Genomic DNA, 72,089 nt, shown 5'->3' on the forward strand with positions numbered 1-72,089 from the left:
CTTGGATTATCAAGTAAATTAATGATAAGTAATAAAAACACAACACAAGAACCAAGTCCTTAGAGGACTCCAAATATAAAGCAGAGCAAACCAGGCCAGTGCTACTTCCCTACTCCTGCTCCCCTCTCCACTCATTTTCCTACTGCTCACATTATTTTCCTACTCCATATACTTCTCTCGTTCTATATTTATTGACTTAAGCATCAGAGAATCTTTGTTCTAACAGAAAAATGTTTTACAGGAAAGCTCTTGGACTAGTGGTCAAGCTAATCACTTCACTAGCCTAGCCATGGAAAGCTTGGCATCATAACTAATGATGAGCATCAATCTCTTTACCTATAATACTTGAACAAGATCACTCTCTATTATTACTACACTCACAGGAGATACCTGCAACACCACTCTCCATGCTCCACAAAGTAAGCTGATATAATCAAGATCTATAAATATCTCGGACCACAAAATAAGTTTAAGATAAGTAAGAAGAACACAACACAAGAACAACATCCTTGCGGGACTTCAAACATAAAGAAGAGCAAACCAAGCTAGAGCCTTTTCCTTATTTGTACTCCCCTCTCCACATATTTTTTCTACTACTTCTCACATTATTCTCCTACTATATATACTTTAATTCTCGTATATTTACCGACTAAAACATTGAAAGCTCCTATCAAAACAACGGACTTGTTTTGCAGGAAGAATCATGGACTAATGGTCAAGTTTAGCCACTCCACTAAGTCTAAAATCATAGCTTCATTGGATGATTTATACAAAACCCATTGCAAAAATGTTGGCAACTAAATACTAAATGAAGAAAAGGAATTTTACGTTTTACCAGCACGTATCCACATTATCCGTGTGTTTTAAACTTTATTTTTATTCTTAAATTGCAGATTCCTATGACCAGTACTATTTATTTTATGCAATGCCACAGAATTCCTGTCTCCTAACCGCACACCTTGGACTGATTCCAGCAGCAAGGCTCAGCAGACTGAGAATATAGGTGCTTTGATAAATCGTGCATTAAGCCGCCGGAGATTCCAAATAAATCACGTACGTACTGGTGGTTAGGGAAAATTCGAATTTGCATAATTTAAAATAACTTTAGATCCCAGTGATCGAAAGTACATCTCAAATACTGATGAAAAGAGCGTTTTTGTTTTCGATTTCCATTCAAGTGATTTAAGCAAACGCCTGGTCTCTAAAAGACCAGAGAAGGGAAGGATCCAAATCATGTAGCTACCTAGTCCTCTTCCAGATCAGGTAGAGGAAAGACTAGATGGCAAGAATTAAGGCAATCATACGCATACAAGCTTACCGATAAAGAATACAAAGACAACACATACAAACCAGTAACTATTAAGGCCGTGAATCAACCGGCCAAAAAGGAAAAAAAACATATATTCCAATTTCCATTAGACATCATAAAGCTGAAAAATCAGGGAGATGATGCATTCCGTGCGCTATAGCATTGGAAATTCAACTGCAAAAAATGGTATTATGATCTCGTGATTTTTTCAACAGTTTATCAAAATTGAGTTCAATCATTCAATCAATCTCCCAACCACTACTTGAGAACCTTTCATCATTGACTATCTTTTGGTTTACCAATATGTTGCGGTAAGAACTTAACCTTCCTTGGGCTCAGGGAAAAAAAATATAAAACGATACAAGTGTTCTTGAATTCAGGTGGCTGAGCAGAATAGAAAGTGATTTCACATTCATGGCTTCAGAGCGAGAGCAATACCATACTTAGGGTTTGCTGCATGGGTGGCCTTCGAGTCATACTCGGCTGAAAAGGTTATCAGCGACTTGGGTCTCCATTCATGTTGGTATAGCATTGCAGACTTACCATTATCAGAGAATCGTGTTTTTACCACTGTAAATGGATCCACTGCATGAGAACTTCCAATGGTAAAACTGTTTTCAAGGGAGGAAAACCCATGAGTCATTTCAGCAGCAACTGAATGGAAGGGATTCACTGAATGAACATAAGATGCCTTGAGAGTTTGTCCTTTGTCCGTCCTACATAGCAAAGATGAGTTCCAATTTAAAGGTGAGTCAATGCAGAACTTTAAACCAACAAATAGCAATCATTATCAGCACAAAGAAGCACAAACAAGTGATGCATTTTTAAAATGAAAATGACAATGACAATGACAACCCCTAATACCTATGAAGCATAATTAGCTGCTTCCGATGAGTTATGATTTCCAAGATCTCATTGAACTCACTAAGAATCAAGTCAGAATCCACGTGAAAGAGGATTTTATGGAACAAATCTTTATCGTTCAAGCACCATAAATGTTTTGAAAACCAGGGATGCATTTAATAAAGATATGGTGAATAGAAAGTGATTACTCATCATACAAGTCTCCAGTTGCAAGAATATCAACAGAATGTTTAACACTTAGTCAGGACTAATATATATGGTCATTCAGCTCTGATTCAGCATTATAATTCTTGCATTCAGGATCAACCTGCACAAGGTTTGCATGTAAAAACTCAAAGTCCTCAAGGCATTTTCATAATGTTAATTTAATGACTTAAAAAGACTACCACAAGAATATATACTGAAAAAGAACAAGTACCTGAGATACTACAAAAACATCTAAAAACAGTAACTGCTGCATTTTAAGAATATTCATTGTCTTTATATGGAGATTACTCAGCTTGGCAGCGGAAAAAAAAACCTTTTTTGCCTGGGTAACAACTATTGAAAGGCATTGCAAAAAACAGCCTGCCAATATGAGCCTAAAAAACAGAAGTGCCAATCTAAAATGTGAAAATACGAAACAGCTAAGCACCACTCTGACTTGTTTAACATAGTGTTAAGCACTCTGTTCACTGTCACATGTCACAAGTACCATGCAGGCCATACGGGATCTGACGTATCCAGAAATGCTCACAGCTAATTGGGTGTCCATATTTCATAGCAAAATAACAATTTGGCAAATTTTACAAAAATGCAAATACCTTTTAAGACAAAAAGGCACAACATATAAAATATTAAAACAGGAGAAAGAATAAATACTCTTTTATACAGAGATATCAAGCTTCCTGTATGCTTACAGTAAAAGTGCAGCAGAGAAATCTGGCTTGTTCAAGCCAATCCCAGCATTATACTTGATAAACGAAGAGGAAGCTGTATCAAATCCAACTTCACCGCCCAAACTAAGATCACTGCTTCCAATTGCAGCTGAGAAATCCAAAAGAGGATTTGGATTGAGGCCAATGCTTGACTCCATGGCTGCATGATGATGAAAGTATTGCACATCCAGCTGAGGCACAACAGACAAGAATAATTCAGATTTTCAGCAAACCAATTCCTAAGGTTATCCACGATTAGCAAGTGTTTCTGCAACAAAATGAAATCTAATGAAATTTTCTTAGTTGTCATGTTCTACCAACATCTTAAACCTATTCCAAATTAACTATTTTAAAAAAAATTGGTGCTTTCCACTGGTTCATCTTTTCAGGTAAATCTAGTTAATTTAAAGCAAGGAGGTTACATATACTCGCAAGGAAATATTGCCACAAATATTTCACTTTTGTAATTCATTCTTATGGCCACAAATAAAGTAAAACATGGAATTACAGACTTCATTAAATGAATATAATAGATGGTTTTTTTCTACAGATTCATAGGAATCAGATTATCAAAAAATCCTACTTTAAGAGAGCTAGCAGGCCAGCAAGCAGTCATTACCACATAAGAGTTATCTAATCCGCCTGCCTCAATTCAGTTCTATAGTATCTCATGAAGTTTAAGGACCCCGGAGATGAAGTCATTCAGATTATTATTATAGTTATTCAGAACTTACACTCCAAATTCAAATGAAAGCATTATTTCAGCAACCGTATCTGAAAAATATAACCCTTGCTGGGCATCACACCAACCATGGTTGTTAAAAAAGTGTTTTAACACTAAAATCATCACAATTTGGGATTTGAAATATGCTAAACATGTGTTTAAAATGTTGCAACCTTATCATTGCTGTTTGGCATTTCAGAACAATGGAGGCAGTTAACTTACATGCCAACCATGTTTTGGGCCTTTTTCAAGTTAATGGCTCACTTAATTTACATTATTTCAAGTGTTTTAATGTCCTCTTAATTACCAACCTTTAAAGCTCAATTGCCTTATTTCAAGAAAAACCTCATCTGGCAAAGTTTGAAAGATTGTCATGTGCATGATCATAGGAATCATCAAAGCATGGCTGAAGGGTTTTTTTTTTTTTTTTTTTTTTTTTTTTGTGAGTGTGCATGTGTGTTTCTGGTTAGTGCTTATCAATTAGAGCTAAAAAAGGGTTTACTGATTTCATGATGAATTTGCCTTATGATTTTTTTTTTCATATTTATAGCATAACTATTGGAGGACAATGATGATACAAAATATCGTAACAGCTGCAATCATGAATCTCCAAGTTCAACGGGAATTTTACCTTTCACTTAATTATTTCACTAGGATACTGTTAGATCTGAGCTTAATCCTTGCTTTTTCCCACTTCTTCTACAAGCAGGTATTGCTTGTTTAATTCTAGTACTAACCATATTCTATTGGGGAAAACAATCATAAAAATATTATATTTGCTGCAATTATGAAGCTCCAAGTTCAACGGGTATTTTACCTTCCATTTATTTATTTGATTAGCCGCATTGTCAAGAGGCGATAAGGAGCTCACCTAGGCACTCCATGTGAGGTGAGGCCACAATGCCTTTATTAGCCTCAAGCAATGAATTTCAATGAACTGCTGCCTAGGTGAGCGCCTTATGAATGGGCATCAGGCATTAAAACAAGTGCTTGGATGAAATATTTCTTTTTAGGTTGGATTTTTCTTCTTCTTTTAACTGATTTAATTTTGGATCTATTTGTCCATTTTTTAATTTACCACAAGAAACAACTTGGGGGTATTTTTGTAAAAAAAAAAACATTAGGGTAAAGGAAGGACACTTGACGAGAAACATCAGCCACACTTTGCGTTGAACAAGGTTAGAGAACAACAACACTAAGTACAAAACAGGAAAGCATGAATGAAGATGTTTTTGAAAATTAATGAATAATGATGATAATATTTAAGCATGCTTTTTAATCTATTGGCTACTTGCTACTTTAAACTCTCTTATTTTGTTTTAAGGGTGCAAAAATATAACTTTATACGACTGTTATTGTATTTTATATATTTTTTTTATTTTCTAATGATCTAATCTTAATTGGGAAGCTATATATTTTAGATTTGTATAATACAATATACTATTATACATATATATTTTTCTAATCTATAGCATATTGCCCTGGTTCATTTGGGCAAGTGCCTCGGGCATTTTACAGGCTTGGCACCTTTTAGTGCCTTTCGCCTTTGACAACATTGGATTAGGGTATTATGAAATAGATCAATTCAATCACTTGTTTATATTACCATCTTTTACAAGCAGCAATAGCTTGTTTAGTTTTATTGAGCTTCATGCCTTCTTTAGTTATTTAAAACTTTAGGTTGAGTTGCAAATCACATTAAATAATAGGATGGTACATCTCCTTGTAACAAGTAAAAGGAAACTGTCAGTGCCCAATTATGGACCAAATTAATGACAACTAGATAGACTTTCCATTTTAAGCAACATGAAAAGGCTCTATATAGTATACAGTGATGACAAGATTACCAAATTCTGAAAGTAGCAAAAAATACTGGCACTCATGCAAGGAACAAATAAGTTCTGAAACAAATGCATCTCTGACAGTTCCAAGCAGCGTGCAATTTATTTAATTTTTTGTTGCACAATTGAAAATGCACTGACCTTGCCAGACTTGTGATCAGGTATTTTGAAACTAAATGCTGCTTTAGTGCTGGGTAAAATGTCATTGACAGTCACTTTGGTAGACACCTGTCAAAGAGCAACACAGAGAAACAGATTAGCATGGTATCAAGGCATGCTTCAATGCAAATAATGGAGCATTGACAGTATGTCCAAAAGACCATAGCAAGAGTAAGAAATTAATTTTAGCTAGGTGAGTGAAAAAGCCATAAATTTAGATTCAATACTAGAACTTCTCTCCTTACGTTAGAATAGGTATCAACTTTCACATCCACAACAGTATTTTTGCTCTTGTACAATGTATTTATATCACCAACAAAAACTTCATCCTTCTTCAAACCTGTAGCTGTAAAGCCCTGCACATGCATTTTAAAGATAAAATTAGATAGTATCACAACCTCATCATTCGAACTCTAAATGCTTTTTTTAAGAAACAATAACAACAAAATTTATTCATGAATGAAGTCCTTTTTCCAACAAAAAGGAGCACAATGGCAACCTTAAATGCCCACATGCTATAAATACATTAAGTATTTAACACACAGAAAAGTTAATTCTGCACAATCCACTGGCACGCCCAATCAGACTTCATCTAATTTCTTTCATCAATTATCTTCAATACTCCGAAAATCAAAGATGCATTCAATGACTGGTGTGCTTAAAATTCATTTGGATTTTTTCTCAATACGTGCAAATAAATTAATGATGTTGAAGAAAAAATTGGCCCCAAGGTGGGAGAAGCTGGTGAGTTATGATTAAAAAAAAAAAAAAAACACTTTTGCTCCAACTACCAAAACATGGAATATAGCATTTGAATTGAAGTATAACCAACCTCTTCAAAACGAAGTATGTTCCCATTGTAAAGTAAATTATTCAGTTCATTTTGAGCGCCTTGAGGAAAAAAAGAAAGAAGAAAGAGCTGCAAAGATGGACCACTGAACTATTCTTTATCCAATAGAACTACTATATTCTAGAATCTTATTTATCCCAGACTGATGCCTCACAAGTACATAATCATTACAGTAATAACATATAAAAAAATACAATAGAATCAAGCAAAATATTTGAATAGTTAAAATGGCTCAATTCCATAACAAGAGAGTTAAGTAAAACAGTATATTAAAGCATTTGGTGTCAAATCTGAAATAAACCAGAAAAACATGTCCCATACAGCTAAATATTATTACAAAAAGCACCAAACAAATTAGCAGCATGGATAATGACCACCTTAAACAGCTAGATGTTATTACGAAAGGAATTAAATAAATTAGCAACTTAAATAAGGAAAAGTAAAATTCAATGGTACCATTCCAGTAGAACTCAGAATTGACAGGGTAAACTTGTGATCATAGTTGTAATCTTTGGTCAGAAGATCTGCATAAGATAAGCAATGTTTGCAAGAAATTAGAATTTGTATCCATAGCCAAATTGAAAAGCCTAATTCAGTTACCACAGAAGCAAACAATGACAGACATTATACATGAAAAGTTGCTATAACTAAGGAAAAAGAATGTAGCAAGAGAAGTCTTTTGTAGTGTATGACAATCTGGGCATCCAGGACAAGCATTTGACTGTAATATTTGGGTTTAGACATGATTCTATTGATGTTACAAGGTCATTTATCATATCCATAACAATGAAGCTCCACCATGGATGCAGTATACATCTGAATTCCATGCGTACTCCACACAAAGGTGCTAAGTACCATGAGTTGTATTACATTTCATAGCATCAATACCTAAAATATTCTACAGGCAGGATTGCTACCTGAAGTCCAAAGGCATAGTCACAGGTATTTTCTGCCCAAATGGTGTAATGTGTTACTTAAGGTAATATAAATAAAGGGTGGAATTAATTTCCACTTCAACAGTTTAATAAGAAAAGGTACCTTTATCTATCCTACCATAAAAATTGATCAAACTTGATTTCAACAATAAACACCATATTAAACCATTAAGCATTAACACATATACACAGATGAACAAATCAAAACATGCATGTGCTAGCATAGACGAGCATATCTAGTATCTCAAGAACATATGACCGAATGGTTCCTAGTAAACATATTATATAAGAGATACCTTTGGCTCTTTTGCCAATATCTGAAAACGGAGCTGGTTTGCTGCCCATCTTTAATCACGACAAATGAATTGCCAACTATACCCTGTTAAACCAAAACAATGCACATTAGCCACAGACCAAAAAGAAGACTTCTATCAGCTAAAAAGGAAGTAAAAAAAGATAGAAGTCCTCGAAAATACACGTGCACTGCATCAACATACCTAGGTACACAAACCACCATTAACATCAAAATGAGAATGAAAAAAAATATATCTTAAAACAAAAGGACACGGCCATAAACAGCAATCACATCCACCTTTTCCACGACCATTTAAGCACTGCGACTAAGTTTCTACTGCTTAAACTCCTCTATAATAGATTACACTTTAAAGAAGTTTCCAACACAACTAGCAGGATTTTGCAAACCTCCATACGGAAATGTTCTCTTTGCAACTAGCAAAATATTTGCAGATGCATTACTGGATCAAAATAATTTGCAAGCAACAAGAAAAAGGGTAACAAGGCATCAACATAAACACTGATTTCAAACCATAACAATAATAATAGAAACCCTAGCTTAAGAAATAATTAAATAGGATATTTATCAAATATCTTTCCTGTGTCTCGTTTATATATGCAATTAAATTAATGACAAAAAAAAAAAAAAAACAAAATATCGATTCGATTTAATTAGATTTAATTTCTTTCACACGGTGCTCAAGTGAAAAATCAAATTAAAAATAAAAAGGAAAATAATAAATAAATCAGAATAGAGTAGGAAAATGTACTATAACCTTAAAACCAATATTTGAATATCCATACACGAGAAAGAGAGATGCTTACAAAGGAGAGAAGTGAACGGAATGAAATAGAAAGCGCCAATGATCGCCGACAAGCTCGGCGGCTCTCGTGGCGGATTCAGGCGGCGGCTTATATATGAAATGGCCAAAGAATAAGTAGAAGTGGTATTTAAATTTGAATGGTGCAGTAGTAGGGACCAAAGGAAGGCCAAGGTCAAAGACGCGACAATTCGAAGAGGGGGTGATTTGGTTACTTAATGGTGAGATAGATAGAACAGTCGTGGATCTCGATTGGAGAGGGGTTTTTAAATAAATATAAATTGAGAGTTTTTTATTTTATTTTATTGTGAGGCAGTGAGGTTGGGTGGGTCTGTTTTTGCGGATTATTAGTTTTTAAAAAAAATTATTTTTTTTTATTTTTAAATATTTTTAATAGGATAGTCTCAAAAATATTTTTTTTAATATATTTTTTAGATAAAACTTACTTCTAAAAATAACTATTATTATAACACCAAACATTATCATAACAAGTTAATAATTATAAAAGTATAAGTTAAAATAAAATATTTATATTTAAAATCTGTTTATTTTTGCATTTCAAAAATATTTTAAAAAAAAATTAAATATTTTTGTTTCAAATTAGTTTTTTGATATTTTTTGAATTATTTTAATGTAATAATATTAAAAATAAATTTTTTAAAAAAATATATATTATTTTAATACATTTTTAAGAATAAAATATATTAAAAAATAATAATAAAAAAAATCTTAATTTTTTTAATAAAATGAGTTGGAGGCCTTAAAAGATCAAAAGGGGTAGTTCGGCCTGAGATTATGCAATTATTCCTTCTAGTTCGCACAACACTTAGCAAATGGCAACCCATATAAATTTATAAATTTATAGTTATTAAATCTAATCTCACAAAGTTAATAATTATAAAAGTATAAGTTATAAAATCTTTAAAAATTTTATTTAAAAAATAATATTTAAAGATTTTTTTAAGAATAAAAACTAAAATTTGATCAGATTACGAATTAACCAGATCAACTTTAAATTATTTTTTTATTGATACTAAAGTTGAGTTGATTTCGAGTTAATTGATCAAATTAAATTGTGTTTAATAATAATGTATAACTTCATTTCATTGCTTTTTTTTTTTAATATTCGTGATTTCTTTTTTCAGATATATCTTCATCATCAATTTGTATTTTATTTAAAATATTTTTAGGCAATTTTCTCATATCAGAATTATTTTTTTTATTTTTTTTGTTGATGATTTTTTTAAATCCCATAACATGTTTTTATTATAATATATTTCCATAACATTTTTATAATTTGTAGAAAAAGCTATCCCAACCTCAAGAGTCTTCCTCACTTACCTATTCAACTTCATTAAAACCATAACTCTAGGGGATTTGTTTTTATTCCAAGGAGCTACTGTTAACACTAAGCAAAAATACTATCTTTCAGTTTTCAAAACCCTTGGAACCATCATTAAAACACCAACCTCAGTCTCCACAAATCATCAGAAGCTCTCCTCCATTTGTCCAAACCCTATACTATCATTTAAAACCTTAGCCTTTACCTTATTTTAGATCATGTTTTGGGATCGAAAGAACAGCCATGTGAACTTCTCCCTTGCTTATCTTTGTTATATAAGAAGGAAAAGTTTGGTTTCGGGCAAAATGCCTGAAGGTCGGTCCAAGTTGAGTGTAAGTGTGACCTTGCAGTGACTGTTATATATGTTATTTCCATCTCTATAAGAAAGTTTTCAAGGGAGCTTAGGCTACAAAAAGGAACGCAGAAGAACTGAGGGATGTGAGATGAGAGGAAACAAGTGCTTTAAGCTAATTGTAATGTAAACATACGTGCTTTCTTTTTTAGTTGGTATATATATATTTTTTATTAATATAGATATCCGGACTAGTTTGCGTGTCCTTTGACTAATTTTACGGGCCCTAAAATTAACAATCATGTAAATCTTTAATGATCATTATATGAGTAATCACAAAACTAAAACTTAAGACTATAAAAAAAAACAAACCTTTTAATTTCATGCTATTACCACCACCCTCTTTTTAGTTGGTATTGCAAGAGGAAGTAATGACATGTTAGCGCATTTTATTAGGAGAATAACACGTGTTTGATTGGGCTAGGGGGTTTTTTCTTTTTAGATTAGTACTAGTTACATGCCCCGCGCGATGCCGCGGGTCAATTATTTTTTGCATTTCAAAAATAGCCAAGATCTAAAAGTGTTAGGTTTTTTTGTAAAGTTATACCCAAGAGTCTTAGTTTTGATTACATCGCTTGATCCAAGAGTAATGTTTATAATATTAATAATAACATTAAACTTGAGTTAACCCTTAGCATAAAAGTGTCTGGACTACAATACCAGATCCAATAGCATTGGACGTGGGTCTGGCTGCAAGGTCATGTCATAAAAGTATAATAATTAAATAGATTAGTTAAAAAAAAAAAAACCAACAGGAAAAAAAAAACTAATGAGAAAAAAGAAAAAAAAAAATGTGAATTAATTGGTTTAACCCTTCAAACTAGGTTAACTCGTCATACCTTGAATTCGCATCATGAAAGTTTGATAATTAAAAAAAATATAAATAAATTAATGGGTTAACCCAGAATTAACTGGGTTAACTCGTCAAACCAGGTTAACATGTCAAACCCGGAATCCGTGTAATGAAAATTTGATAACTAAATAGAAAAAAATTTAACATTAACAATTTAAATTAAATGAAAAAAATTAATTAAAAAAAACAAAAGGCATTAGCCTTTTCACTGTGAACTGCACTGTGCAGTCCACAATCAAAGGCATAAAAGCAACAAAAAAACAAAAAAAAACTAAAGGCATCAGCCAAAAACTACTTAGAAAAAAAAATTAATATTAATAAACTAAATTAATTAAATAAAATTAATTAAAAAGAAAAAAAAAAAAAATCTAAGAAGAAAAAAAACTAAATATGAAGAAATATAATATTAACAAACTAAACTAAACAAAAAAAAAATAATTAAAAAAAAAAAGCAAAAAAAATTTCAGGTTAACTTGTCAAACAAAGTTAACCCGTTAAACCCGGAATCCGTGTCATGAATGTCTGGTAACTAAATAAAAAAAAAAAGTGAACATTAACAAACTAAACTAAACAAAAATTAATTAATTAAAAAGAAAAAAAATCCGGGTTAACTCGTCAAACCATGCTAACCTTTAAACCCAGGATCTGTGTCATGAAAGTCTGATAACTAAATAAAAAAAAATTAACATTAACAAACTAAATTAAACAAAAACATTTATGAAAATAATAATAATAAAAATTGACGGGTCAACCCGGAATTAACTTGGTTCACCCGTGAAACCAGGTTTACCCGTGAAACTCAGGATATGTGTCATGAAAATCTAATAACTAAATAGAAAGAAATTTAACATTAACAAACTAAACTAAATGAAAAAAATTAATTAAAAAGAATAAAAAGCAAAAAAAAAATTCTATTTTAACTTGTCAAACCAAGTTAACCCGTTAAATCCGGTAAATGTGTCATAAAAATCTGACAACTAAATAAAAAAATTAAACATTAATAAAATAAATTAAACAAAAATTTTTGTTAAAAAAAAAAAACAAAGGAAGAAGCAAAAAAAAATCCCAAAAAACATAAAAAAAAAAACAGTTAAAAAAACTAAGACAACTTAAAAAAAAAGGCCTAAGAAATCAGTGTTTTTACTGTGGAAATAAAAAAATTAATTAAAAAGAAAAACCAGAAAAAAAAAAAAATTTGAGTTAACCTGTTAAACCTAGAATGTGTGTTATAAAAGTTTGAAATAGAAAAAAATTTAACATCAACAAAAATTATTTTAAAAAAAAATCCATTAAAAAAAAAATAAAAAAATGAAGAAAAAGAAAAGCTAAAAGTAAAAAAAAAAAAAAAATCTGAATTAATTGGGTTAACCCTCAAACTAAGTTAACTTGTTAAACCTGAGATTCGCGTCATGAAAGTTTGATAACTGCATAGAAAAAAAAATTAACGAGTTAACCCATAATTAATTTGGTTAACCTATGAAACCAGGTTAACCCATAATTAATTAAACAAAAAAATTAACTAAAAAGAAAAAAAAAAAATCTGGGTTAACCTATTAAACCCGGAATGCGTGTTATAAAAGTTTGAGATAAAAAAAAATTTAATATTAACAAAAAAAATTTAAAACATATCCATTAAAAAAAAAAAAAGAAAAAATGAAGAAAAAAAAAAAAAAAAAAACAAAAGTAAAAAGTAAAAAAAAAAACACGAAAAAAAAAGTCAACTCAGTTAAAAAAAAAAAAAAAAAAAAAAACACAAAACAGCAGGGATCAGTATTTTCCCGTGGAGTGCACTTTTTTATCTATATATAATAGCTTAACTTTTGTTTCTTTAGGCATAAGAAAGGACGTCTTTTAAGTCCTTTTCTGGAATGATTACAAGTTTAGCTCCAAGTCTTGGTTTTGGATGCGGAGAAGGGGATGGGACAGTGTTCACAGGGGAAGAAGACGGGTCGGGGAAGATCGGTCTGGGCGTGGTCTTCGGGTGGCTTGTTTGAGGGAGAAGGAAGTGCAGTGGTTAGAGGGGTCTGTGTGGGGGAGAAAGATTCCAGCCGGAGGGAGAGGGACGGCTGGCTTGGTAGAGATAGATTTTAGGATTAGATTTTCCTTTTTTTTAAATATATTTTCTTTTAAAATTTCCCCTCCTTCTTTTATATGAGTTGAAAGCTTATTATTTATAGGTAAAATGTACTTTGGATCTAAAAATTGATCCCTCAACTTTTTTTTTTTTTTTGTAAGTTTTGATTTTTTTGATTTTTTTGAAATTTTCTTATCAATATCGTCCTCCAATAGAAAAATTAATGATGATTTTTAAAAATAATGTGTTAAAAGTTGAACGTGTTCCAAAGATCTTTAAAAATTTAAATTCTTTTGAGACGATGCTAAAAATATTAAAAAAGATAAAAATATATTAAAAATATATTTTTTGAATTTTCGTTGTTTTTCTCTATTTTTGAATTTTTTAAAAAATTTATTAAAATATAAATTAAAAATTAAGTAGCAACAGATGTAATGGTTTGCTTCCTATGCTCTTAAGTCTCTTGTATTATATGCCACAAGTTTTCTCTTTGATTTTTTAGACAAAACATCATACGTGTTGGACAAAAAGAGGTATGGTTTGTTTTGGTAAACCTCTATTTTAAGCTTGCATGTGCGTGTGTGGCATGATAGCGTGTTGCTTGACAGGCCAACTCTTATCGAACTCCACTAGGTTTTAGGGATGGTTTAAGATATAACAAGCAAAAGCAGAAGGCAATATAACCGGAAAATATCATTGTCATTTTTAAGTTTATTTTGTCCTAGTTTCCTACACATAAGAAAATAAAAATAAATAAATAAGGGAGGATTTTTTTTTTATTAATTTGACATGGCCAGTCCTTCATAAATACTTTTTAGAAAAATTCATTTTATCATGTTTAGCATTGTACAATAAAAGTATTTGTGTTTTTTTTTTGGTATTTTTACAAAAAAAAAAAATAAAAAAAAATGGTTTATCATTTTTCATGTATTTTTTTAACTTTATAACAAGTTTATAAAGCTCATTGAAACTTGATCCAAATTAAAAGGTCTATTAGGTTGATATACCTAAAATCTTCAACAACAAAAAACCCTAAATAAAAAAAATGATTTATCATTTTTCATGTATTTTTGAACTTTATAACAAGTTTATAAAGCTTATTGAAACTTAATCCAAATTAAAAAGTCTATTAGGCCGATATACCCAAAATCTTCAACAACAAAAAAAAAAACCCTTAACTTGGTTTTTCCTAAAACCCATTATAAAAATTGTTTTTCTATTCAATTTTAAGATTTAAGGTAAATGGACTCACAACGACTTGTTGCCTTGTGTATTAAGTAAGGTAGCAAGTTCCCTTAATTTTTTATACAATAAAAGTTTTTTAGTTTAATATTCATTTATGTGAGTCTTGAGTATTAAAGTTCTAGTGTGTAATATTCAACAATGTCAAAACTAAGAATGTTATTTTTCATTCTAATATTTATTAATGTCATAGTTATGAATATCGAGTATTTCTATGAAATATTCACCAAGACTAGACTTGAGAGTATTATTTTTAGTCCAATATTCATTTACATCAAAGTTAAGGATATTAAGCTTTTTCAGTATAATATTCACCAAACCTAAAATTGAAAATATAATTTTTAATTCAACATTCACTAACACTAAAGTTAGAAATATTGAGGTATCATAAAACAGGTGAACCTCATTGAGGCTCCTTTCATAGACTTTAGAACAACTAGGTTTGAACCACCAATAAAAGTTTAACTCACTGTAGTAAACTTGTTATTGCAATGTACATAAACCATTGGTAGATTAAACACAATAGACTATTAGAAATTTAAGACAATACCAATAATACAGCTTTTTTTAGGTAAGATATTTTAAGGGGTGATATCTTTTCTCTAACATAACTAACCCTTTACCATCGATCTTTGTTGACTAATTAAGGTTTTTAGTGATTATAATACTAAGCAGGAACTTCTTTATAAAAATTAGACCTTCCTCCCCTCTCAAAACATTAAAAGAGACTCTTTTCCTGTATATTTACGAAAAGAGAACATGCCACTACGATATAGGTGCAACATATTGAATTAGTTAAAACTAATTAATTGTCAAACTAAAGTTTTAATTAAAATTTAACAAAAAACATTGTGTCCCCATGACCTATAATACTCTTCCTATAGATTATAATTCTCAAATTTAACAAACTCTTTTCCTTCTCTTATATAAACCTCCTCTTTAAAAGATATTCCTTAATTTTTCCAACAATATGCACTCTTTTTTTTTTTTTTTTGGTATTCTTTTCGTCTCCCCATTCTCTTTTTTTCTTCTATAAATAATAAGTTGTAGATACATATTTTCTATTTCTTTTATTTAATAAAAAATACTATCTAAATTAGTTATATACTGGATCTTTCTTTTGTGTGTTTCTAAGTGGATCTAGATTATATATCTATATTTTCATATGTGTATTATTTGTCTTCTTATTATTATAGGCTTGGTTCCCTACTTATTGGACTTTTAATCATTTTGGATAAAAAAGCAGTGATAGTTTCGAGTTGAATTTAAGATTTTGACGCAGTTAGGCATGTGTTAATATTTCTTAAACGAGACCTAGTAGTGTGACATGTTTTCAACTGATTAATATTGATTTAAACTCATTTTGGAACATATACAAAAATAAATAAACTAAAATAGAAGGGGAATCTTGAACAACGTTAAATATTGTTCACACTCTCACAATACATTAGGGCTTCTTTTATTTATTTATTTTTTTCATTTTGGTCTCTTAATTCTTTTTTCATCTATTGAATCCTTTAATTGAAAAATTAATAGCCCATTGCTTTATATTTGTTGGTCAGGGACAAAATTGAAAGAAAAGAGAACCAACTTAGAAAAAGTGTTGAAAATAGATGGTGTGATTAAAGTTGATTAGAAAAGTACAATTTAGTCTTTCAATTTCTATAATTATATCTTTTTGGTCCTTTATCTTTTTCTAAATTCAATTTCAATAAAAAAAACTTCATTTTATTATTTTTCAATTCTCGAGTATGTTAAAGAGAGAGTATGTTTCACTGGATTTTGGCATTGAGAGAGAAAGTCATTACCTTCACATATCTAGTCAATAAATTGGTTCATCTTGGTATATATGAGTTCTATTTTATGAGAGTAACTTGATGGTGATTACTTAAAACCTCAATAATACCTAAAAAGTAGATCATAGTCGAGAAAGAAACATTTATTCCAGTTTGATTTCATATTTTAGAACCATTTCTTAGGTAGAGAAATTGGTTTCTATATGTTTTTGAGGGTGTTTGTTAGGTTTTTTATTTTTGTTAAAAAGGGTTACAAAATGAGTTTTTAGGGGAAAAATATCTGCTTTTATTTTCCAGCCACTACAGCGATGGTCGCAATCTGGGCATATAAACGACATGTTGTTTGAGATGATGAGTCATCTGATTATTTTTTTTAAAAAAAAAAAAGAGGTAGAGGATAGGTCGTCTGCCTCTCAAAAAGACAAGAAAAAAAAAATTATCAGACACAAACACATAAATTAAGGCTTTTTTTTTTTTGCATTTTTCTTATTCTTTTTTCTATGTAAAATAAATTTAAGAAAAAAAAAATTTATTAGACCTGATTTGGTCCTTGGCATAGATCATAATTTTGACAGGTTAAGACACAACATTTAAAGCTTTTTTTCATTTTGTTGTTGGATGCATCTTTCCCTCAATTTAAAAAAGAAAAATACAATTTAACTATTTGTTATTATTTATTTAACTTAAAATAAGAAAATGCAGTTTCATCTCTTTTTATCATTTAGCTTAAAAAGTTATGTCTAATTGAGATCATGTTCATGTCCTGGATTGTAAAATTTATCAATTATTCCAAGTTGACTAGAGTCAATATAATATGACATGTTTTTAAGATTTCATTTTCAATTCCTTAATTTACTAGAACATTTAATCCAATTCATTGTCAATTAAGACTCAACCCAACCAATAAAAGAATTAATAGAATGAAAAGAGATATATATATATATTATATATATATATATATATATATATATATATAAGCACTGATATAAAAAATTAAAAAAAAAATTATTTTAATATATTTTTAAATAAAAAATATTTTTTAAAAAAACTTTATACCACATTACTAGACATAAACTATTTTCCTTTTGGAAAATAAATTACCGAAAAGTAAATTATTTTTTGATGTTTGGTAGTGTCATGGAGAATAAATTAAAAAATATTTTCCGGTGTTTGATTATGTCATGGAAAATGAGTTGAAAAATAACTTATTAATTTTTTTTTCAAGTTTATTAAAATAATAAGGAACAAATCTTACAAATTAAAAAGGTTGAATGATAATGAAATTGAACAAAAATCTAATTTCATAAATTATCTCAAATAAAATAAATAACAATCAAAATAATGGAAATCAAATCTAATAGATAAAAAAGTTGAAAGATGATGAAATTATAATAATAATAATTATTATATTTTCATAAATTATTTCAAATTAAATAAATAACAATCAAAAGAATAAGGATTAAATTTGATAGATAAAAAAATTCAATTAAAAAAATAATAAGAAAAAAAACAAATAAAAATCATAAAAATAAGGATGAAAGTTAATATAAAAATAAAATTAAATCAAATTTTAATTGATAAAATTGAAAAAAAATTCAAAATAAAATATATAGTAATACAAATTTTGAAAACCAAATTTAATATAATTAGTAAATAATATGATATTTATAAATTTTTCACAATTTTTTAAAAATATTTTCTATCTAAAATAAAAGAAAAATACTTTACTAAAAACCAAATTAAAATTTTCTTTCAATACTTTTTACTGATCAATTTTTTAATAATAAATAAATAATCATTTTCCATTAAACAAACTTGCATAGGCTGCCATTCATCTTTGCCTTTTCTATACTAAAAAGACATAAAAGAGAAGGACGAGGAAGGTGACCAGGCTGGAGAATGAGGGGCGAGGCAACACCGAAGAAGAGGGGTAGTATAGAGAAGTCCAAAAAAATCAGTGGTGATTTTCTATTTTTTTTTCTTTTGAGATTAGGGTTTTAAATTGAATTCATTTTTTGTTTTAATGATTTGTCCTTTCCTAGAAAAAAATACAGAAGAGACTGGGGGACAAGGGAGGCGACCATGCTGTAAAAAGAGGGGAGAGACAACACCAAAAAAAAAAAAGGCTTGTTAAAGGCCATGTTTGTTTCCTGAAAAGTAGTTTTCAGGAAACTATTTTCCAAACTTTTCTATGTTTGTTTGTTATTGAAAACGTTGGTCAACGAAAAACACTTTCCGGTCAATTTCAGTCAAAGAAAAATTTGACTTAGTTTTTAGGAAAGTGTTTTCCCTTTAGCAGTGTTTGTTTTCCGGAAAGTGGTTTCCAGGAAATCACTTTCCAAACTTTCTTGTGTTTGTTTAACAGTAGAAAAGTTGGTCAATGGAAAACACTATCTAGTAAAAGGAAAATTTGGCTTGATTTTCAAGAAAGTGTTTTCCTGAAAAATTTGGGGGGAAAACACTTTCCGGAAGTTGTGAAAAATTTAGAAATGTCATTATTTGCTGATTATATCAAATTTGATCCTTAAACTTTTGATTGCTATATATATTTTATTTTGAATATTTATTTTTCAATTTCATCTCTTAAAATTTTATTTTTATATTAACTTTGGTCATTATTTTTATAATTGTTATTTGCTTTTTCCTTATCATTTTTTTATTGAAATTTTTTATCTATCAAATTTGATCCTCATTCTTTTGCTTGTTACTTATTTTATTTGAAATAATTTATGAAATGTTGATTATTATTATTTTAATTTCTTCATCTTTCATTTTTTTTTTAATTTTTTAGATTTGATCTCTATTATTTTGATTATTATTTATTTTATTTGAGATAATTTATGAAATTATATATATTTTTTTTCAATTTCATTCTCATTCAACTTTTTAATTTATAAGATTTGTTCCTCATTATTTTAATAAACTTCAGAAAAATAAAATATTAATAAGTTATTTTCCAGCTCATTTTCTATGACATAACCAAACACTGGAAAGTGTTTTCTAACTTATTTTCTATTACACTACCAAACATCGGAAAATACTTTTTTCGAAATTCACTTTTCCGGAATTCACTTTCCCTGGAAATTCACTTTCCAAAAGAAAATTACTTTTCAGTAAACAAACGGGGTCTAGAGAATTCCACAAATCAGTGGTGATTATCTAGCTTTCCCTTTTGAAATCAAGGATGCAAATTGAATATTTTTTTTGTTTTAATGATTTTAATTTTTTGTTTTGGAATAATGGTGTGGAGAGAGAGTGTGCGTGTGGAGTTTTCAGCGGCTTTGACTAAATTAGGAATTACAAATTATGGATCAAAATGATGTAAGACCTAACATGATTTTTTTTATTTATTATTTTATAAATATCTTGCTTTAATTTTATGACTTATCCAACAATTGAATTTTACGAGAGTTTATTTTTAGTGATTTCTCTGATCACAACATTGGCAACTACCCTCGTCTTTCTTTTTATTAATTATTTTCCAGCCTTTGCTAATTGTTTTCTTTACCTTTCATTGATGTAGAGGTTGTTGGAGTGCATTGGTGATTCAATGGTGGTAAAAATGTGGAATCTTGATGTCTGGGTTGGTGTAGTGAGGATTTCGAGAGAGGGAACCTCTACTGAGTGAAACTTTGGGAAGTGATAATGGAGGAGGAGGTTATTCAGCTCTGATGGGCTTTTGGTAGGGTTAGTTAGATAATTGCTATTGTGCTAGTGATGGAGTGAAGGGCTGGTGGTGGTGGTAGTGGTGGAATATAGGAGTAGTGGAGGAGAAAGGAAGAGAAGGTGAGTTAGGAGAGTGGTGGGTTAGAGTGGTTTTTGTGTTAGGTGAAAGAAACCACAACAGAAGAGTGAATGAATGTGTTTGAGTTTTGAATTATGGGTTTTAATGGGAAAGACGTGTTCTCTTCTTGATCACTTGAGCTTTTTATTTAAATCAGTGAGCTGGAGAACGTTAATCCTAGGAATGCTACCTCTTTCCTCTCTCTTTTTCTGCCTGTACCAGTTAATCAACATATTATTATGGTTGGTGTTTAATTTTTTTGTTCATATAAATAAATAAATAATTATTTAAGAAAAAACATAGTTATTAAACCCAATAAAATCTATGATTCGGATTGTGATTTTGGCCTGTTATCTTGGATTGAATTATTTCGGTTTACTATATATAGGATTGTTGTCATCTTGAGCAAATATCTCGGTATTGAGTTGATGCCCGATTTTGCAAGCATATTTTTTATATATATAATATAATTAAATAAAAAATAGCTAAAAAAAATGTTATGATGCCAACCTTGTAATTATGTGGTCATGCAATCCAAAACATGTCTGATAGGAGTATGAACATAATGAAAAATCGTCTCAAAACACTAATACTATTAGAATAAAAACCTCAACCCTATGAATATTAATTTAGAAATGAGAAGTATAAGAAAGATATCATAAAGTCAATCAACCCGCGATAAGTCAATTTAGTTCGTTAAGTTAATTTTAGTTCATTATAAAATTAAAAAATACAAGAATTTTCTCACACAACTGAATAAACTCAGTAACAATAGTATTATAATCTTGACAATAGAAAACTCTAATGAATCTATCTTTTTTGTAGACTAAATTAGTTCACTTAAAAAAATTGATCCAAAATCTATATTAATAAACTTCAAAATATAGACCCAAACAAACTTTGAACCATAGCTAAAAACTAACTAATGAATTAAGTCTAAATAAGTGCGTTAAAATTTCTCTAAGTTGTTGAAACTTAAAAAGAACCAAAATAAATAAAAACCAATTGAACTAAAATATTATAGTCTTTAGCTACCACATATATCCTAGGAAAAAAAAGAGAAGTAGCTGCCACTTATGTTTCCGTTTCAGCCTAGGAGAATTAATTGTAGAGTTTAATTAATGTCTTTGGTGGAAGGAAAAGTTAGTGCCCAAATATTTCCTATTCGTGCTGAAATTATACGCCCTTGGTAGCTAAGGAAACTATTTTAATTTGCTGCCAAATATTCCTCGTAATGGAATGAGAAATTGCTGCTATTTTCAAGGCCATATTATTGATGGATTGGACCCTTTTCACACTTGAATCAAATGAGCTAGAATCTCCTTTTAGAGTGTGTTTGGTATTGCAATAGCTGTTATAGTTGTATTGCAATAGCTGTTATAGTTGTGGTTGTAGTTTGAAAAAAATTATTTTATAAAAAGTACTTTTAGTTGAGGTTGATTTGAAAAAATAGGTGTTTGGTTAAAACTGTGGTTGAAATTGAGATTGAACAAAAATAGTTTAATGTGTTTGGTTAAGAATGCTTTTGAAATTGATGTTATAAAATAATTTTAAAAAATATATATTAATATTGATGATTTTTAATTTAAATATTGTGAATTTAACTATTGCTATTACATCATGAAATAAATCATACTTAATATAAAATATATTTTTTATTATTCCATAAAACCATCTACAATTCCATTAACACACTAAAAAATTAGCGTATAATAAAATTAGATAAAATATTATCAGGTATAAAATTCACTCTAAACTAATTTTTTTTAAAAAAAAAATATTAAAAAAATTAACACACAAAAAAAAAAACACAGTGCAAGTGAACAGTGTACTAATGCACATTGTTCATGTTAATTGCACTGTTCATTGAACAGTGCAAAGCAACTTTCAGCTGCTTCTTTCAATCCTGCGTTAAAAACATAGAAATTAATGGGACCTATGAATAATAATAAGTGTTTTTTTCCTTTATCAAACATTTGGCTCTTGTGTTTTACTTTAAACATAATTTTTAATGCTTAAACAAACGGTCTCTTAATACTCCAATGCATTTCCAAAATCATCACTGATCAAAACCTTTGTAACAAGCTTATTTACCGACTCTTTCAATGCTTTTCTCTTTGACCTTATAATTGGTTTTATTGGAACATCTAATGGATATTGTGTTTATGGATTGATATGCATTAGGTTATTAATTCTAATAGAATTTATAACTCGAGTCTTGAGTTTGATGGGTTAACTTATATTGATTGAGAATCAGCCTTTATAATTTTTTTTTTAGTTTGTTTTTTATAAGGTTATTACTATCTCAAACAAATATCCTCACATTGAGTTATTGCTCGATTTTGAAAGGAATTTTTTTTTTGTTATCATATAACTAAAAAAGAATTTTAAAAAAACTATTAAACTCAATTTAGTTCATGACCCAATCATAAATCTTAGATCAATTTAATATTTTGGTTGATCTAATGTTTCACTATTTCAATATTTTTTAAAAAAGATGTCATTTTAATTTTTTTTAAAGTTAATTTATATTTTTACCTGTTATTTAAATTGACTTTAGACATGACAAATCGACTTTGTCAATTAAGACAACTTCCTTATAATTTAATTTGAAACTCGAACTTAATAAGGAATTAGATTGAAAAGTTTCAAAATTGATTTGTTAATGCAAAAACTTTTTGCATAACCTGAATATTTTTTTTAATGTTAAAAAATATTTTAATATGATCAACAAAGGAACGAGGATCACTTATCTAGTTATGCACTAGATTGTGTGGATTAATGAATATGACAAGGGAAATATAATAGCATCATAATCTGAAAAAAAAGAAACATGGAAAGTCTCCGATCATAGAAAAGAAACTTGCAGGAAATATGAAATTGAAATCAATTTACGTGAAACAAAATGAAAAAAAAAGAGGAATTATTGCATAAAAAATTGAAATCAATTTACGTGAAACACTTTATTAGTAGCATAATTTATTGCATAAAAAATAATGATAGTTAAAAAAAAATATGTTCTTTGTGGCTCTAGTGGCAACTTAGATTAAGGTTCTATTACTTCAAGAGAAGCTTGTAAAAATTCTAATGATTTGAATTAAAAAAAAAATCTAATTTTTTTATTCATGTATTTCTTTTTTATTTTGATGAAAACATATATTTTTTATTAGAATTTTCTTTTAAATAAAAATTTATTATGATTATAAAAGCAAGTTTCGTTTAAAAAAATTAAAAATAATAATTAATCATGAGATGATAATTTATGCACTTGTATAAATAGATATAAGAATAATAAATCTGAAAAACATATATAAGAAATTTACAATAACAAGTTTAAAAAATTGATATTATGTTTTTATTAAATATTAATGAGCATTTTGTTTTAAATAAAACGTGTATATTAAGTTAATATATAATTATTCATAAAGTAATTGTTAATACAATCATAAAAGCTCTAATCTTCTTGAAATTATGATATAATTGAATAATTATTTAAATATTATTTTGATAAATTTATTTAAATATGGTTTTATTACAAAATTTAAAACTAAATTAAAAAATAAAATAAAAAATTAAGGGTTAAACAAAGAAGAAGAAGAAGAAGAAGAAGCAGCTAGACATGCTTTGGTCTAAAAAGATGGACCAATGTGACTAGTTTTCTTTTCCTAGCTTTTTTTCCCCTATACGAGCACTTAATTCTTTTAATAGAACGGATGACTTGTTGTTTGTCTTCTTCACCATTTAGCATCAAGATCAGTATGTTTGTAGTTGGAAAGTTATTGGCCAAACACTTTATCTATTTTTAATGTTTTTAGGTGATTTTTTTCCCTCTTCTCTAGATATCAAGGGATTAAATATTACAAAAATAAAGTTTGGTATTAAAATATAAAATATAAAAAAATAAGGACCAAATAATATATAAATTAAAATTTTAGGAATTTAATTGAATTTCTTATGATTTCTGATTTTCTAAAAATGAAAAAGTAATTATTATTTTTTTAAATTCAATCCTTTTCTTTCAATTTTTTTTAACAATAATATAATATTTTATCCCGTATTATCGATTTTTAATTTAACATCAAACACTTTATATACATGAGGGGGAAATCTCAAAACATAAAATCATATTAAGATGAGATTTACAGAGAAATGAAGTTGGATAATCAAAATAAAAATAAAATACACAAAAGAAATGATAGTAAAACACTTCTATAATTATAATATATTGTTGCAATGGCAGTAGGTGAGTGCTGCTGATTACTATGATAGCAACAAGATGGCCTTTATTTTTCATTCAGCTAATTAAAAGTGATCCGATTGGGCATTGGAGTTCTGTCTTCCATGAAAAACGCCACTTGCCAGCGCACCCATATCACCTACGAGACCCCTCACCAACCCCCATTTTTATACTAATATTTTAAAGAGTCCAAGTTAGGTGGTAACAATCATCAAAACAACCTCAAAATCTTACCCTAAAGCAGAATTTCTTGTTTTTTTTTTTCTTCCGAAAAAACCAGCATATTTTGAAAAAATATTAGCTAACTAGTTTATATAGAGACGTTTCTTAAACTGTCTTGCATAGAATAAAAATACTCCCAAGACAGTTGGCCGCAAATTCGTTGGAACAACCCCAAATCAACACTCCTGTAATAGGTGTCCCGATGTCAAAGGTGCCGAGCTACATTTGGGACCCCAAGAAGATGTGGTAATAACAACATCATGCATTACCATCACCATACTAAGAAAATTATTTAGAGTAATCTTAAGGTAAAGTGAAAGATTTTGGTTTGGTGATAATTAACGTTTTCGTATCCCCAAGAAATGTCCTTGTGCGTAATTAAGAGACTGTTTAAGAAATGCCCTTGTTAGTTTTTAGCTTCAATTAAGACCTCTTTGCTTGGATTTGCGTTGGTGACAAGAAAATAGCAAAATCCCCAGAAACTCCTCCTCACCGGCTCCCCTCTACCATCACCTACTTGTATATTACCTCAACCAGAAATCAAACCAAGTCCAAGCCAGGGAAGCAAGTAACCATACACCTACCTTCTCCTTTGCTTCCCAAAGATCATTCTCTCTTTCATTCTCTGTTCCAGACAACAATGGAGGCGGTAAATGATCAAGCACAAGAATTCATTTTCAGGTCCAAACTCCCTGATATCCAAATCCCAAACGACCTCCCTTTACACACTTATTGCTTTGAAAACCTTTCCCGATTCAAAGACAATCCCTGTTTGATCAATGGCCCTACCGGTGAAATCCACACCTACACGGATGTTGAGCTCACATCACGCAAAGTCGCTTCCGGCCTCAGCAAGTTAGGCATCAAACAAGGCGATGTTATATTGCTGTTGCTCCAAAACTCGCCAGAATTTGTGTTTGCGTTTCTCGGAGCATCAATTATTGGTGCTATTAGCACAACCGCAAACCCCTTCTACACTCCCTCTGAGGTCGCAAAGCAAGCAACAGCATCAAAGGCAAAGCTGATAATAACACAGGCAGTTTACGCCGAGAAAGTGCAACAATTCATCAAGGAAAATGACCATGTCAAATTAGTGACCGTTGACTCTCCACCAGAAAACTACTTGCATTTTTCAGAGTTGACAAATTCTGATGAGGATGATATTCCTGCTGTCGAGATTAATCCTGATGATGTCGTGGCACTCCCCTATTCGTCAGGGACAACAGGTCTCCCTAAAGGTGTCATGTTGACTCATAAAGGCCTCGTTACTAGTGTGGCACAACAAGTTGATGGAGAGAATCCTAACCTCTACTTTCACGAGAAGGATGTGATTCTCTGCGTTTTGCCTTTGTTCCACATCTACTCGCTCAATTCCGTGTTACTTTGTGGGCTAAGAGTTGGTTCAGCAATTTTGCTTATGCAGAAATTCGAGATTGTTACGTTAATGGAGCTTGTACAAAAATATAAGGTGACAATTGCGCCATTTGTCCCCCCTATCGTCCTCGCAGTTGCAAAGTGTCCAGTCGTTGACAAGTATGATCTTTCTTCCATTCGGACCGTAATGTCTGGCGCCGCGCCAATGGGGAAGGAGCTTGAGGATACAGTAAGGGCTAAGCTGCCTAATGCAAAACTTGGACAGGTACAGAGTTGATCATCCACTCTTTAATTATTATTTTTTATTCTTTCATGTTCTATACCAAAAAAATAAAAAACAAATAAACAATTCTCTTGAATCCTTGCAAATTAGTAATGTTAACAATCCAAGGAATTAATTTGCTCCATGTTTATTTGTGAAGGGATACGGAATGACAGAGGCAGGACCCGTGCTATCGATGTGCTTGGCATTTGCAAAGGAACCCTTTGAAATTAAATCCGGTGCCTGTGGGACTGTTGTTAGAAACGCCGAGATGAAGATTGTTGACCCCGATACCGGAAGATCCCTGCCACGAAATCAAGCCGGAGAGATTTGCATTAGAGGTAGCCAAATCATGAAAGGTACACGTTTCTACCAGCTATCTCAAAGGGTTCTTGCTAGTTGTTGCATGTCATAATCAATTTCCTACAGTAGTAAAAGCTCAATACTTCTAACTAACATGTCAAGCAGTCTTATCCTTTTAGGGTGGAAATGGATTGGTTTGCCTTTTTTTCTTTCTTTTTTTTAGTTATATAACATGAAAAGGAAGTGAGGAAAGTTTCCGGCGGTGTGGGAGTGAAATATGTTCAAAAGAGAAGCTATAGATTAAGACTTGTAGGCACATAGTCCCACTGTCCATGTCCACCACTTAACTTGTCAGGCATGCTCGCCTCTCTCTCGCTGTCGTGTGGAAAAACAATATTGAAGTCTTCGTTCAAGTTATGGGTGTTGTTCCTTTCAAAAGTATGGGTCCTAGGCTTACAACCATGGGCCTGCAAGTTCTTGCTCCACTGTTTTTAAATTGATTTATGTATGGATTAAAATTAAATTTATTTTTATATAATACCAAGAAGAATTTCCCTAGATACTAACTTATTTGTAAGCTCTGCATGCTATGTTGCGGAAATGCAGTCTACTTATTCTATATAAATGTGTGCGTTTTTGGCGGAGTTGTCCATGATGTTTTAGTTAGGTGGTTCCAACTAATTTGAAGACAAAACCTTTACATGAAAAGATATTTGTAAGCTCTGGTGACGGTGAATGTTGTTTAATTAGAGTTTACCGGTTTGAATTTTATAAATTTCAAGTTTATTGGAAGTTTATATGGTTATTAATTTTAAAAAATGAAATTAATTCAAATGTGCATAAATAGTCCGAACACATATATTAATAATAGTAATAATAATAAAAGATATTGATTTCTTAATTAAGTGTCTTAGTGTTTGATTTCTTAATTAAGCAAAGGAGCGTCATTATTATTTGGTATTCAAACGGGAGAATCATTAGCTTATTTAGCATTAACATAACGCCCAAAAGTCTCCAAAAGGTATGGGAAAAAAAAACAAATTTAAAGTCAAAGATGAAGGGATCATTGCATTAACCAAATATAAAGAGACTTTAACACTGCTGTCCTATGAAGTTGTTTTGTTAGGAAAATAAGGCCATGATGTCGCAACAACTTCTTGGTAAATTTAACTGGTGACCAAAGATACGCAAGATTGGAAAAAGAAAAGGAAGAAGATATTAATTAAGGGGAAATATAATAATAATAATAATAATAATAATAATAATAATAATAATAAAGAAGCATTGGAAAGGATGTATTTTGGGTAAAGAAATAAAATGAAAAGATAATTCCCTGAAAGTTTGAATTTTCTCAATATTGCATTTGGTTAGGTTATCTAAATGACTCAGAGGCCACTGAAAGGACTATAGACAATGATGGATGGTTGCACACCGGCGATATTGGATACATCGACGACGACGACGAGCTCTTTATCGTCGATCGATTGAAAGAATTGATTAAATACAAGGGTTTTCAAGTAGCACCTGCTGAGCTTGAAGCAATGTTGATTGCTCATCACGACATCTTTGATTGTGCTGTAGTGCCGTAAGTCCTATTACATATTTGTTTATATATCAATGTGCACAATCCCAACAACCTTTGGTAATATATTATGTTTCTTGATTTGCATTAAGATCTATGCTTCTGTAATATATAATCAGCAGTACCATTTTCTTGGTGGGTATTTCAGCATGAAAGATGAAGCTGCCGGAGAGGTTCCTGTTGCTTTTGTGGTGCGAGCAAATGGTTCCAAGATCACCGAGGATGAAATCAAACAATTTATCTCAAAACAGGTACCAATTAGCATTCTATGAATCAATTAAATAGTTCAAAAATCACTCGATATTACATTAGAATTACAATTATATAATATACAAAAACAAATCGAGGCTTTTTACTGTAGCAATCTACAGTACAATGAATTTTTTTTTTTTTTTTTGCTTTCAGTTTCATCTTCAAACTTGTTTTTTTTCTTCAATTACAACATTGTATGATCAAATTAATGACAAATTTCTAAAATTCTGTTGAGGAAAAAAAAATTCAACAAAAGAGGATCAAAATGTAAAACAAGAATAAATCTCATGGCCAATATCATATTTCTATGAAAATAACTCTTTCGTCCATATATTTTCTTTCTTCCTCTTTTTTGGTACCTATAAATCTCATGGCCAATATCAATTTTCCTATGAAAAGAACTAGAACTCTTTCGTTCACCTATTTCCTTTCTTCTCCTTTTTCAATGCCTATATTTTTAGAATTTTAGTTTTGGTCCAAAAATTTATTTTATTTATTTTTTTCATTTATTGATGTAAGAGAGGAGAGAGAAAATCACAGATAGCGATAATAGGGAGAGAAAGTTGTTGGTTGACAACATTCCAAAGATTAAAAAGATCAATCTTGATGTCAATGAATTTCATTCAATGAAAAAACTTTCATTGAGGTATTTTTGAACCTTCACCTTGCTCAAAAAGTAAATTGAGGTTGAGAAAGAATTTTTCATGGTTTGATTCTGTATTTTTTATATCTTTTTTGGTTGGATAAATTGTTTTTTTCTTAGATTCCAAGTATATTTATTAGACATCTTTAGATGAAAATGAGTTGAAAAATATAATTTTTTTTCCATTTTATTCTTAAACATTGAGTTTTTGTTGAATTTGTTTATTGGCTTTTCCCTCCATTTCTTCCTTCAATATCTAATTGATTTTGAATCTATTTTTATAATTTATTTCGATTTGCTTTCTATAAGTTATTGCAGTCTCAAACAAACATTTGGTCATTTAGTTGTTGCTTAATTTTGCATCTTTCTCTTTCTCTTTCTCTTTTATATAATTAAAAAATAGTTTTAAAAAACAATTATTAAACATATTGGAGTCCCTTACCTGAATAACATATTTGTTGGAGTAACTTAGGTTGATTGAAAATTAAACTTTATAATTTAATAGTTTAATAAAACAAATCTCAGCAATAGATTGATGCTCAATTTTTTCTAGCGTTTATTTTTTATCATATCTTTAAATAAAAAATAGTTTAACAAAACAAAGCTATTAAACCTAATATAATCCATAACCTGGATCACAAGTTTGACAGATTAAGTTGCGAGACCTAGAACAATCCATCACTCATTGTCTTAATATGTTAGATGGGTCATGTAGGGACAACTTAAATACTACTTAATTTGAAACCTGAGCTAATTAAGGAATTAGTTTGAGAGGTTACAAGGTTAATCCACTAAATCGAGTTTAATGACATTATCAATGTAGCCTTTATAATTTTTCTTTATGTTTAATTTTTTTGGTCTACCCCGTAGCATAGCATAGCGAGACCCAATAATCTTATGATCCATATTTGACTTCTAATTCTAGCTTCATGGTGTATGTGATATGCACCGAGCACCTAGCAGTAGCTACTTAATAACAAGTATGGATAACCACATTATTAGATTAATATAATATTAATTAATGCCTCCGCCCAGGAACATATATCTATTGTCAAGTAATTTCCTACAACATGCAGATCCTGAAAGCTACTTATTAGTAGCAATGGAGTACTTCATGTTTTGGGTAGTAACTAGCTATTGGACCTCCCTTTCATCATGGTCAAATATTATTTTTTCATTACAATAGCATTTTCTATGCTTTTTTTTTTTTAACATAAAACAATCTTAATTGCAAATCGAAAAGTTCATGTATGCATTTAATTAAATAAATTAAGAATTATTTAACTAATAAAAAAAATTATAAAACATAATTTCTAACCAAATAAAGTTAACCAGTCAAACTTATGACCCGATTCATGTACTCAACTGAGCTAAACAAGTTTTTTTTTAAATATTTTTTTATCTAAAATAGTCACCTACAAAATTATTGGGCGATTGAATAAAAATACAAACTAAAACAAATCACATTGCCCAATTAGCAATTAACAAAATATTAAACGATGAAATTATAAAAACAAAATAAACAAGAAAAATTTTAAAAATATATATCCAATTGTGATGGGTAAAATTTGGAGAAAAAAATAAATAAAATAAAAAGGAAAAAGGCTCAAGTGCTCGAGCCTAGTTGGCCCAAAGTGCACAAGCCTTAAGAAAAAAGCCTAAGTGCACAAGCCTAAAGCAGCCCACACACCTAAGCCTTATTATTATTTTTAATTTTTTTTTATTAAGGGGCACTGTCCACCCCTTAAAATTTTAGAAAAAAAATAGCAGGTAACGCGTCGCCTACTGAGTTAGACAACATTTTGCTATCTCACTAAAGCAAAAGACATGTTGCTTGTCCTAACCAGATTCTGGCGATCTCTAGTCACTGAAAAATCACCCTGTGATGTTCTAGACCAAAACAAATGTCATTTTCAACTATATTTTGATCCAAAATAAAAAAAGAAAACTAAACACTCTGTAAAACTTATTTATGGCTTTAAACAGTCTAAAAAATGGCTTGCAAAACTCACAATCAATTGATCAAAATTTTTTATGGGCTTAGATCTACAATATAAGACACGTTCAAGGGAAAAACAAAATATAGGATAAACTCTCCCTGCTAATAGAAATCCATTTACACTAGAATCACCATTTTACATGGCTTTAATTGGTGTAAATGATGACTTTCTCTTTCTACCACTAGAATTCAACCACTTTCTCTTTTTTTTTCTTAAACTAGGGACCAAAAATTAAAAAAAAATAAAATTTGAGACCAAAAGTGACTTTGTTCATAATTTTTGAAAATCGAAGGAACCAAATAATTATAAATGGGAAAGTGTGGGGACTAAAATACATTTCACCCAAACTTGTCTAAAGCCCCCCGTTTCTTTCATGTTTTTCACTTTGGTACCCTGTTTTTTAATATCACCCTTACCTAACAAAGTAACCTGATTTGGTCTCCAATTTAGCAATTTAAGGGTGAAATTAGAAAAAAAAAAGTTTTTAAACAAAAAAAATTCATTACGGAAGTCTACAATGAATTGTGAGAGGGGCTATAGTGTGTTAGAGGGAACAATATTTCCCGGAAGCCTTTTAGAGTATTTGTAAATCTCCTAACCTTATCTAAAGCCATCTATTCCCTCCATGTTTTTCATTTTAATCCCTATTTTTTAATATCACAATTTCTTAACAAATTAACTTAAATTAACCTCTAACTTAGCAATTTAAGGATGAAATTAAAAAAAAAGTTTTAGAATAAAATAAATCCACTGTAGAAGTCCATATGAATTGTAAAAGGGGCTATAGTGCATGGAAAACAGTATTTTACTCATAGAGTATTTGCAATGATGATATTAAAAGCATTAATTTTTCTGAAACCATAAACTTGGAACCTATTTAATGTTTACAATATATTTAATAGAATTTATCCCATATACTTTTATGGGTTATATAGTTCGCATTTTGATAATTTAATTAAATGGGTGTGATGATTTGTTGTGTAGGTGGTCTTTTACAAGAGAATTAGTCGGGTGTTCTTCACGGAATCGATTCCCAAGGCTCCATCCGGAAAAATCTTGAGAAAAGACCTAAGAGCAAGGCTTGCAACTGGCGATCTTCCTCATTAAATTCCAACATGAGACATACATGCAAAAACAGCAGTAGTCTGAAGTCCAGAGGCAGTATGGTCTTGCTGGTTTTCCTTTCCTTATCGGCCCTCCAAAAGGGACAGGAGAACATATAGACTGTATTATTTCAATGATCAGTCTGTTCTTATCCTTCGATGCAAGTTGAATAGAAGAATGAGCTTTGTATTAATTAATATGCTCAGGGTATTGTAGGACATGTTTTTGACGACGTTAAAAACTTGGGACGGAAAATTCTGGTTTGTATAATTGTATCAATTTGCGTTACATATAATAAGTCTCGTTTCCTTTATTTTCTTATTATTCCACATGAGTTGTATTATTTATTTATTTATTTATTATGTAATTGGTTTTTTATTTTTTGGTATAATATTGGATTTGGCTACACAAGCAGGAGTAGTTAAAATTCCCACTCTCAAATTCTCCCTCTATATGCTTGATGGTCGCCGGAATGGAGGCTTCTCTTGATCGGTGCGTAGAGCCTACCTTTAAATGATGCTATCAAGGTAAGTTGAAGTTAAGCTGATGTTATTATAACTGTTACTTTTGATCTTGTGGCCTAGAATTGGTGGTTAAGCAATTAGGAGATAACTAGATAATTTGATCACGTTGTGTTATAAGTTAGATTAATTTTTTTAATATAAAAAAATATTTAAATATTGTTAATATGTTTTCTAATGAAAAAATTTAATCATGAACTCAAAGTATAATATATATTGCATAAATTTTTTATATTGATACGACGATATATTGAATGATATTATTTTTCAAATATTGAGATGATAATTTATTAGATCGACATGAATTAATATATCAAATCTATAATTCAGGTTATGAAACCGTGATAACCCTAAAAAAAAAAAAATAAAAATTTATGAATAACAATTCCTAATCAACTGATGAAATAAAAAAATAGTAAATTAAAAAAGGATAAAAAACTACCAGAATTAACTTTTGAAACTCATAATCTAAGTTATGAGATCGAGATAACCACATAGAAAAGAAATAAAAAAATTATGAAGTACAATTTCTAACCAACTCAATGTTGAAAGTTGAAATAAAAAAAATTAATAAAAAAAAAACAAGTCAACATTTGCTAACGTTTAAACCCATTAACTAAGTCATGAGACTGCGATAACTTCATGAAAATAAAAGAAAAAAAAATTACAAAGCTTCATTTCCAATAGATCTAATGTTGAAGGTTGAAATCAAGGAAAAAAAAAAAACTAACAAATCAATTAAAAAAAAAAAACATCATCAACCTTCCAAACTTATAAGTCATATAATGAGATTGAGATAACTCATATAAAGCAAAAAATAATAATTATGAAGCCCAATTAAAAAATATTCAATAAAAAATAATGCAAAAAAATAAATAGAGTAAACTTGAGGTTAACCTGTCAAACCCATAATCTAAACCATAAGATTGAGATAAGCTCATATAAAATTAATAAAAAAATGACAAAGCTCAATTTCAAATTAATCAAATGTTGAAGGATGAAATTAAAAAAATATATCAATTAAAGAAAGTAGCAAAAAAATAACTTAAGTCAACCTAGGTTAACCTATTAAACTTGTGACTTGGATAATAAAATTATGATAAATTCATAGAAATCAAATAAAAAAAAACTATGAAGGTCCACTTCTAAAAAAATTAATGTTGAATGAAACTAGTATATAACCCAATGAAAATAATTTTTTTTTTAAAAAACATGAAATACAATCTCCACAACGATTTAATATTGAAGGATAAAATTGAAAAGTAAAACTAAAAAAAAAATAGTTTCTTGAAGGATAAAATAAAAATAAATAAATAAAAAAACACAATATACTATTCTAATGAATAGCATTTTGTAGGTGTGACTATAATGCTTTAGCTACACCTTTTAGTGCCTTGTTAATGTTAATAATGTTAGTTGTTGATGGTAAATTTGAAAAAAAAAAAACTACTAGCACGTTACACTATATTATGATGATTGTTACTTAATTGACTATATATATATATATATACACGCGCTCAACCCCAAACACTGTAGTTCAAAACTAATTTAATAATAAATAAATGATTTTTACTTCAAAATCATTAGGCCTTAAAATGAGGTTGCGTTGGGGTATAATAGTCTTTTCAAAATGGTCAAATTTTAGAAATAGATGGGGGCAATAGGGTCTTTGCACTTTTATTTAGAACGATAAAATTGCTTCATCGCTTTGAAAATAAAATTTTTCTAAATCTAGTTTATGAGGCTTTATCATCTTTTTTATTTTTTTAAAAAAGTTAAAAAACGTATTTTTTCTTAAATAAAAAAATTTATAGCTTTCATCTTGGGGCTTAACATCTTTTCATATTGTTTTTTTTTTTTTTTTTGTAATAATATAATTGTTAGAGAGGTTGTGGTAATTAACTTAGTATATATTTTATTAAAAAAAACAATAGGCTACATGTTGCACACATGCGATAGCATGTGAAATGCCCCCATATCCTTTGAGTGATGCATGGGACACCATGTTGAGGTCAAATAATGTCTTATAAGATAGTGTTGGATTTGTCTTGGCTTCCCCTTCATCTAGGTATGACGTGTTCCAAACATAAATAAGGTTTGGCGCATGAGATTTCCTATTTTTTCTTTCCCTTTCTCCTCTTTAATTTTCGTGTTGACCTTGCAAAAAAAGTAAAAATAACCCCTCGCCTTTTTATTTCTTTACAGTTAATCCTGTTATTTTTATTATTATTATTTTATTTGAGATGATTTTAGAAATTATATATTTTTTTCAATTTCATTCTCCTTCAATTATTTTATCTTTTAAGTTAGGCCCCCATTCCTTTAATTGATATTTTTTCTTAATTTGATATGATTTTTGAAAGTTTAATTTTTATTTATAATTTCATCATTTTTAAGTTTTTTTTCTACCAATTTGATCATCATTATTTTATTTGCTATCTTTTTTTTCCTTAACAATTTGTTTAGATTGATACTTTTTTTTTTTGTTTCCAATTTCATGCTCAAACATTTAATGTCTTGTGAATTGATCTTCTTAATTTCAGCTTGGGTCTAGGATTTTACAAGTCGCAAGTTTTAAAGATTAGTTAAGGTTTAGAAAATTCACCCAAGTTTGCTTTTTTTTTTTTTTAATCTTTTTTAATTTCATGTTTTTTAATTTTTATTTTTCAATATTTATTTAATTTAGGACTGGAATCTATTATTTTTTTTTTTTCTTTCTATAAGAGTTTTCACTAATACTTGATAATGACATGAGTTATCTTGAATATTTTTATTTATTGTTCTCTTTTCAATGAAGCTTGTTTTTAGAAATTTTTTTTTATATTAAATTAAATTATTAAATATAAGCATGAAATATTCATCTCATGATATTTTTATTTGTTAGCTTTTAGGTTTGTTGCTCTAATAGTATGTATGGTCTCTCTTAGTGTTGAAAAGTAGCCTTTTTTAATGATGCTTGAACTATCTCGAATAAACTATTTTTTATTATTGAGTAATGATCCCAACGGAACGTTAACAAGTCTCCAACAAGTTTTTATTTTATCTCTTTCGAAGTATGCTTAATTATTGTACTTTTTTTGTTCTTGTTATTTACTAAGGTTTTTTTTAAATCATATTATTTTTTAAATTCTTAAAAAATATTAGCATTAACCTTTTCTTTTCTGTTTTTTATGTTAGAAATTTTTTTTCCACACCAACATCAGAATGCCAGCCACCTATCTAATAAAAACTGGTCAATTACGGACGGTAGGATGGGTCCTTTATTATGTCCCGGAGTCATTATAATTTTTTTTACTAGAATGAAAATTTTCAAACCGCATGAGAATTTTGATATGGCCAGCTGTCCTTGTAATTATTCCCAGGATCCAATATAATATTAAAATCTACATTGCCATGATATGTAATTAATATTTTAATAAAGGATGTGTTAATTTATAGGGTAGCACTATGAAATAAATAATTCAATATCATAACAAATATATTCTTGACAAAATTATGTAACAAATGCATAGAGTAGCTAAATCTAATCTACTAACAACTTAATTATATCACTTATGAATCAAATAAGAAAATCATCCAAAATAATTACAATTTACATTAATTTAATATTAGATTACATAATAAATATTTACAATGCAAAAGATTATTCCTCCAAAATGCATTTCTTCTTCTTCTTCTTTTTCCTTAACACAAAAAATGCTAACCAGATACTAGTCTACCCAACGTTGTGAGGAACCTAAAATTAATTTAGCACATAATGACATAAATAACTCATGCAAGAAATCAATATCATAAGAATTCATGTAACAATTTTAACAGTATAGCTTAGACTTATATATAATTTTTTTTCTTTTTTGATCTTTTCTTTAACAATTATCCGACCAACCAGTCCAATTAGCCCATTTATAGCACTAGCCCCATTATTAAGTACCTAGTTTTTTCATTCAAAACCAGGCACTAGCCCCATTACCGGGTAACTAGTTCCTTCGCCCAAAACCGAGCACAAGTCCCATTTTCAAATAACTATTTTCTTCATCTAAAACCAAGCACTAGTCTCATTTCTAAGTAACTAGTTCTTCGGTTCAAAACCAAGCACTAGTTTCATTTCCATGTAACTAGTTTCTACACACATCACAAAACAAAATAAAAAAATGGTGCAGTTACACGATGTAATAAACTATGCTAAATTAAAAATTAAAAGGTGTTAAGCACCTGCTTGGTGCCTGATCATGTGCAGTGGTCCTCTCTTGTTGTGTAAATTCCATGGCCTCGCTTGTAATAGTAGGAATATCACATCTTACAAACTCTATCATTATGGGAATCCATTACAAATCCATTATTATAATTTCTAAATATTGGTTAATCCTAGCATGTTAAACTTAGTCAATTCAAAACACTATTTAATTTTTAATCATAACTAAAGTTATAGGACTTGGTTTTTCGGGTGTGACTTATCTCTTGCAAAAGCTAGAATACAAGGTTATAATTTTGATGAAGGAAAGAACACCTAGTTCTATCATTTGCAATACTTATCCATCAAAATACAATTTGACATTTTTTTCATTTTAATTCATAAATGGAGTTTTTAATTATAACTTTGAATTAAGTAAAATTAGTTCCATTTAAAAGTTAACATTTTTAATTACAACTTTTATATATATAAAAAAATATTCCAATTCCCATCATTTATTAATTCAAATGTCCGCTAAAAGTTAGGTGGTAAAATTGTCAATAAGGAGTTTGTAAATCTGAGAAATAACCAAAAGTTTCCATACATTTCTTCACCATTTAAGGCAACTATTTTCATTTAATACATCATATAACATCATTAAACACAAGTCCACAACCATTAATTTAATCAAGTTCATTCTCTACTTAGGTTAGCTTAATATAAAAATAAAAAAGTGAAATTTCTTCAATTTATTCCCCACTTTTAGTTGGATTAATTTAAATCCAATTCAACTTATCATATAATCATCCACACACATCAAATACACAACAAAGAAAACATTGATTCAACTCCTTCAAATTTCCGTTTTCTTCCCACACATGGCAGGCCTCCATTTCTCAAAATACTAAAGTTTTTTTTTCTTCTACAAATCATTAATTTAAACTAATTCACATCCTATCTCATGTGAAATATCATAGTTTCTTAATTCATCAACCATGAACCACAATTCAAGAATTTAGGAATTTTACACAACTTTGTTAATCTCCATTTAAACTTGTAGAAACAAGTTCATGACACCTTACCCAAAAAGATTAGCAACTTCGAATATTAACCTGGTGAGATTTTTGCACACCTTCCTCCCTTCTTGGCCAAAACTTTCACCCTTAGTTTCCCTTCCTCTCTCACTTGCTTTCTTAATTATGCTTAAATCTTATGTTCATATGTTTAATCACTTTTTTTTCCACCCTAAACATGATTTCTCGCAAGTATATATTTTGTTAAGGAAAAGCTCTCCAGTTTTTCTTTTCTTTCTCTCTTCTTCCCTTCTCTTTGCCACCTTAAAAAGAAAAAGAAGTTGTTGGAAATGCCACTCATCAACTTATTTATAAAAACACCATCAATTAATGAATTTCCTAGTTATTTTTTGTCCACCTTTTGACAGATTTATTTGACCTTCCCGAACTTTGATCATTTTAAAAGTTTACCTGAGATAAAACAATATATTAAAAGGTTTATCATAAAATTTCAGCCCGACACAATAATCAAATTGATAATTATATTCATTAACACAAAACTAATTAATAAGTAGTTTACGTCAAAATTTCAAATCTTCTTATATTATTTTCACGTGGAACATGCTAGTTGCTCAACTAAGCCCTAGGGATTATTTTTTATTTTTTTTTTTTATAAACATAGTTCTCTTTATTTTTGTTCCATTTTATTCTCAGTTAAATTTTCAATATTTTTTTAACATCTAATATTTTGATGGGGATATTCGTGATATTTTTTTCACTTTGATTCTTTTAATGTTATCTTTAATCAACAAATTTAACTCAATTGCTCTTGAATTATGCCTAAGAAAATGCAATAGTGCACAGTAAAAGTTTGAAAAAAAAAATTTTGAACAACAAGTCTACAACAAAATGTGAGAAAGTGAACAATATACATGTACAAAGTGTTTATACTATTACGTTTACAGTCTTTGTAAAATAACACTGTAGTGTTGCAATATGTTAGCTATCCGCTTGTCAGAAGTCGCAAAGAATTGTTAATATGTTACTATAATTTTACTATTATATATATATATATATATATATATATATATATGATGACAAACTACTGTTTAACATTTATTATTAAATAGAGTTGTTTTAAGTTCGAATCCTCCGAAGGACTTGAACTCATTTCTTTACATTTATAAATAAAGGGTTCACGAGCTCACAACCATCGGTGAAATTAAGTTGATGTTAGACCATTAATAATGATGTCATACTTTGCCCTTGTATAGGAGCGTGGATCAAACAAGTTGGTTAAAATTTTAATTTTTTTATTTTTAAATTCAGCCTCAGTTTTAGCTTTGAAAGTAAGTTGATATTGGAGATGGGCATGGGCACAGGTTTTGGCCGTGGGATATATAATGTTTACGATTTTATCGTTACAAATATGTATTTTTTGAATAGGGTAATTAGACTATAAAGAATATAAATTTTTATATCGGAGTTAATTATACTATAAATATATCAAGATAAATTCAAATTTTACTAGTTAATATTTTGATGGGACAATAATGTAGGCAAATGCCTTCATCACTCGATCCTTGAAAATAATTGTCAAACTCAACATGAGATTTAGATGTGTTGAATGAGAATTGAATTTTTAATTAAATAAGACATGTCATTGATTTAGTCAAATGTCACTCAATTTGACTGATCAAGTCATCTCTTGACAAGACAAAAAAAAAAAAAAAAAAATTCAAACATTACAGGTGATATATAACTGTCCACTTGCTTTTTTCATGCTGATTAGCCTTGTCTTACGTTGTGAAACTCAGAGTCACGAGAGAAAGGAACTGCGTAAATTTATGTATTTTTATTACTATTTTACTATATATTCTGACAGCATGGAGGGGGCGGAATGAAAATACTAAAATGATAGTAGTATTTTTTTTTTATTAAAGGATGATTATTTGAAAATAAATTAAAATAATTTTTTTTAAAAAGTTTTTTTTAAAATTTTTTAATATTAACATATCAAAACCATTAGAAAGCATTAAAAAAATATATCAATTTAATATTTTTTTTCATTCCAAAAATATTTTTAAAAATCACTTAAATGCTAGAGTATAAGTTTTTGCCAAACACTCTTGATTAAAAAAAATTCTTAGATATCTTACTAGATGTGGACCCGCACAACGTTGTGGGTATGCATTTCCCTTATAAAAAACAATGTCTAGGTGCATTTTAAAGAAATAATAAGAATAATAAAAAAAAAACCAATGACTTGGGTTATAGCCCTGACCAAGTCTAATAAGTTAATTTTATTTTAATTAGATGATAAAAAATAAGCAATGATTGTAAACAGATAAAATTAAAAAGATTGATCACAATAACTTAGAAAAAAACCTTGTGGAAGCATAAAATTGGATAAAAAAAGAATGATAAAAAGGGATTGGGTCAACCCAAGGTAGTGTGATAGACATGTAATCAGGTTAATAAGAAGCAAACCAACCTGAATTATCTCGCAAAACTTATGATTCTGGTCATAAGATGAAGATTACTTGAAAAAAAAGAAATTGAAGAAAATCGAAAGCCATTTTTTAAAAAAATAATATTGAATGATGAAATCAGAAAAAATAAATAAATTCCAATAGGGTAAAAAAAAAAACAATTACAAGAATAAGGATAAAAATCAATATAACGAATACATTAGAGGGCAACCACAAAATTTTGATTGAATGTGAAATTGAAAAGAAATATAACTTTAACAATATGACAAAAAAATCAAAAGAATAAGGACTAAATTGAGAAAACTAATATACCATGAATTTAGATTGAGAGATGAAGTTGAAAACCAATAAAAATTGAATAAAAAGGCTAAGAAAAAAAAATTAAAAAACCAAAAGAATAAGGATCAAAGTGGAAAAAACAACATATGACGACTTGAGATAAAATGATAAAATTTTTAAAAAAATTAATACATTACAAAAAAGTTAAAGATAAAAATTAAATTTCAAAAGAAAAACATAATATCCAAAACAAAACAAATTAAAAGGTTGCTTAAAAGATTTGAAAGGCAAGCCATGAAATTAAAGAGAAAGAAGAAGAAAAAAGACAATTAGCACCAAACCAGAGGTCCATTTAGGACACCTCCTAGACAGGGACAAAGGGTCCGCTGAGAAGATTCAAAAGCCACATTGGAAGCTGTCGTTTGTTCTCATAGTGACATTGGATGTACTGTCCAAAGACCGCGACATTTCTTCATCCGCTAACACCTGCAATGCACACTATTCATAAAAAAACCAAAAAGACTTTAATACCCCTATTAATTAGCCCAATTGTTTATGGGTTGGGGGAAGAAATTGTAAATTCACTGTTACAATCGATGGTGAATATAAGTTTAAAGCTACCGTAAAAACACTGATCCTTTTCTTTTTAGTTTATTTTGTTATTTGTTATATTAGCCATTAATTTTTTTTTTTTGGTAACCTACGGTGTTCGGGCCAGCTTACGCGCACCACGATTAATTCCCGGACCTACTGAACATCCTGCAAGCCTAGTAAACAAGTAAGGCACCGCAGGGGATGACAGACTGATTCACAAAGAGGATCGAACTCGGGACAGTCGTAAGGCAAACCTTGCAGTTGACCATTGAGCTAAACCTTAAAGTGCAACCATCATTTTTTTCTTTTATATATCCATCATCGGTTTATCTTCCTATTCGCTGCACTTTATTTTTGATAATTTATATATTCGCTATCTTTAATATATGGTGTAAATACGTCATTTCTGTTTTGTTTTTTTTTTTTTTTCAAAATTTTGGCTGATCATATATTACGACACTGCAAAACGACTTCGCCGGCCACTTTGAAGATTCTAAGTATCTTTTAATATATGTTTATCACTTTAACCATTTTTATTCTTCAACCTCTAATATTCCACTGTAGATTAGGAAAGTGCTATCTTTCATCCACCACTTTTCTATTAATTTTTTTTTAAATCCCTTTAATTTTTAAAATTTAGTTTTACTTATTTTTTTAATCTTTAAATTTCAGAAAAAAAAATATTAAAAAGTTGTGAAAGAGAGAATTGTTAGACTATCCACATTCAAGTCATGATTTTATTTTTTTTAGTTTTACCGAATTTCATTTGATAAAAAAAGTTTTATCAATGTATTTATTTATTTTTTGTTGCTGAAAAATATGGATCGGTTTCATTGAGAATTTTTTTTTCAAGTATGATTTTGTGTTTTTAAACATATTTTGAGTGTGATGTAGTGATTTATTAAGGTGTTATGAATATTTAATAGATATTTTTAATTGATAATTTATTAAAAAAATTAATTTTTAAGTTTAAATAACTCCAACCTAATTTTTCAGCTACCTTTCATGCAATTGGAATCTCGACAAGTATGTAAAACATCATTTGCTATTATTTTATTTTAAAAATGGCAGATGACATAATTAAATAAAGAAAAAAAGATGGGCCACACGTCTAGGCTTATTTCCAATGGGCTAGGCACATTATGCCATCCAACCAGCGCTCTTGACCTATTTTTAGTTTATTTTATTTTTTCTTGAAATTTAAATTCGTTTAAAAGTAATTAATTTAAAATAGATTAGATATATCATTTTATTTAGTTTTGAAATTATTTAGTATTATATTCTAAATGTTATTTATGAAATGCCATTTGATTTTTATTTTATTTTTGAATAAAATTAAAACAATGTTTTTTGTAACATTAATAAATGTTTTTTTATATAGAGCCTAACATGAATTAATTTTTAAAATTTTATTTGATTGATTTCATGTGATTATGTATTTTATTTATCATGTTATTAAATAATTTTTTTTAAAAAAATATAATTATTAAATTCAGTTGAATCCATGACTTGAATTGTAAGCTTGGTGGATTAATATGAGATGATTTATGCTATTATCAATAAATTCTTTTAACTTCAATTTCATGTTCATGATTATTTTTTATTTTTCAAAAAAACATGTTAGCAATATCAAAATATTTATTATTATTATTTTTTAAGTTCAAAAACATTTTGTTGCGTGAGCTAATTATATATAGTGTCAAACTAAACAACAATTCCATTTTTTAACCAAATAAAAGGATTTATTTTAATTTAAAAATATTAAATATAGCATTATTTTGGAAGAAACTTTCCTTAGAAAAAAGCCCACAATTTGAAGTTTGTTGATCAAATACCATTGCCATGTCCTCAAAGACTGGAAAAATTAAAATAAAAAGAATTTCGGAGAAAAAGTACTTAATTGATAGTTTTGAAACCATTGATATATTCAAATAAAAATATAATAAGATTAACACATACTCCAGAAATTAAAATGAAAAGTTGATATACTTACAGTGCAATTATCCTCTATCTGACAGTTCTTTTTTTTGGTTACAGATTTACTTGAAGTTTAATACATGGAGTACAACTCAGCAAATGATACTCTCCTTAACTTGACTGAGATAGATTTTCGCATTAATTTTCTGAAAGATGAAAAGAAATGTATTTGCATAGCTCTGGTAAGAATTTACCAAAGGTATGCGTAGAACAAGAAAATACAATAATGCTGAAGCTAAGGATGCTAGCCCAGCGATAAAAGTTTTCCGATAAAAGTCTAGAAAACAGAGTTTAGAATTCTAACTTGGGATTGTAGGAATAATAATGATTTAAAGTATTTTTCATTTAAAAAATATCATTTTAAAATAATTTCTTGATTCAACCAATCGACATGTTGTAGACTGTTTTATTGGACTCGAGGGTTTGTAAAATCTATGGAAGAAAACCAAATCCAAAAGCCTGCCCAAGTATAGTTTACTCGTAATTATTAATGTTTTTTAAATAGAAAAGGATGAAATATTCCTAACTTTCAAAGGGATTAATTGCCTTAACTTCAAAAAACCGTCCCATGGTTAAATTCCGTCTGTTCACACATTTCCAAAACATGTCATGAAGGGGTTCGGAGCCTTCCAAGCACCGCAATATTATCATATATATATATATATATATATATATATATATATATATATATATATATGCATGTCCAAAACGAAAGTGGTGGGGGCAGGCGGCCATACAAAACACATGAAAGACAACACATGTCTTGTAAAAGATCACGTCAGTTAGCACCTCGGATTAATTTTGTAATGACAAGCCTTCCTCGAAGTGACATACATTAGCCTTCAAACATGGAAGGTTTGCATGGTTGGATATATTATGTTCTTGTCTTTGAGATGTGATGATTAGACCCAACTTCTCATTTGCTTGTTAGTTGCTTGCTAGTTTGTTTTGTTCAGTTGTTTAGTAATTAGATTAGCACACTCATCCATCGTAATGTAACAAAAAGACAAGCAACAATGAAGAAAGAAAAAACACCATCTCGAAGTCTTTTTTGTGCTTGTGAGAGAATTTTATGTGCATCCCCACTTATCTCAGTGGTGACAAGCCTGCTTCCAATAGGACGACGTGTCAATTTCAAGGGTCAACTTGGATTGCTTTTCTGTCTGCCATATAACACAAACCATATTTTCCAAGATCCTGGGTTTTCCATATCATTTCATACTCTTTCTCCCGTCTGAATCAAATTGAAAATAAGAAAAACTCGATCTAGTTGCCCAGTGGCTAGGTCGATTTGATGATGCATCAGGCATTCATTCTGTACGTAACTGCAATATTTTAATTATTTTACAATTTCTTTTTTAATACGCATATGGTCTTTTTTTTTTTTGTGGGTTCATATTTAAGATTTTATTTAAGGAATTTTCTTTTTCATTGGTGAGTTGTGATTTATGGATAGAGATTTTTTATTTTTTATGTTTTAAAATTTTTAATCAAGATGTGATTTTATGGGTGATTAATTTCCAATAATGATTTATTTTTTAAAAATGAAATCAAGTGGTTATCCATATATATAGTGCAAAAGCTCTCCATTTTATATGATTTTATTAATTTTCAATAATGTTTTTTATTTTTTTAAAATTCATTACAACATAATCAAATTTTAAGTGCCTTTGTTTGATAAAATATTTAGGTAAAAGATAAAAAAACATTTTCATGTGCTCGGTTACTATCAAGATGCATGGATTCTCATGCTCAGGCTGGGTGTTCGCCGATAGCAAGGCGCATGCCACTCGTCTAATACTGGGTATGTTGCCTAGCACCCATGTCATAATTTATTTTCGAGTTATTTTCTAAATTTATTTTTTTCTTTTCCAAAACAAAAATTAAAAAAATAAAATAAAGACTGACGACATAGAGAAAGCAGACTGAGGAGGATCTCAAACATATGGTAAAATCAAGTTGCAATTTTGGATGAAATTTGAAGTTTAATTATACCCTATTATAACCAAAATTAAAGAAACAATGCAGATTCAAAGTTAAATGACATGATCAAAAGATTGATATTTTATCTCAAGTGCAGGAATGTCAAAGTAATAAATAACCCGGCAAGACCGAGGTCGAACCACAAGGAAGTGAAATATATAAAATTATAAACAATAAATGAAAAAGAGTTGAAGAGAACTTTTGAGATATGATATTAATGTAAGTATTAAGAAAAGATAAAAGCAATTGTCAAGGTTTTGGGAAATATTGATTTGATGACTAATTGTTGAGTGGGTGGCCACCTCTTTACATGATAACAATCCTTATTTTCTTGTCTGCAGAAAACGTGATTGCTAACATCATAATTTGAACATATAGTCTTCATGAAAGTTCTGGGAAATTGTCTCAACTTTTCAAAAAACTAAGAATGAGGTCATTTGGACTACCAGAACTCGAGATATGGGCTAAACACTAAACAGTGTCTGGGCTGCAAGACATATTCAAACTTCTCTTTTGATGCTAAGATTTGGACTTCCAAATGGCATAATTGAGTCTTGGACTCTCATGAATGTTTTAGGCCTATGTCTTAACTTTCTAGCCATATAAACCAAACTGAAATCCAAGTTCTACAACTCCAGTTATGATCTAATAATCGAATGGTGTTCCAGTTTGGACTAAACCATAATCTGTTTTCTAAGCTTAGCCCTCTCTTTGTTTTCTCAATTTCAGTAGTTAAACTCATCAATCAATCATTTGATTTATGTGATCGGCCTGCATTTAAGATGAATATTTACCATAAATTAAAGGTATTTTATATTATTAGACATGTTATTATAAAACATGCTCTATTTAAGGAGTTATTGATACTTCACGTGCAAAATGATGGTATAAAACCTTGATAAAAATGCACTTTTAAGTACTAATAATTAAATTAAATGATTATTAGACGAATCTACATAGATATTAAGTCCAAGGGCTACCATGCCCAAGCCCAATGTGCTTGGGTCAAGGCAGCGTGCGTGGACCCATTTTCACTTATATGCTCAGGTACCTTGCTCAAGCCCAACACTCTCTTGAGATTTTTTTCAAGACCCTACATAGGTCTTTCAGTATTTTATACTGATCCAATATGTATTATTTTGAGTATAATACAACTCAAAATATCACAAGGATGGAATTATACTTTAACCTCTCCTCTCAACAAAAAGATAAGACTCATGGGTTGTAAATACACAATGAATCCTTCAAACTCCAAGTTCACAAACTCTTCATTCTTAACTTTTTTAACATATATATTTTCAGAGTCTATATCTCTAAAATATCATTAAATTTTCTCTATCTAAAAAGATACTTACTATAGCATCTGAGAGTCTTCAAATCTACAAAAGAGGATCTTTTGCAAGTATCAACCACCAGCCACCTTGGTTTACTAGGTACCAGACACCAACTACCTTGGCTAGGGAGAATAGATTAGATTGTTAGAACAAATAAATTAACTAGTTATCTAACACATAAATCTTGATCCAAAGCTAGTTGAATTTTTTAGGACCTCATCATTGACGTCGTTTACGGGTAACTGATAAAAATATTCATTAGTCTCTAAAACTTGTTTTTGACATTTCTAGGCCATTCTATGTCATATAATCAAGAGATACCTAAGTGAGGACGTGGGATAAATCTACTCATTATCGTGGACATTTATATTGAATTGGACCTTCAACAATTCGCTAGTTAAGTGTAACTTCTTACTTAAGCTATGTTGGCAACCCAAGGATAAAATGAGACCTTGTCACCTTAATAAGTCTTAACACAATCAGCAACACACAACACCTTAAGGTTGCGACCACCAACTGCACCAGGAACCAACAAATGATTACAATACTCAGAGGAAACTAGGTAGAGTGACATTTATAAGAGTCCTTCAAGGGGTTACTTTCATCAATGATACCCATGACTAAGCTAATAATCTAAACACACATACTAGTTATAGTGAGATGGACACCAGTTACCGAACCATCATTCCATGCCAAAATCCTTGGCTCCTAGGAGCTTAATAAATAAAGGACTAAGAGACAGTTTGTACATAAGCATACCTAGGAGAATGACTACAACCCTATCATTGGAGAGTTTCTCCTTTATCCAAATAAGTATTGAATACTCGACTTCCTAAGGATTATATTTCATAAAAATAAGTTTGGAAAATTATGATTGATTGGTCGATCCAAGGGAGCACATATAGAATGTGTATGGTAGTTTATAGTTGGTCATCTAGTATAGTGATTCAATGTGCAAAATTTGAACACTTAACTCCCTAAAGACTATATTTCTAGGGGTTTGCGTGTGCATGATACAATAATTTAGAGCCAAGCTCTATTAAAGGGTTCAATGATCTTTATGCAAAGCCAGTGGCATGCTTCAACATTAACATACCTACCAAGGAAAGCTTCACAGAGCTATTTGGTGTTATCCAACAAGAGGGCGAGTCTACATAAGCATATTTGAAGAGGTTCAATGAAGAGATGCTCAATGTGAAAGAATTACTTGAGCTAGTAACCTCGAACACCTTGAAAAGAGGGGGGGGGTAAATGAAGATGCCTTTTAGATAAAACTTTATGCCTTACCAGACAAAAGCTTGCTCAAGGTGAAACAAGTCATGGAAAATCATATGTAAGTGGAAGAGATCAGTTTGCTATGAAATGGGTCTTCTTGTTTTTACAAGGATAACCAACATGAAAGACTTTCCAAGTGAAATCATTCTCCTAGTAAAAATGAAAGATCAAAGAAGAACTATGAGGGATCAACCCATAAGCGTTTGTATATCCTAAGGATTTATAATTCCCTTGAATTAAAATAAGATCATCCATTTAGAGTTATTAGGATAGTAAAAACAAACCCATTGGCACAACCTTCAAGACATGTTCCTTTTGAGAACCTCTATCATATTTATCACTCAAATCACCTCAAGATGCATAATCCTCAATAAGAATGCAAATTTATTTTTGAAATAAAAATAATGTATCTTTAACATACATTTCCTATCTTTTTGCATAACCCTCAATAGGAATGCAAATTTATTTTTGAAATACAAATAAAATATCTTTGACATACATTTCCTATCTACCGATCTTCAGTGAGGGCTTCCGAAAACATTTAAAGGAAGGGGTTGACTTGGTCTTTTTTGTGCAATAACACCACTCTCTTTAAAAAGGATTGACTTGGTCTTTCTATAGCAATATACCTACAATCTTTAAGGGATGAATATGAGGTCTCTCTATTACAATAACATCATTCTATAGGTGATGGTTTCTTGTCTTTCACCAACTCACCAGGGGTTGATTTTCGATCCCCCTCTTAATTTTACAATCTCGAACTGACACCTGCTCCAGGTGATGCCTAAAGGCCTCTCGCCAATTCACTAGGGGTTGATCTTAGATCCCCTATTCTCAAGTACAATCTTAGACTTGCACATTCTCTAGGTGATGTCAAAGTGCATTTCACCAATTCATTGGGGATTGATATTGGATCTTTTAGTATTCTATTATAGTCTCAGACTAGCATGACTATTTAATGAGGCTCCTAGGTTTTATATTATCTCTAGAAACGATCTTAGATCTCCCACTCTTATGTATAACCACTCTCTAATAGGAGGCTCCCATACCCCATTACATCACAAGAAAGGCCATAAGCAACCCACTCTAAAAAAACAACCACTCTCTAGTGGAGGGGTCCCACACCCTTTAACAATACTAGGAAAGTCACATACCTCCCACACTTTCTAGTGTGGGGTCCTAAGCCCCCACATCATCATATGAAAGGCTACAAACCTCATTCTTTTTGGTGAGATCTTTCTCCAATTAAGGACTTTACTACTCTATGCCATTCTACAAAGGTTACATACATCCCATACTCCATTGACCCCTCTTCAATAGGGGAGTTGTCACGCCCCATACCATCCTAGAGAGGTCACATACCTCATACACTCTAATATGACCACTTTTTAAGGGATAAATTTTATCTTCCTAGTGTAATTGCACCACCTTCCATAGGTCCATCCCCTCTATTTTTTAGAAAATTTTCTAAGTATGAGTGTCAACATCCACTAAGAAATATTTCCAAGTATGGGCTCTTTATCCATAGGTTTTGCTTCCTCCTCTAATAAAGTTTTCTTAGTATAGGCATTGACATGGGTTCATCCCCTTAGCCACTTAATTTTTTTTTTCTAAGTTTGAATATTGACATGTGTCTGTCTCCTAGCCATTTAGAAATTTTTCTAAGTATGGGCTCTTCCTCCACCCCATAAATTTTTTTCTAAGTATGATTGATATGGATCCATCCTCTTAACCACTTAGAAACTTTCCAAGTATCGGCTCACCCTTCATGGGTTCTCCTCAGCCTCTTGGAAATTTTCAAGGTATGGGTTCCTTTATGGTTCCCTTATATATACTTAGATATTACTTGTTCAACCATGGTGCATGTCTTTACACACACAAGCTCTCGTTATATTACTGAGGGTTTTCATCCATCTTCTCATACGAAGAAAACTCAACAAAATTAATCATGCTAGGATTTTTTACAAGTCATTGTGTATCAATATCATAAAGACTTGAGAGGTTATTGATAAACTTAAATTTAACGGGTCTAAAAAACCTTTTAAAAGACCTAAAAAACTCAAAAAATCCCCATGAGATTAGGTTACCATACCCGAGCCCAATTACTACCGAGGTACATGGGCTCGGGCTTGGTAGCCCAAAAAACCCCAAAATATGGGTTGGAATGTGCAATTAATTTTTAATGGCCTTTGTTTAATAAAAAAATTACTCAAATAAATGCTATGATAGATATACATTGTAATAATTGGTATTACTATATGGTAGTCACTTTGTATATCTTTACCAACATTCGAAATAAAAATCATTGGAAAAACCAAATTTGAGACCCCGTTTTTGTATCAAATTGGTAAATTAAACCCTATGCATATAATTTGACAAATTCAACCATGTGGCACTTCCCAAAACCGAAAGAAGGGAGTACAGGTTGGCCAATTCAGAAAATCTAAGTCTTCGCCGCCAACTTAATTCCTAATCGATAAATTTGGAAACCAATCCTAAGACTGCCACCATCAATCCATATGTCAGCCTAGAAGAAAATAGATCTGTCATCACCCGGTTATTCGGTCGGATCCTTAGCTTTTAGTGTTGTACCGCTTTAATCAAACATTCTTTGCCAGCCTATTCCTTGTACGGGATAGTAATGGTTTCCATGTAGGTGATAGTTTTTTGAACCTCATGTCTCCTAGACATGGCCTTTTAGCAACCGGTGTAGTAAACAACTCAGAATAGAAAGAAACAATAGCTTCCTTTATATCTGTAGGAGTAAAAAAGTGTGGTACCTTTATATTTAATCTGAGTAATGGTGATCCTAGACCGTCTGATGTTTGTAGCAAGGTGAAAAACCTAGTGTTCCTGTCCCCAAGCCTGCACCAGGTTTGTCTTGATTTCTGCCTCCATATTGCCTCAACATTTTTCCTAATAGACTGCTGATCTGATACTACATTTTGAAGCATGGAGGGTTCTGACTGAGTCAGAACTTTATTTTCTCCCTCTGATCCCAAAGCCTTCAGTCCTGACTGAATATCCGCCAATATGGTGTCTTGATTGCCATTAACAATTTTATTCCAATGTCGGAATTTTTTGGCCAAGTAACTGATTTTCCTGCTCAAGCTGAAGTGCCCTGGGAATAATTCACAAGCTTCCTTCCAAAAATCTTCCAGGTCCTACATAAAACTAAGGTGAGATTTCCAGTAGTTGAAGAATTGGGATGGCTTCCATCCCCAATCCTGTGTACACTCTCCCAAAATCATCTGACAATGGTCTGATAATCCTCTAGGAAAGTGAGTCAAAGTCATATTCGGGAAGTGCAAGTGACAAAGAGCGGAGGCTCTATCAATACGGCCCCATCGATTTATTGAATGAGGAGAGTGAATGAAAATGAGGTTTCTTCCCTTTCTATTTTCCTAAAAACTTCAACATAGGATGTAGAGCTTTGAGAGGGCAGGTGTGAATCCCACATCAACTTTATTTATTTTCATAATTTTTGAAAATGACTTTATTTTTTTTTTTAAAAGGGTAGATTATTCTAATGGTATATTGAGTGTTTTTCATTTATTCTTTTGGATTAGGAAATTAACGTTTGAAACTAAATCTGCTAATTAAAAGTGCGTTGAAACATATTATATAGCAATGATGCCAGATTATAAATGCTCGTGAATGAAGTGGTAGTTGATCTCGACGTGTTTAGTGCGCTCATGAAACACAAGATTAGTAGCAATGTGTAAAGCAGATTGATTATCGCAGTCCAAAAACATTGGTTGAGAATAAGGCACAAAAAGATTAGCAAGTAGACTATGTAACCATATCAGCTCACTAGTGGTGGTAGCCATAGAGTGATATTCCGATTCAACAGGGGAACGTGACACTATGGGTTGTTTCTTGTACTTCCACGATATATGAGAATCACCAAGGAAAATGTAATAACCAGTAACCAATCTTTTAGTCATGGGACAACTTGCCCAGTCGGCATCACAGTAAGCTTTGATTTGAAAATCACTGTTTGATGGAAAGAAAAGACCTCGACAAGGAGAACTCTTCAAATAACAAAGAACATAATAGGCAACATCAAGATGTGGATGCTAAGGCTTTTTATTGCGATGTTGTGATTGCACAAATTAATTACCCTAGCTTCAAACATAACACACAAGATAGTATAGAGTAAGCAAGGGGTCGATCCCACGAGGAAGGTTCAAGTCAGATTTTTATGCTAGATGATATGCAATGATATGCAATTTGGACGTTATCTAGGCTAAAGCAAAAGAAAACAAAAAACTATGAAACGAAATTTAATAAAATCAGAAAATTATCAAGAGAACTAACCTTGGTCGCAAGCACACATTCACCTATAGAAATCAGAACTGATCATGGAAACGAAACATCAATTTATATTTTGAATATTTATCTCTTCTTAACATTGGTTAGTTAACGGATCCGCTGTATAACTAACCCTAATCATTAAACAACCACAGTGTTCGCACTGGTAATTTAATTCAATGGAAGCTTTATGAACTAGATAAGTTTATTAATCAAGAATACATAACTGTCTGCAGTCTATATTTGATTTGATTGAATGTTCTCCCTAATATTAATAACGAAGATCCGTCACAATTATTAAACTCAGTTGCTTCACAAGTTTATATACCACAACTCCGGTTTTGATATCAAACTTAGCAATAGATTGTCCACAATAAAAACTTAGAATCCGCTCTAGCAATTAAAATAAACAATCATAGGAAAAATAAGCATACGAGAACAAACATATTCATTATATAAACTGAAAAGAAAAGGTAAAATAAATTCACAGTTCTTAAAATCCGAAGATTTTCGTGTCTTTGCAACCAAGAAAACGAGTTTAGCCTTGCATGTTTGTTGAATAACTAATCAAAAAGATAGAGGAATGCATGATTTCGGGTTTCTTAGAGTAGGGGGCGTTTTTCTCCTCTTTGCTGGCTGCCCTCCTTCTCTTCTCTCATTCTTTTTATATGCTAGGAAACCTTAATCTCTATTTTACAAAATAGTCCTTCCTTAAGTAGACAGTTTACATTTAAGTAGTTCAATAACTATTTTCCTAAAAAAGGAGAAATAGCTTTGCATGAAATATTCAAGCTTTGACTTAGAGGAGCTAAATTGCTGAAATAAAAACTTGGATATCGGTTTAGATGCTTTGAAACGTAATTTAGACTCGTTTCTTAATGAAACCTGTTTGTTGGCAGAATTTAGTTGTCAACTTTAAAAAATCATATCTTCCTCATATGACATCATTTTGTGCTAAAATTTGGAGAGTTTATAGTTCTTTTAGTCAGGACTCCAAAAAAATTGATTTTGCATCAATTAGACTTCTATAGCTCCAGATATTCAAGTTGGAATGACCGAAGGTTAACATTAGCAGATTGCGAGATTTGACTTTGAAAGCTGTGATTTCCATGCTCTTCCTTAGTTTATTGTCTTGCCTTAGATGTCCAGAAAGGTATAGATGTTAGCTTTTTAATGCCACTAGAATCACTTCATTTCGACCTTTAGAGCTCACGCTCTGCACAAAACATTGATTGAAGGTCAAATATGCCAATTACCTCCAATTTACTCTTTTTTTCATCTTTCATCCAAAAGTGCCTTTAAGACATAAAACAAAGAATATCAAGGGATTTTATATATAAAACATATACAAAACACTAGTTAAATGTGGATGAAACTATCGAATAATATGGTTGCATCACTTTTGCATGAATTAACTGAGAAGTTGCACTGCATAAGTGATATCTGGTTGAGAAATTGTGAGATAAATAAGACGTCCAATGAAGCGACGATATTGACTCAAATCTTGTAAAGGTTCTCCACAATATGAAGATAGTCAATGCTATTGAGGAATGGGAAAAACAGTTGGCTTATTGCCAGCCATACCAGTTTATTTTAATAAATCGAGAGTATATTTATGTTGGTAGAGAGATATTCCTTGAGAAGAACGAGCCAACTCTAAGCCAATAAAATACTTAAGTGTGTCGAGGTCTTTGATGGAGAAACATGTACTGAGATAATGCTTGAGTTTCTAAATCTGTAAAAAATCATTTCTAGCGATAACCATGTCATCTACATAGACAAGGAGAGCAAGGAAAGATGTATCTTTAATCAGATTAAAAAGTGAATGATCATCGGAGGATTGTGTGAATCTAAATTTTCTTAAGGACAATGAGAACTTTTTGAATCATTGACGAGGTGCCTGCTTTAGTCCATATAATGATTTATGGAGCCTGCATACCTGATTGCCACCTGATGGTAGATAGCTTGGAGGAGGAACATATAGACTTCTTCATGTAATTCCCCATGAAGGAATGCATTGTTTACATTTAGTTGATGTAATTCCCAATTCTTAGTAGCAACAACAACCAACAAGCATCTGACAGTGGTCAATTTTGTAACTGGTGCAAATGTTTCAGTATAATCCAATCCTTCAATCTGTGTATATCCTTGAGCTATTAAACGAGCTTTATAGCATTAAATGGAACCATTTGACTTGTATTTCAGTTTGTATATCCAACGAGAACCAATTGGTTTCTTCTCTAAAGGTAATGATACTAGACTCCAAGTTTGATTATGCTCTAGAGTTGAAATTTCTTGTGTCATCGCTTCACACCATTGCTAGTCTATTACAGCTTGGGAAAAATTTTTAGGTTCACTCACAACATAAATATTAGCCAGGAACACTTAATGAGATGGAGCAAAACGAGCATATGACAAATGACATGCTATGAGATAAAGACTACCTGAAAAAACTGTATTAGATATGGGCTGTGATGAACTTTCTATTCCAGGAAGTTGCCACACATAATCATCAAGATGAGAAGGAACTCCTCGAGGTTTTTGAGATCGTGAAGTGTTCAAGGGAACCACCTGATGATCATAATTAATGATAGTGGGCAGGGCAGCTTCAGGATCCAGATTATCTGGAGAAGTTTGAATTTGTGGACTATGATCCGACAACATGGTGTCTAACATCTCAAAGGAATTAAAAATAGGCAGAGGGACAACTACATTTGATTCCTTTAGAGGATTATGAGACTGAAAAGGAAATTTGTTTTCATAGAAAATGACATTGTGGGAGTAAAAATTTTGTGTGATTCCATGTCACATACTTTGTATCTCTTTTTCCTCATAGGATAACCGATGAAAATACAAGTCTTAGATCGGGGAGAGAATTTATCATTAGTTCGATTTAATCATGCACAAAACATAAACAACCAAAAACATGCAGATGTGAGTAAGATGGAGGTTTTGAAAACAATATCTGATAAGGACTTTTGCCAGACAATTTAAGAGTGAGAGAATAATTTATCAAGTAAGATGCGGTCAGGACACATTCACCCTAAAAATTGATTGGTAAATTGGCTTGTAATCAGAGAGCACGAGCAACCTCTAATGGTGACAATGCTTTCGCTCTATTCTTCCATTTTGTTGCGGAGTATCATCACAAGATGTTTGGTGTGAAATACCATTTTGAGAGAAGAATTTGAACATATGACCAACAATAAATTTCAGATTGTTATCACTTCTAACTATTTTGATACTCTAATTAAATTGAGTATTAACTATAACATGAAATTGAATAAAGTATTTTTGTGCTTCTGACTTGTGTTTGAGAAGATAAACCCAGGTGCATCTAGAACAATCATCTATAATGGTAAGAAAATAATGAGCACCTGACGTAGATGGTGTTTTATATGGTCCCCAAATGTCGCAATGGACCATATCAAAGGGAAAATCAGATTTATTATTGCTTAAGTGAAAAACATTTTGAGTTTGTTTAGCTCGATGACACACATGACAACAATTGTTTGAATTTTAAAAGACACACTAGATAATTTTGGAATTAGAGATAATCAATCAAATAAGATATGTCCTAACCACTCATGCCACAAGTTGGAAGAAAAAGGAAGCGATGTTGTTGTGGTAAAAGGTAAATGCAGCCTATGGAAGTAGTATAAGCCATCATGTAATTCACCACTTCCAATCAGATTCTTCGATTTGAGGTCCTGTGAGACATAAAAAGATGGAAACAATGTGATTGAATATTGAAGTGCTCTTGTCAACTTGCTTATTGAAAGAATATTACATTTGAAAGATGGTATATAAAGAACATGATTTAAAGTCATGTTTGACATGACAGTTGGATCTGACCAAGAGAATGCACAGGAACAGATGTTCCATTTGGTAGTTTAATAGACAAATAATGAGAAGGTGTTTTTGTATCAGAGACAACAGGTGCATCACATATGAGATGTTCAGAGGCACCATTATCTAGAATCCAATCTATAGTATTAGATGAATGAGTGACCTTACTAGCAAAGTTTGCTATATTCTGATTAGTAGAGGGCAGTAAGGACATGAGCTGTTCATACTTTTCTTGAGTGAGATTAAAACCTTTACCCATAGGCTAACTTGACCTTACAATATTGTTGGATGAAACATGTTCTAGTTCCCTTTGGAAGTTTTTGTTTTGTCTCGTAAAATTTGAAGTCTTTGCTCTGCTTTGCCAACCTGAAGGATATTCAACAAGCTTAAAACATTTATCTTTGCAATGCCCAGGTTTATCACAATATAAACATATGAATTTGCTTGTCTCTCCTATTTGCTGTTCTCTTGTAAATTCCCTCTCTGGAAATCTAAAAGGTTTGACAGTAAATGTTGTTGCATCTATCGGCTAATCACGACCAATTGAAGCAATGGCTAGTTGATTCTCTTCTTAGGTTACAAAAGCATAAGCCTTGTTAATTCAAGGAAAGGGTTCCATGTGTAGTATTTGGGACCGAATGATTCCATATTAATCATTCAGTCCCATGTGAAACTGATGAAATTTTTCTATTTTCCTCTCTGCCTAGATTTCTTTCCGGCACCATATAAGCATGAAGGGATAGTAAAGTAGGCTGACAACTCATCCCAAAGACCTTTTAGTTTGGTGTAGTAAACTGCTATAGTAATTAAGATCCTTTTGTTGTGTTAGACAAATCTCTCTTTTTAATTCATGAATACGTGGAACATTTGCTTGAGAGAAACGTTCCTGCAATTCTCCCCACATTTCATATACTGAATCAACATAGGCAACACTATCATGCAATTCTGAAGCTAAGACATTAAAAATCCAAGAGATTACCAATGAGTTGCATTTTTCCTAGGCCTGAATTTCTTTGTTATCCTCATCTGGTTTGAGTAAAGAGCATCAACAAAGCTCAATTTGTTTTTGGCTTGTAGAGCATTCATCATAGCACGCCTCCATGTTGGATAATTGTTCCCTTTCAGAAGACAAGAAACAATAACTGCTCCTAGATTATCAGAAGAATTCAAAAAATAAGGTGATGATGAGTCGTGTTCATACATTGATTTTGATGTTGAACTTTTGAATGTGCTAGAGGGAATTTCTTCACTCATGATGATTGAGTGTTTTAGAAAACAAGGATCAATATTCGCTCTAATACCATATAAAAAACATGAAGCAGAAATTAAAAATAACAAAATACTGAATTCTCATATGTTAGTCTATTGCTAGCGGAAGACTATATACAACAGGAAGGCCTATAATTAAGGAGAAGAATCAGCAACATCAGCTGACTCTTTTCAGAGCACGATTACTGCCTAATTTCTAGAGATTTACAGGTATTGATATGACAACATAATATTTAAATTAATATATATGCAAGATAAACACTATCTTTAAGATCAACCATATCTTCACAATTTCAAGATTAACCATATCTTGAAGATGTTCAATAAAACCGACAAAACACAAACATGTCCTTAATTCATCTGAGCGTATTTTTTGTTTAGGATGTCCTTATTGGCTGTCTTTCATATCTACATGGCGAAACCACTCTTTCAGTCTCATATCACTGCTCTTACCAACACCTCCCGCTTTTCCCATGTGAGCCTCTTTCACTCCACCCTTCTGTCCCTTGTTTTACTTTGATTTAAAAAATATTGCTCCTTAACTTAATAATTAAAAACCTGAAAAAAAGAAAGAAAAATCCACCGATACATGAAGTTGAACGTAGGGTATCAAGTATCAGGTTAGGTAAAGGTTCATGACTCCATGTCCCAAGGGTTTGTCAAAGTACAAAAAGACACATTCCTATTGTCTGATTTGCTATAATATAAGCTTTAGCAAAGAAATTAATGTTCATAGATTGGAATCTCATTTTCTATTATGACTACTTGACTGTATCCATTTATATAATACATAAACAGTACGTAGTTTCTTGGTTTGTGCTGTGTCTGTCATTAACGGACAGCACTCAGTGCAATCATAGCCGACCTGCAAGATCTTGATCCCACAATCATGATCACAATTATCGTTTTTATCACTATGTTAATGAGCGCTTATCCGATTTTAATTGATTAAACTGCGGTGCCTGTTTGAGAGCATGTAGTGTAGTGGGTGATTAATCTGCTTTTCATGTAGTTTTTTGAATTCCATTTCCCATGTGCATGTCTCAGCTAGCTATTCGAAATTCGGAAGAAAAGAGAGATTCCCCATGGGATGTGATTGGAGGCAAGCGACTTGAAACCTCGGTGGCATACATACAAGAAAAACGGGGTCCCAACTAGGACATCATGGACGATAACACTTGTCTGTTCTTTTCGATTTCCAACATAATTGTTTGAGTATGGTTTGCCAAAGAGTTGATGGATGACGTAATTTATTAAGTTCATACCATTATATTTTAAGTTGCCCAGTTCTCATATCTTTTCTCTAGTGTAATCACTCCTAGCTAGCCATCATACGATCTTGAAAGCAGGAATCCTGGGCACCCTTTCCGTCCTTGACTTGAGATATGATGGTGGTGGATAAACACACACCTTAACAACACACATCATATAATAAATACTTCCAAAGGTACGAAAAATTCTAATTAGTTATGAACACTAAGAATTCATAACTCATATTCTACCCGTTCCACTGTTTCGATCTAGAGATATATATCTTAAGATATTTGACCATTTTCTAAATAAAACACATGAAGAAAATATTTTAATTTTATCCCGGATCATTTGTTTTATAATTACAACTCAATTCTAAAACATAATGACTTCAACATATCCGAAGATAGGGATAGTTTTAAGAACTTGCACAAAATTTGAAATATCATGTTAAGAGCTAAGAAGTGAGAGGGAGAATTAGAAGAAGAAGAATATCTTTCTGTTATTTTTTATTATTCTTATAAACTGAATTTCCTTTCATTCTCAACTGTTTATTATTCTTTTTCTTTTTGTTTCTTTGTTTTTTGTATCTTCTCACTGTAATTTGTGAAGAGAGAGGAGACCAAGAAAAAAAACAAAAAAAAAAACCTTGTAAGCACACCAAAATTTTGATAATAATACAATCGGTGTCACTTAAAAGATTTTGATGAGACGAATCTAACAACATTAAAATAGATCAGCAACAATGACCGGAGTGTGACGTTATATGAGTCATCTAAAAACAAACGAGCCCCAAGATATTTAGACAGCTCATGTGGTCCTCTCCAGTCATCATTTGTGATCGATCTTTATTTTTAGTATCGTTGGATTTGTATAGTCGATATTTTTTCAAGGTATTGGTGATGTTATTATTAGAGTTTTAGTGTGTCTCTGAGAATTTTTTTTCTTTCTTTGTTTCCTTGTTTTCTTGCTCTCTTTTTTTTCTCTTTTTTTTTTTTTATTTATTTGTGTCATTTTATTTTTAGAATTGAAGAGAGTTGCAGAGAATATTTGTAATTTGTGATCTGTAACTCTTTAAATTGTATTATTTTTTAAAATATTTTTTATATTATGTTATTTTATTTGTATTTTTTTAAGTGTTGAAGTAAAAAAAAAAAAAACTAGATTTAATGTCACAATGTAGTCTGCGATGTTGTTGAATTGGTTTACATATGGATTCCGTGTAGCGGGACTCCTTCTCATCCAGTACGGCTGTTCAGTGAACCATAACAGGATATTTTTGTCATTAAACTTAGCAGACCGTCTATTATCATATTAATTGCACATTGATGAGTCTAGTCAAGATGGTTTGTCTTGTTGATTAATCTAATACTAATATCAGCAGCAAGATTAATTAGTGTGCCCTAATCTCAACATCTACTCCTTTGACTAATAGAAGTTGATATTGGACCTACATTGAATAGCTAGGTAAATTACGTGCGTTCAAAAGACATTAAGAAAAAAAAAAAACTAAGCGTATAAAATACTGGAATTTCAGGTTTCATTAGAGTACATAAATTAGTGAAAAAATGAAGGAATTTTTTCCATGGACCGACAAGGGAGTATAATGCTGCCATTAATGGAGGCGACAACTCTTGGATCCTACACTGATCTTTGCAGCTTCCTGTCTCTCTCTCTCTGTCTCCCCCTCTCTCTCACACACACAAACATTCTAACAAACTTGCCTATCTCCTTTTCACTCTAACATATGTGCAGGAACAGTGAACCATTGCACTACATATAATGTAAGACTGTCCTCCTTCTACTTCATCGTGTCTGCTCTTCACATTTCTCCTTGACCCAAATAGCCCACAAATCCTCCCCACCCCCATTATAAGCCATCATCTCTTGTTCTTAGTCACACCAAGCCCCATCTCTTCTTCTCGACCCTTTATTGCCAATTAATAGTATTTGGCTAATTATTCACTCTCCCTCTAGCTAGGGCCATGGATTTCCAACCAAATACTTCTCTACATCTAAGCCTACCAAGCAATCAACTAAACCTAGAACTTGTCCTTGAGCCATCTTCTTCATCATCACGTCATGGTCCAGCAGAACCTCGAATTTTCTCATGCAACTATTGCCAAAGAAAGTTTTATAGCTCACAAGCTCTTGGTGGTCACCAAAATGCTCACAAGCTTGAGAGAACCTTGGCCAAGAAGAGCAGAGAGATGAGTTCATCCGTACGGGCACACGGAGGATCGAACCCACGGTCAGAATCATCATATAGCATGCGTGGCTCAACCTATCCTCGAGACCATCAGCCAGCCCTAGCAGGGTTCGAGCACCGTGGACATCCTGGTAGGATTGTTGGTGGCTTGAGCTATGGCAGGACAGAGATGAATTACGGTTCTAGAGAAGGTATTGGGGGTTCTTGGTCCATGGTATATAGAGCCGAAAATGTTCAAGTAGAAGAGTTGAACCAGCTTGACTTGTCTTTAAGGCTTTGAAATCTTGTGGTACTTAACTTCATTTTTTGAAGTTCTCTTTTACATACAGTTTGAAAATCCAGATTTGGGTAGAAATGATTTATATTCCTCAACTTCACCCAAATCTCATGTTGAGAAAGAATTCCTACCAAAGAATTGAATTCAAAATATTTAAAATTGTGTCATGGAACTCCTTTTGGTCCAACAAACACTACCATGTTGCCGTCTACCAACAGAAACAGCATCAATGTTCCAAAAATTCAAACTTGATTTTGAGATCCTTTCAATAACAAGATGAAGAGCCTCTCCCACATCAAGTTGGGGGAAATAATTCTGCTATTATCATAAGGGTCTCTAAAGACTACATCTATAGTCTCGTAATGAGGCAAATCAGTGTCAACATGAATTTAAGAGCATATTTCACATAAATTTTGTGTGTTTCTAGATTGTGAGCTCGGAAAAAACACTAGCTTTTAGAATAACAAGAGGGGGGTAATGAGGCAAATCAGAGTCAAAATGAACATGGTCAGATGGACCACTCTGTAAGATATTTTTTTATCCTTCTACGAGCAAATCTCACATAAATTTTGTGTCTTTCTAGCTTTGTAATCCTGCTGATTTTGAGATAGGAAGAAACACTGGCTTTTAGCATAACATGCAGGAAGCAAGTCTTCTAATTCTATTTTGAAAGGATAATATGGTAAAATAATAATAAAACATTGTCCATTGGTAATTTTCGGATGTCATAGTTTAGTAGAATTATATTCCTTAGAATTTACAATCAAAAGAATTATTTCATGAAATCAAATCAATTCAAATCTATTACTTAAAAATCAATTTAATTCTATAAAGAATTGAGTGCAAACTCACAGTGGTACATTCTTACGGAAAAAGAAGCAGCTTCTTTAAGCTTGCAATCTTAAGCAAATTATAGTTGTTTTTAAGTATTTTTTATTTAGAAATATAATTTTTTTTATATTTTAAAATTATTTTTAAAATCAACACATCAAAATAATTTAAAAACATAATAACAAATATTAATTTGAAGAAAATAAAAAATAAAAATAAAATAAAAATTATTTTAAAAATACTTTTAAAATACAAAAATAAACAAAATATTCTTTATTTATTTTTAATCCCGAAAACTTATTTGACCTACGCCTAGTATCATAAATAAAATTCTCAACATATATTTTTTAAGTTTCAAGCATTATATTCAATGGTGTACACCAACATAAATGCGGAGTCTCTCACTCTCCACACATACGCAAACTTTTCAATCCATTTACTTACAAATAATTCTTTACAAGTACAATTTTTTATACAAAGTTGACACCACATATTTAGCAGTGCTACATGAATCACGTTCAATGTAAATCATATTTAATTTTTTTTAATGTGGATTGTGTATAGTATAATCCACAATAAAACAATTAATGAGCCATTCAATGATAAGAAAATAAACATATATTTAGGAGTTGGATCGTATTTTCACATATTTATTTTACAATATAATTACTCCCATCCCCTTGAAAGAAACAACACGGCTAATGTCGGAGGGATATTTTTGGATTTTCATATTTTTTCTATAATGTAATTATTCCATAACCTCTAGGTTAAATTTTTTTTTCTTAAGGTCAATGGATACTTTCAGCTTTTTAACATCAGTTTCTTGCAATTATCCTATTAGGTCAAAGGGTATTCTGGTTTTTCTATAATTAAAAAAATGATTGGCGCATGAAAAGTGGAAGGCATCTATGCCCTTTGTGTAGCACCTCCTGGTGGCCGTTGGTAGCCTTTTGAGGCGGTGTCTGAAGCAGCGCATCACCTTCTACATGGTGGGGCAGTGTGTGTCAGCATCCATGGCATGGAGGAGCTTTGACAACAATTTTTCTCCTCCCCCTCTTTTCTCTCTCTTTCACCTTAAAAGGTGTGTTGGCCTTGCAAAATTACAAAGTGGTCCTCAATCTTTTAATTGTATCGAATTTGATTTATTTCTTTTTCAGTTTCATTCACTAACATTTGATTTTTTTATTTTTTTAATCAAATTTGATTTTTATTCTTTTGATTCCTATTTATTTTGCTTTTAATCTTGTTCTTATTGGATTTTATTTTTCAATTTAATCCCTCATCATTTTAATTTAATTCTTTTTTTTGTTGAATTTAATCCTCATTCTTATGATTGCAATTCATGTTATTTTGAGTTATCTTCTTGATTAATTGTTTTGTGGCAATTTCATATCTCATTGTTTAATTTCATTGAATTTTCATATCATATCTAGTGCTTAATTTTTTTTCTCATGCATTTAAAACCCAGCCCGGGAGTCGACTCTTGTCATGTCTTGGGTCAAGTGTTGGGTCGAATAACCAAAGTTGGCTCTCTTTTTAGATAAATTATTGTTCTAATCTATCCTTAATCTTAGAATGTGATCTTGCTATAAACGGTCATATTCTTTATTTTACAGCTTTGATATATCTTTTATTAAAAACTTTACTAAATCTAGGATGGTTAGATAAAACAATATCTTTTGTTTCCAACTCTTAAAATTCAAACCGCTAAACTTTTCAAGTTAGCTAACACAATTAATGAATTTTAGCCTTAAGATAGTTAGATTTAACATGTGAATTATTTAGTGTAACTTTATATGATCAAGCTATTTTGCATACATAAATTACTAATTATCAATAAGAATAGTTACTTTAAGAATTATTATACACATAAATGAATAAATTACATACAATTAATTTAAATTTGCAGGCAACATGTAAAAATATAAGATTAATATTTACAAAAATTATAGGAATAATGTAAGAATGAAATAACTGAAATAGTACTAAAACTTAGGATAAAAAGTAGGGAATACTTTACTTGTTGAACTTTCAAAGATAATAAAAGGAATAAGAAAATCAGGTTATTGTTAAGGATTTGAACTAAGTGACGGATAATCAAAATCCAAAACAAATGAAACTTGAAAAAACACAAAAATTCTTTATCAAAACATATCAAAACCCAAAAAAAAAAAAAAAAAAGCACAAAGAATATTGAAGAACATTCAAAGTGAATCCAATAACGTGACTCTCAAACCAAACTATATTTCATGTAATGAAAGAAGGTTGTAAATCATACAAGGACCAACCAATGAAAGGTTCATTCACTTTGATTATCATTAAATCTTCTCAATTTAGGCATAAGAGGTTTTTGTCCGAAACCAAAACCTTAATATTAAAATGTTGAAACATATGTTATAAATGTAAAATAACTCTAGATTATTGGCCAACAATGTCATGCGAAGATGTAGATGCAAAGAAAGGAAACAAAACAAGTCAAAATCATATAGCTAAAGCAATGTTCTGGGGAAGAACATGATGAACTTGAAGAACAAATGAAAAGCATTCAACTAAAACCTGAAAATATAGATCCTGAATTAGACTAGATACGATCAAAACAAAGACACAAACATGTTAGAAATTAAAAGGAAGTTTATACCTTCAAAACTTCACTAATGGTTGCTGCCCCTTTATGCTTTTCTTTTGCAAAGTTTATCTATACCACATTTTAAGCTTAATAAATCCTTGTGCTAAGGTCTTGAACCTTTCACACTTAGCTTTCTTTTCAAGATTATTTTGCCTCTTCTTCCTTTCTCTCAAAATCAACAGGATAAAAATAGCTCTTTTCCTTTCAAATCTAGCAAATCCTCCAACAATCCCTAAAATAAAAACCACCATTGCAAAAACTATCCTAGTACATAGCCCCTGATAAGAACCCACTAAGAAGCTTTATAGTGTGAACAAATGAATGATTTTAACTTCATTTTTGTAATTCTTAAATATTTCAAAAGCTTCGTCATTGCTTCTTAGTAAATAGTTGCAACAATATCTTATATAATTAACTGCAATACTTTTTCCCACCTCTAGTTTACAGAAGCTTTATATCATCAATCTTATAGTAACTTAAATCTAGAAGTTCATTACTTCATTTAATTATCTGAAATGAAGTTTTTATGAACCTTTTGTTTTAAGCAAATTTTATTTTTATGATTTTTATTTTTCAAAATTCATAGCTAGTAATAATCAAGGTTATTTTTTTTTATATAAAATTATAATTCACATGTTCCAACCTATCATGATATATATCACAAGAATCAAATAGATAAGAATAAGAGACAATCATCATCATCATCATTGTCCTTGGTTACATTGGCTATAACATTCATTTTAAGAAAGCCACCATATAGATACCATTTTCTTACAAATATTTCACTCTTTAAGAGTATAATTTTTTTACTCTAAAAACTATTTTGAACCTATTTTTGTTCAATGCCATACACTAAGTTCTTCATAATGTAATCAACCTGAAGTACATTATTAAAAATGAAAAGTTTTCTAAAAGTCATTTTCACTATGACCTTCCTAATGCCCATCACTTTTTAACTTGAATAATTGTTTATGTATAACTTTTCCTCATCTACTTATTGGTAGGTGGAGAAAATCCTTTTTCTAATCATATATATAGCTTGTGCTAGTATTAACCCATTACTACTCTAGATTGTTTGTTAGGATGACCTCAAAGATGACAAAAAACAAATACATTTCTAACATATTATTTGAAAGGCTATCAACTTTAGAAACCCTTCCTTTATTAGGGTTGCCATGCTGAAAATTATTTCCACAATTTTTGGATTAGTGCCCAACCTTGTTATAGATAAAGTGTTTTCTATTATAATTATTGGCAATGGTTTTGCCCTTTGCACCAAACTTCTTTATTTTGTTGTTTTTATTGTGGTTTTCACCACTTGTTCGATTATATTTTCTTTAGGAACCATTAAGAAGGAGCTAGCTTTCCTCTCGAACAACTTATTATCCTCTTCTATCCTCAATCTTAGAATGAGATCTCCAACTACTATTTCATTTTACTTATGTTAGTTCTTAAAGTATTTCCAAGATTATGGAAATTTCTCAATAATAGCAGCAATTAAAAAAGATTCATTCAATACTATCTTAGCAATATGAATATCATGCAAAATAAGTTGAATATCTTAGACTTGACTCATCATTATCCTTAAATCAACCATTTTAAAGTTAAGAAATTTGCCAACTATAATTTTTCAAGCCAACATCCTTAGGCGTGCACTTCTAATCCAAGGATTCCCAAAGTGCCTTAGCAGTATTAGTGGAATTATATACATCGTAAAGTGTATCTTCCAAACCATTCAAGAAGTAATTCTTAAACATAAAATCACTAAGCTTTCATGCATCAATAATTGTCACTATAGTGAGAGCAAACTCTTTATCTAAAAGTTTTGACACATTATTTTTTGTTAAGAATATTACTAAGTTCAAGATGGTGAGATAGAATAATATTTTTGTTGTTGTTGTAACCTTTTAAAATTCACACCATTTAATTTCTTATATTTCTCACCGTACACCATAAAAGATGATGGTGAAACTCACTCTCTCAAAGCATTTCTTGCCAAATCAACTTTCTTTTAAATTGTATTCATTCTCTATCACAATAGTAAAAAAAAAAATTAATTTTTTTATGCAATAATCATAAAAAAAATGTTATATTGAATTATTTAATTAAGAATATATAGACATGTAATAAATCAACAATTGATATAATTTATCTCTAGTCTAATTTATTAATAAATTAGACTAGAGATAAATAAGAGAGATGGAACTATGTGTGTGTGTGTAAGACATGGAACTATATATGCGTGTGTTACACACACACATAGTTCCATCTCTCTTATTTATCTCTATAAGGCAATAACATGTAGAATTCCATATCAAAACAAAGTACAAAAGAAAGTTTTTTTTTCAAGAACAGTATCTTTAAAGCTGGATTGCTCGTAAATTTATGTAAACAATCCTATTACAAGTAATCTCCCAAGATTCTAGTGATAACACCTTGAAATGATGCACTTTTAGTCAAGGCATACAAACTAGAAAATTTCTCTAACTTTTCCCCTACAAAAATAGAACTTAAATCTATTGTATGAAAAACCAATAAAAACAAATAAAGTAGATAAATGATTTTTCTATTTTTTCTATTTGAAAATAAATGCTCCCACCTTGATTTATACATGAGACTAGATAGTTGAAGAATTAATTTGAATTAATCTTTGATATATAATTTTTTTTTACTTTTAAAAAATTAAATACATAATTTAATTTTAACAAAAAAATGTCTAGAGATTAATTAGACAAAAAACAAAATCCATGTATTAGCTTGAGTCAAGTGTGTGTTTAACCAAAGCTCACATTACTTGGTTCCCTCTTCTATAAAAATATAATCTTTCAAAGTTGAATGCGATTTTTAATTTAAAATTGATAATTTTATATATTAAGGAAAGAGACCCTATATATGTAAACACTCTTATATAGGAATAGCTATCGTATGTAATACATCCCACCATTATATTGTACACAACCCTACAAGTATAAATACAAAGGATGGCTGCTACGCTTAGGCAACCAACACAACTGATACAAAACTATCTCTCAATTAACTGAACTTGGTATTAGAGCTGCGGTTATCGTTTAACAACCTTCTTCTGCAACAGCTGCAACTCTTCTATGTAAATTGTTTCAACTAGCAACCATCCTTTCTTCTTAGCAGTCGTTCTTCCTCTATTATATTCGCCAACAACAGTTTCTCCTTAGCAGAGATCATTCATCTTCTTTCTTTGTTACTTCTCATTAGCATCCACGAAATAAAAACTGCAACTTCTCCTCTCTAGCAACATGGAAAATCAAGAATTTCAACAAATCTACTGGCGCTGCATCAACTCTTCAATCTTCTTTCTCCCTTGTGGCGCAATCAGTTATGTATGGCGCATCCCCTACTACCTCCATTATCCCTCTTCTTAACACACACCAGGTAGTCTTTTTAAAACTCTCTAACCATTATTTCCTGTATTGGAGGATGCAGATGAAACCGTTTCTCTTGGGCCAAGGCATTTATTCATTTATTAATGGCACATCACCATGTGCTCCTTCACATCTAGCATCTGCTGAGACATCCACACTCTCTGTTAACCCTATATATTTGTCATGGAAGCAACAAGATCACCTAATCATGAGTGCCCTCTTATCTTCTCTCTCGGTGGAAGTTCTGCACTTGGTTGTAGATTGTAACACTTCCCATGCCATCTAGACAATGCTGGAAACATCTCTTGCCTCTCCTTCAAATTCCAGGATTATGCAGCTCCATGGCTCATTCCAGGATTTACGACAGAATGATGATTCTGCCAGCATTTACTTGCAGAAGGCAAAGGTCTTTTTTGATGAACTGGCTGCTGCTGACAGAACAATCTCCCTGATAGAATTTAACATGTATGTATTTTGAGGGTTACACGGTGAGTTTAAGGATCTTGTCACTAACTTGTCTACTAAGGATGCTCCCATCACCTGTACTAATCTCCATAGCAGCCTTCTTACACATGAGTTTCTTCATAAAGTCTCTCTTCAGCCATCTGTAACAGCTCTTTTATTACCAACTTCAACGCAGCAACCAACTGTGTTCTTTGTGCAGCATCAATCTGGTAGACGAGGTTGTTTTCGTAGGGGCTGGAGAGCTAACAATCACAACAATTTTTATCGTGGCAATGGACTAGCTCATAGTTATGCTTCAGGACAACAATATAGCCCATATGGAAATCAGTTCTCCTCTGGCATTTTCTCATGGCCAACAAGCAATTTTGGGAAGCAAGGAAATCGCTTTTGTGGTTATACTTGTAATATAAAATGTCAGTTGTGTTATGAATATGGGCATACTGCTCAACAGTGTTCTCAGTTGGCTACTCATCATATGCAAGCTAATGTTAATCTTACATTTAATACTGCCTCTTCCACCACTCCTGTTACTTGGTTTCCTGATACAGGTGCAAATCATCATGTCACGCCGGACCTTGTAAGTATGATAAGTTCAGAACTTTATCTTGGAAATGATCATCTGCATGTTGGTGATGGTAAGGGCCTTGTTATCTCAAATGTTGCTCACTCTAAAATTCGCTCACCAAACCATATGTTTACTTTATCCAATATCTTACATGTTCCTACCATTAAAAAACCTTTGCTATTTGTTCAAAATTTTTGTCTTGAGAATAACGTCTGTCGCACCCGACATCGCGGCGGCCCTAAAAAATAATAATTCTCTTGAATTAATTATGGAAAAAGAACAGATTCTGGCATCCGGTTCTTTTAGGAAAAATGTTTTATTTGAGGAGTCGCCACCTAGTATTATGGTCACTAGGAACCCTAACTGGTCAACAGAGATTCTATGGCTCGGGATTGGTTACGTAAAAGGGAAGATATTATCACTCCTTAAACGTTCTGCCTAAGGCAGACTGCATTGCTGGTTTTGTCTTAAATTGCTAAATACTTATTAGTTTATGCTGTGATGATTTGTTTAAATATTCCTGACTCTGGCACCAGTGAATATTCGAGCTCGAATAATTCCAACTCTGGCGTTGGTAAAAATTCGTAGCTACGAAAATTAATTAGATAAATAAATTAGATCAATATTTTTATTCCATACTCTAGCGCCAGAGAATAAATAAATAAAAATAAACTTATTTTTACACATGCACATATTTTTTTATTTTTCTAGCTAAATAAAATAAAAATACAACAAATAAAAATAATATAAATTTAAACCGGTATTTTTATTCCTGACTCTGGCGTCAGTGAATAAACCAGTAAATTTACATTATTTTTTATTCATGCATACACATTTTTCTATTTTTTTTGTTTCTTTTTGTATTTTTTGTATTTTTTATGTTTTTGGGCTGTTGCACGGTAAAAAAAAAGAAAAGAAAAAGTTGGGTCACTGGTTGGACCAGTGACCCGGCTGGCCACTGTTACATGCATTGCATGAGTCACTCACGCATGCATGCAACAGTAGCAGGGTAATTAATTTACCCAAAGAAGGAAAGCTGAAGAACTTACCTGGCAAGGCTGAGGGAGACGGTGTTCACGGCTGGCGATTCAGCTTGCTGTTCACGGCGGAGAAAAAAACCTCTCACGACTGAGGAACCGGTGGACGTTGGCCTCAAGAACACGATGGGGAAAAGAGGATTACTTCTTGGCCGGACACTCTCCCCTGCTTCTTCTTTTCTTCACTGGTTCCCCTCGCCTGTTTTTTTTTATCCCCTGCGTTGGTTCTGGTTTTCTCCTTCGTGTCCCTTCTGTTCTTCGTTTTCGTCTCCTTTTGTTTGCGTCTGCTTGCCTTATGTATTCCTTATCTGGTGTTAGAGATGGAGAGGGCAGTGGTCCCTTTTCCTCCGTGGCTTTCCCTGGCTTTTATACCCCCGGAGGACAGCCTCTGTTTCTTTGAGAAGAAACAGGGGAGTGAAAGTCTGCTACCCCAGTTTCTCTCGGTTCCCAGTCTCGTGCGTCTTCTGCCTCCTTCTTTCTCCTCAGTTTTTCTTCCTTGTTTGTGTCTCTGCCCAGTCTTCTCCGTGGTGGTAAAAGCACGAGGATTTGTTGCTGGTTGAGGGGCCAAAAGTTTCTCCGAGTTCTGTCTCTCTTCGTCCCGTCCTTTTTGTTTCAGTCCCTCGGTTCTGCACCTCTTTTTCCCCGGGTTTTTTCTGCTTTGTTCTGTGATTTCTTCCACCCGCCAGTCTACTGGTTTTTTCACCCTCAGTTCTGTCCCTCTCCCTGTCTTTCCCCCTAGTTTTTTTTTCTCCCTTTTTTTCGTCCTCTTCCTGATTCCTTGTTTTCTCCGGCTTTATAGCCACAGCATTCCACCGTTACCAGGTAATCAATTGACTGTTATTGCAGGAGTAATGGTGGCGGCCGGCAGTTGAAGAGTTTGAAGAAGATGAACAGTGCTGAGAAACGGCACCCTTTTTTTGGTGTTTAATGGTTATTTTCATTTTGGCCCTTGAATTTTTAAACGTTTTGTAATTAAGCCCCTGGGTAAAATTGTAATTGGACCCCTGCATTTCGGCGCCTTTTACCAGTTAGTCCTTGGATTTTAATGTTTTCAATTTGAACCCCAATTAAACTCTAAACTTTGATATTTCTTCAATTAAGTCCCTGATTTCATTAATTTAATTAAATCCAAGTCCAATTAAGTCTCAAAACTTATCAATTATCCAATTAACCCTTAATTGGATTAATTAAATCAATTCCAAGCTTAATTAAGTCTAAAAACTTATCAATTCTCCAATTAAATCCTTGATTGGATGAATTAAATCAATTCCAAGCTTAATTAAGTCTCAAAACTTGTCAATTCTCCAATTAAATCCTTGATTGGATGAACTAAATTAATTTCAAGCTTAATTAAGTCTCAAATTTATCAATTCTTCAATAAAACCCTTAATTGGATGAATTAAATTAATCCCAAGCTTAATTAGATTAATTCCAAAGTTTAATTAAACCCCAAAAACTTCCAATCATGTTGCCCTTAACCCAAATTTTAATTCATTCTTCATTCATTTCATTTTACTTGTTTTTTTCATCATTATTATTATTATTTTTTCATCATTTTTTATCCTTTTTAGTAAATAAAATAATAATAATAATTAAAATAAAAATGGTCAAAAATTGGGTTATGACAATGTCTTTTTTTAATTTCATTCCTTTCTATTTTATGTTAAGGATCTTATGACAAAGGAAGTTCTTCTTTTCGATCATAGTAGAGATGGTTTATATATTTTGTCTGAGTCGTCCGTAACGTCGTTGCCTCAAGCTTTTTCCTCTACCTATCTATCTACTTCAGCTGATGTCTGGCATCGTCGCCTTGGACATCCTAGTCCACGTATTCTGCATTTGTTGGTGAAAAATGAAAAAGTGTCATGTACGTCCACTTAGTTTAATTTTCATTGTCCTGCGTGCCCTTTAGGCAAGTCATCACGTCTGACTCTAAAAACTACAGGTCATCAAACGCGAGCTCCTCTTGACTTGATTTTTAGTGATGTTTGAGGTCCATCCTCTATGTTATCATCTGATGGTTTTCGCTATTTTGTTATTTTTATGGATGCTCATACAAAGTTTATATGGTTTTATCCTTTGGCTGCTAAGTCTGATATTTTTGCAATTTTTCATTAGTTTTAGGCACTTGTGAAGTGCAAATTCTCCTTAAAAATTAAGTCTGTTCAAACCAATTGGGGTGGTGAATATCAAAAACTAAATACATATTTTAAAATGATTGGT

The 72,089-nt window shown here is 31.0% G+C and overlaps 3 protein-coding genes across 3 annotated transcripts; 2 read left to right on the plus strand and 1 right to left on the minus strand.

Moving 5' to 3' along the window:
• Positions 1-1,471: 1,471 nt before the first annotated feature.
• On the minus strand, positions 1,472-8,963 carry LOC118032478 (mitochondrial outer membrane protein porin 4). Its single transcript, XM_035037185.2, has 7 exons — positions 8,719-8,963; positions 7,896-7,978; positions 7,121-7,188; positions 6,060-6,170; positions 5,797-5,883; positions 3,073-3,281; positions 1,472-2,025 (listed from the first exon to the last, which is right to left on the minus strand). The coding sequence occupies exons 2-7, from the start codon at positions 7,942-7,944 to the stop codon at positions 1,722-1,724; spliced, it is 828 nt and encodes a 275-aa protein (XP_034893076.1). The 5' UTR covers positions 7,945-7,978; positions 8,719-8,963; the 3' UTR covers positions 1,472-1,721.
• A 15,990-nt stretch (positions 8,964-24,953) lies between these two features.
• Positions 24,954-32,460, plus strand: LOC118032475 (4-coumarate--CoA ligase CCL1). Its single transcript, XM_035037180.2, has 5 exons — positions 24,954-26,255; positions 26,413-26,611; positions 27,927-28,140; positions 28,286-28,388; positions 32,017-32,460. The coding sequence occupies exons 1-5, from the start codon at positions 25,257-25,259 to the stop codon at positions 32,137-32,139; spliced, it is 1,638 nt and encodes a 545-aa protein (XP_034893071.1). The 5' UTR covers positions 24,954-25,256; the 3' UTR covers positions 32,140-32,460.
• Positions 32,461-60,329: 27,869 nt separating this feature from the next.
• On the plus strand, positions 60,330-61,099 carry LOC118032479 (zinc finger protein 7). Its single transcript, XM_035037186.2, has one exon. The coding sequence runs from the start codon at positions 60,444-60,446 to the stop codon at positions 60,945-60,947; it is 504 nt and encodes a 167-aa protein (XP_034893077.1). The 5' UTR covers positions 60,330-60,443; the 3' UTR covers positions 60,948-61,099.
• The last annotated feature ends 10,990 nt before the right edge of the window (positions 61,100-72,089 follow it).

Source organism: Populus alba, chromosome 6 (assembly GCF_005239225.2).
Source record: "Populus alba chromosome 6, ASM523922v2, whole genome shotgun sequence".
Lineage (NCBI taxonomy): Eukaryota > Viridiplantae > Streptophyta > Magnoliopsida > Malpighiales > Salicaceae > Populus > Populus alba.

Coding starts and splice junctions, on each gene's coding strand:
- LOC118032478 (XM_035037185.2), bottom strand. CDS start 7,944: ATGGGCAGCAAACCAGCTCCGTTTTCAGATATTGGCAAAAGAGCCAAA. Junction 5,884..6,059: donor AAGTTGATACCTATTCTAAC/GTAAGGAGAGAA, acceptor GCTCTTTGACAG/GTGTCTACCAAAGTGACTGT. Junction 3,282..5,796: donor CTGATCACAAGTCTGGCAAG/GTCAGTGCATTT, acceptor GTTGTGCCTCAG/CTGGATGTGCAATACTTTCA.
- LOC118032475 (XM_035037180.2), top strand. CDS start 25,257: ATGGAGGCGGTAAATGATCAAGCACAAGAATTCATTTTCAGGTCCAAA. Junction 26,612..27,926: donor AGGTAGCCAAATCATGAAAG/GTACACGTTTCT, acceptor GCATTTGGTTAG/GTTATCTAAATGACTCAGAG. Junction 28,141..28,285: donor TTTGATTGTGCTGTAGTGCC/GTAAGTCCTATT, acceptor TGGGTATTTCAG/CATGAAAGATGAAGCTGCCG.
- LOC118032479 (XM_035037186.2), top strand. CDS start 60,444: ATGGATTTCCAACCAAATACTTCTCTACATCTAAGCCTACCAAGCAAT.